We start from the raw sequence: 72,089 nt of genomic DNA, 5'->3' as shown, positions 1-72,089 counted from the left end.
CGTGTAAAACGCGGGGGTTTTAAAAATATAATATTTTTTAATCTTCCTATACTAATAAACAAAAATCTTTTTGTACACGTGTCACTCTCTGGTGTCTCCTCCTTTTTAATAATAATATTACATATTAATTTTTATACACAAAATATAATATAATATTAATTAATATAGTTAGAGATAAACGTATAAATTCAAATTTAATTAATAATTATCTATAACAAATATAAATGTATCAACTAATATAATAAGTATAATATTATTTAATATAGTTAGAGATCAAACGTATAATTTCAAATTTAATTAATAGTAAATTACTTTTTGAGTCCCTATGTTTTAGTGGTTTTAACCAGTTGAATCCAAAATCAAAAAGTTTAACACCCTGAGTCTCTAACCGCTCATTCACACCCCTGTAAAAAATTCAAAAAACTCTTGTAAGGCCGAGTTCTCTAAGTTTTCACAACTTGTAGAAATTTTCATTTTACCCTAACGATATATATTTGTTAAGATAAAATATATTATTTGGATATAAACAATGGTAGAGGATCCTGTAAAAAGTGCTCAAAGTGTGAGAAGTGTATTATAACACTATATATAATACTATATAACACTATATAAACACTGTATAACAATATGTAACACCATATAATACCATATAACACTATGTAACACTATATATCATTATAAACAATAATTACTAATAAAGTATCAAATCACATGTACAAGTACTTATAGTATATAACTTAGAAGACTAAAATTACAAGCGGGTTATCTAAATAAAGAACTAAATTATCTTTAAAGCGAACACTAAATGGTTTTTAAAAGGCATATTTTTTTTGCTATTAAGTATATAACATTATATTTACTTAAGCCGTGTAATACATGTGTTCAATATTTTCTTCCAATTTTAAATTTATGTTAATATCAATATGTTTTCATCTTAAAAAATGGTCCAACTTCCTAATAACATTGAGTTTTAAATATTAAACTTAGTTTCAATCATATTATGCAACTAAAAACATTATCATCATGCTAAATAAAGACATTATATAATATTATAAAAATTTTAATTTTAATATTTAAATGTCGACTACTAATTAAAAAAGTTATTGTAGACGCTCAAATTTATAGTTTAAAAAATTTTAGTCCTATTTTTTAAACGTGTACTTTATTTTTAGTATGATTTTTTTAAATGTAATGTTTTCTATACAATGATGATATTCGTATCTTGTCTCATGATCCTTATATCCAAAAATAGTATTTATATCAAAGAATTTTTTATATCAGTAATATACATAGTAGAATTTAATTACAATTCATTTACCATAACCTCATAACTTATAATTATTTTTAAAAATACTTACAATTTTATGATCGTTATTTTTTTAGCGTTACTTCTTTTTAAGACATATAATAAAATGGATTGTAGTATCTCAAAAGAAAAGTGAAAACTTAGAAAATTATTTTGAATAGCGAAAATATAACTGTTCTTTTGTTTTACTATTTTATCTAAATAAATCATTTCATTAATAAGGATTATATACAAGTTTATAATTTATATTTTTTGTGATTTAACCCGTGTAATACACGGGGTTGTAAGCTAGTTATTACTATACAAAGTTACATTTAAATAACCCGTGTAATACACGAAGTTTTTAAAGATATAACTTTTTATCATTTCCTATGTAAAATTAGATTTATTCAACACATGTAACACACAGAGTTTTTAAGGATACAATTTTTTTTATTATTTGATAGATTTTTCAACCCGACTATACACGGGTTTTTTTAAAGATACGACGTTTTTAGTATTCAACATACAAAATTACATTTATTTAATATGTGTAATACACATGATTTTTAAAGATATAACTCTTTTTTAGATCTATTCAACATGTGTACCATACGAGGTTTTTAATGATGTATTTTTTTATTATCTGGTAGATTTATTCAACCCGATTATACACGGGTTTTTTAAAGATACGACGTTTTTAGTATTTAGTATACAAAATCACATTTATTTAATCTGTATAATATACATGGTTTTTAAAGATATAACCTTTTTTTATTATTTGATATATAAAATTACATTTATTTTAACGGTACAATATATGGGGTTCATAAAGATATAACTTTTTATTATTTAATATATAAAATTAATTTTATTCAACCCGTGCAATACACGGGGTTCTAACCTAGTTGTAATTTAAATAAGAGTAAATTACGATTTTGACCCCTGTGGTTATATCACTTTTACCCTTTTAGTCCAAAAAAGAATTTTTTAACATCTGAGCCCCTAACCTTTTTTTTTTCTAACATTTTTTGCCCTTAACGTCTTTTTTCTAACCTTTTGGCCTCTAACATTTAATGGATGGGGTTAGTGTTAGGGGCCAAAAATGTTAGAAAAAAAGACGTTGAGGACTCAAATGTTAAAAAAAATTGGGTTAAAAAAGTAAAAATGATATAACCAGAGTAACTAAAATCATAATTTACTCTTTAAATAATGTAAGTTGTCTCTCATTATAACCATGTTGTAGTTTATTTAACTCATATGTTAAAAAAATTATACTTATGTGACTATCTGAAGCTAATAATGAGCGAATTTTTTTTTTAACCAAAATTTCATTAACACCGGAAAGTCCTCAAAACAAGGACTCCCTCAAAAAAAAAAAAAAAAAAAAAAAAAAAAAACCCTTACAAACTGTACAAAGGGTAATTTACCCAATCATTCCAAACAATCTTTTTAAATCTAGATCTATGTTTCAACTAAATAAACGACAAAGCCTTTATTCACGCGACTACTTTAACGACTCTAGGCGTACCTCCTTTAAACACCTTATTATTTCTCTCAATCCAAATCGACCAACAAGTTATCATCAAAATTCCCCTAATAATCTTCCTCTCATCTTTAGTTTTGTGCGAAACGTACTGCATCCGAAGAAGCTCATCGACCGAAGATGTATGCCAACCACTTATCCTACACCAACTCCATATTTTACTCCAAACGCCAAAAACAAAACCACAATGGACCATAAGATGATCTGTCGACTCTTCAGACGTTTCGCATAAGGGACACTTAGAATCCGGGATATTTATCTTCCTTCTGGTAATGAGCGAATCTATACATTCCACTTGTTAATAACAAATATAATTGAATAATAAAACATTTTTTTTCTTTTTTACAATTTAGATTTTGGAGCATTTTGAAGATCTCAATAAGATTGTTTCAACTATAGTTTTTATAAAGGGTATTATTATTTATCTGTGTTAATTAAAATATGGCAAAGGTAAATAAAAAATAAAGTGTGGTAAAATCAATGTTGTAAAAGCATATTGGAATCGATCAAAGATGGTCAACCTAACCTATAATCGGATTTAGTCGGTCAACTCGAGACGAGTTTGACTCGGAAAAAAAAAATAAAACCTAACTTCTATGTCTATAATATTAATGAATGAATATCAAATTTTGAAATACTTTAGTCTTTGAACCTGTATCTTTTTTTTATTTATACTGATTTTAACGTATTTTGTTATAAATATTAGTAAAATTATGATGTTTGACATATATATAATTATGCAAATTTAATATCTTTATAATTTTTCATGTCCGAGTACTCGCAACTTCCCAGTCAACCAACTTGAGAACGTCTAACAACTTTTACAACCATCTTTTATGAAGAAAAAAAGAAGTAAACATTCAATGGTCCCTGTACCTTTCATTTAAAAAAATTTCTTTTATGATCTAGGAAAATAAATATACAATTCTTTTGCATATTTATTATGGCTAGTTTTACATCACATGTTGCCTTCATTTTTCCTATTACAGATTTTTTTTTTTTTAATATTCAACCAAGAATCAAATATCCATGATGTAATTTAAAGCAAAAAAATTAATAATTTGTGCATAGAAATATGATCACAATCCAGTCTATTCTATATATTTGTGGGTGGTCCCATATGGTTGAATCTATATGGTATCATACATCACAAAATCTTCAAATTTGCAACCCATGTGTACCATGTCCTTTTGGACAAATAGACTAGTGCTTAGATAGTATTTTTTATTAATCTTTGTTTTAACATAATGTCATGGTATTAAGTATTAACCCTACCACTTTACTACTTTAACACACCCATACCCTACTAACCCTACCCTTACCTATTGCAATTATAATTTAAAACTAAAACTTATGGTGGTAAGAGCACCAAGGGAGTTGATTCTGATGTCAAATAAAAGGCCATGATGGTTGATGAAGTTTTAGCTCTTTTTAATCATAGTAGACATGTTCATATTGGGGCCTATGAAAATAAATACAAGGACAATACTTTCCAAAAGATGTGACATGATGAAATCAAATATCTTTACACCCTTAGTCTTTCTTTAAATGCCGTTACATACCCTCCCAACTTTTTCAAGTTTCATATTAGTATCAAACTTTGAGCAAATGAAAGAAACTTGTAGACCCATTTAGAAATTATTGATGTGAGAAGTCATGGTTATTTATGCGAGAGTTTTCATATCATTTTCACAATCTTCATATCTATAATTACAATAAAAATTACTACATTTCTTTCTTCTTTTCAATTAAATAATATTCTTTTATACATTTCTTGTTAACTTTTCTATCTCATTCACTCACAACTACCTTTTAAAAACATTAACAAATTTATAAGGGTTCTCCTTCACTCATAGCCATTTTTTAAAAATATTAAAAAATTTATAAGGGTGAACAGTGTTTTTTTATATTTACAGATGAACAGTAACATGTTATTTTTCCTACACTCACAACCCTCATAACCACTATCTATAATATAGAGAATCCTCTCACGGAATCTTGATGTACAGAATGTGATTGCTCACAGTTCTAAGACTAGAAGGTATGGTTTGGATGGGCTTGGAGGGGATGAGCCGCCACATAAGCGCCACGTAGGAGTGGCTTGGAGGGGATGGACCTAAGGGGGTGGGGGATGAACCCCTTTATGTATATATATGTATGTATGTATAGGTATATGTGAGAGGAAAAGGAAAAGGGAGGCACGGCGGACCCGGCTGTGGGTTGCCGCTTGTGCTGAGCCGAGCCCCAGGGGGGCGGTGTGGGGGTCCGGCGCCGGGCCTAGCCAGGCATCAGCCCGCCCCCATACCTTCCAGTCTAAATAGTGGAGTGTTGTGAGTTATGTAGATGATTGATATTCTATAAACAATGTACAATCTATCTAATTGACATGAGACATGACTATCATAAAGGTAATATTGAACTCCGTTCTTAATATTGCTACAAATGTGCCATTTGGGTTCAAAACTATAGATCAAGTTAGATGACACCCTAAGAGAAAAGAAACTATCATCATTTGTCTTGAATGGATCTTTTTATCGGTCAATAAAGATGTAAGTTCATTTGACATAAGGATAAGCAAATTTAAACTCGACTTAGAAGGGTTTTTGAAATCCCATAAACTATCATTGCAAATTTAGAACATTGTTGGTAATGTTATCGTGGGTGAATCGTATACTTTCTATCATGTTACGTCTTGTTTCAAGCCATGTAACATTTTTTAATAAGTTATAACACATTTCATAGACAATTTTTTAAAGAATATGACAGGAGGTATTTCCCTAAAAAAGAAATTGCATTTTACATATGTTTTTGGGTAACACTTATGTTTTGCTAAAATTCTTAATCTACTATTATTGTTTGAAATTTCTCATTACCAAAACAACTAGTGGCAGATGACAATATAAATATAAATTTTGAAATAATAAGAGAAAATAACCAAAATGCCCCATACTTATAACCTTTTATAGCTGTATCTTAATTTGTCTAGAATCTTTTCAAATCATTCAAAATACACCTAGAATCTCATAAAAGATTGTAGACTGAGAAGTTATATCCTAACTTCTTATAATATTAAAGTATGAGTCACACCTTAAATTTATTAAACATACGAATACTTTTCCTCAAAACTAAATATACGTATTATTATTTTAAGAAAAAGAAATATTCTTGCAAAAGTAATTATTACTATTACTTTACTACTAGAATTAAAAAAGAAGTTTAGTTATGAGTCATACCTTTAACATATATATATATAAGATCATATTCTTTTCAAATTCCGATTGAATATAGCTGAAGGGGTAAGGTCCTAAAAACCTTACAAAAAAGATTTGAGACCATACCACAAATTGGACTTTCAACCTTTTAACCCTGCACAGCCGCGCATTGGTCTTACAAAAGGGAGAGAGTAATCAACAAGCTATGGTCGCGCGCCCAAAGGAAAGCATAAAGTCCTTGCGCATTCCTCCATCAGCAAAGGATTAAAATCCTAAAGATCAATACTTCCGCCCAAATATCCAAACTTGGATATCACTTTACCCAGACTTAGGATTTATGCAGCTGTGTACACACAGTAAGGTGTCACACTAGATTACAGCAGTAATCTTCTAGAAAGAATATGATCGTGCACCACCCAGACGGTTATAACCGTCTGGACATGTGTCATTACCACAATCATCCTTGAAATCACAACAAAGGCATGCAATTGGAGAATGATCTCCACTTAAATCACTTTCCACGTGGCAATACCCCAGCCATAGATCAACATCACGATCCGTGTGCATTCACATCGGATCGAGGCAACTTAACGTGGATTAAAGAACTTAACGGGAGAAAATATAACCGCTACGGCGTTAGCATCTTCCGTTATCTTTTCAATAACAGGTTTTCCCTCCCAAACTCACGGTTATAAATACGAGAACTGTTCAGGTATAAACTCAGATCACTCTCACTTCTCACATACTTTATCTTCTCCATTACCTATACTTATTCTCACACCGGAGTCGGGTCAAGGAGAGAACCCTCTTCTCCCCTTGGCGAGGCTAACGGTGCTCTGTTTTGCAGAATCACCGGAGAAGAAACTCGACAGCAACTGAATCAACCGAGAGAGAGCTAACCCTTTTTATGCGGATTCAAACCCCCTAGATATCTCGGTTCCGACCATTTAGAGCATTCACATTCAACTCCTTAAAAATATAGGTACATTTCACTAAAAACAACTGCTATATCAATATATTTCTACTAAAAATAAATACTTTATCTCTATCCTTTTCAATTAAATAAAATTTTTATACCTTTATCATTACATTTTTCTCTCTCATTCACTCACAACTACTTTCATATATATTAAAAATTTATAGTGGGTGAACAGTGTCCCCCTAAATATACAGATGAACATTAACATTTTCTCTCTCCTCCACTCTCAACCACTTTTTATACTCTTTATATTTTAAAAACTTCACACAGAGATTTTGATTCCCATGATGTGAATGCTCTTAGAACCTAGATTCAATTCCCACATGAGGGTTTTTTCCAGATTTATTGAGTTCCCTCTTAAATTGGTGATAGACATTATTGTCTAATGGAGATGGATATGATCGGGTGGTTCTGCTAGTTGCACAATAATTCTCTAGTGGTATGTCAGTGATCCAAATTTGCCGTTCAAATTTTTTTTTGACAAGTTAAAGTAAATTGGCGTTACACAACATCACCGTTACAATTCAACAGAAAACGATATCTTATATCGGATGGTGCACCAAAGGATGTAGATTTCTCGCGTTTTGTCATTTACATTTCTCACGCTTTGTTACTTTTGCCTATAAGTCTAGTTGTCGTAAACGTTATGTTTTTCATATAGTACTGTAAAAAAATAGTGTAATGTAATGTAACGTAACAATCTTTTCTAAAAGTAAATAACCTCTAAAATTTGCATTATAGTGACTTGTATTATGCGCATGAAAACATGTACTTTTAGCTTAGATGACTTTCAAGTTTCAAAAATTAAAGAAAATGATAAAAGAGTAGAGGGCATAAAGTTGTTTGATAAGGAGAGATATATATTATATATTGAGATGAGATGATGGGTTTTGTCTTTGTCTCACCCTTTCCCCACAACAAGAAAACTTGAGTCGGGTCCTCTTCTTGTGGTACTCATGCTCGCTTCTTTTTTATCATTACGTACAATTTATAATAGACAATGTACAAATACATGACCAAGTGGGTATCATTATTAGATAATGTAAAAGAGATGTACTTATGATAGATAAAATAGGAATATGTGATTAGCTAGTATAAAGTATTTTTATTTAAATATGGACGATTTCTGATTCGTTTAATCTAACAGAGCTTAAGCTTGAGTTTGATTTGTATTAAGCTCTATATACGAAGCATGAGCTCAACTCGTGAACATTTTTTGAACTTCAGCTTAACTTGTGTGTAAATTTTCAAACTCGAGTTTGAGTCAAACTAAGTTCGTTTATTATTTATCTACGATGTTAGTATATTTACATACATGGGTTGAGATCCTGTACAAACAGTGCTAATTATAAGAACCGTAAGAACAGATCTGAACCATTGATAATTTAAATCAAGGGTTGATATTGATTATAAATAAAACCCTTATAATTAAAAATTACTACTAACAAATTAGGGGTAATTTTGTAAAATTGCTAGTCATTTGACTATTTTCCATTAAATACAAATTCCACCAAGGTTTTTTAAACTAAAATAACTTTTATATATTTCATTATTTTTTTTTAAAAAAAATATACCATAAAATCAAGTATTTTTTTATCTTTAATATGAGTACCATATTGCTATACATTTTTTGTATTTATAAAAGTGATTTTTAAAAAAGTTAACAAAAGATGTTTTATAATTGTGCTGATAACGTGCTGATTATGTGTTAATTACAAAATAATACAAACAAACATCAAAAGTAGATATAATCAGCACATCTGGTGTGCTAATAATGGAGAACAATTGAGGATGTTGTGCTAATGTCGTTTATATTGAAAATGGAGAACGATTGAGGACGATGTGCTAATAATGAAGAACGATTAAGGATGTTATGCTAATTATATAGTGTTGTGCTGATTATATTTTTTGTAATTATTTTTAATTAGCTATTATTAAATATGGTCAAAAGGTCTAAATTACCCCTAAACTAATTTTTTATTGATGGACACTTGTCAATTATGTGTTGGTTCTTACGGTTCTTACAAACTTAAGTGTTTGTATTTGATCCCATTCCTTACATACATATATGATTAAATGCTTTCATATTTATAAGGTATACAACATAATACACACTTATTTTCATGATAATTATACGTATAATAGTTTTAATTGTGAGATATATATTTATTATATTTTTACATATGATAGGTCTCCATGCCCCAATATTAGTCAAACTCGATACCCTTGAGTCGGCATGTTTGTTAACGATCTTGAGTTTAGGCTCGAGCGCAAGAGCTTATTTAAGAATTAAGATTGACTCGATTTGATTTTTAACAAAAAAATGAACCGATCTTTATTGGCTTAATAATAGCTCAATTAGTTAAGAGCATGCACAATTGATTCTCCATCTCTATAATTATACTAAAAATCATTATCTTTTCTGTCTTCTTTCCAATTAAATAATAGAGTTAATTGCCCAGAAGGTCCCTATGGTTTCACGTTTTTTCACGTTTAGTCCTCACCTTTTGAAAATAGCAGGTATGCTCCCTATGGTTTGTTATTTTGTTACTCGGATAGTCCCCTGAGTAGATCTCAGTTAGTTTGGAAATAGCAGATATGCTCCCTATGGTTTTTCATTTTGTTACGCGGATAGTCCCCTGAGTAAATGTCAGGGACTATCCAAGAAACAAAAAGACAAATCATAGGGAGCATACCTGCTATTTCCAAAAGGTGGGGACTAAACGTGAAAAAACGTGAAACCACAGGGGCCATCCGGGCAATTAACTCTAAATAATATTTTTACACTTTTATCATTATATTTTCTGTCTCTTCCACAGTAAACAATGTTTTCTCTAAATTTACTGTTGAACAGTAACATTTTCTCTCTCGTGCACTCACAAGTCACACCATCTCTACTTAACATAGAAGACAAATTCACATATGGAGAATCAGATATGAATCCTCCAACACACCTCTAACTTAATAAAAAAAATAGGTTATAAAAATACCAAAAAATAAGTTTAAGATAATATTACGTACGGGAATCAAAAGTTTAATGAGGGTTGGTTTGAAATAGTCTTTGGACTATTCGTTAGAAACTGATGGGCCATAGAGTGGGACCCACATGGCATGATTACACGCCAATATGGCAATCTCAATGATGCATAAAGCCCATCAAAATAATTAATAGTTATTTATTATTTTTCAATTTCTTCATCTTGATGTTTATAAAGTTTTGGGACCATTATTGGAGTGGTTAAGTGGGGACAAAATTATCTCACTTGCTCTTCAGTAAAATTTTATGTAAATTACATATGATTTACAATATATATTAAAAAAGAAGAATGCTAAATTGTTTTATTATTATTCTTTTTATCAATTATTCATTTTTTTTTTATAGTTTTTGCACTTCTTACGTACAACGTATGTGTTTATGTACATGAAAAAACTACTAAACTATTTTTTTTGTATATAATTTAAGGTTTTTATCCATTTATGGATGTATAGGTAATATAATTTATACATAACTTACACATGTGTATGCTATATTTATATAAATAAATTTTGTTCATTTTTTTCTTTGAACTTTTCAGGGGACAAATAAATATTGGTTTTTTATCAATTTCTTTTTTTTTTAGATTTAAATTGAATTATTCATTTTATTGGCTTTTCATCAATTTCTCTTTTTAGATTTAAATTGAATTATTCATTTTATTATACATGTCCTCGCAATATTAATGTGTTGCATAAATCTTTCTATTTAATAGATGCTTAAATAGTTCGGAATGGGATCAAATACAAACACTTAAGTTTGTAAGAACCATAAGAACCAATACATAATTGACAAGTGTCCATCAATAAAAAATTAGTTTAGGGGTAATTTAGACTTTTTGACCATATTTATTTATAACTAATTAAAAATAATTACAAAAAATATAATCAGCACAACACTATATAATTAGCACAACATCATTAATCGTTCTTCATTATCAGCACATCGTCCTCGAATCGTTCTCCATTATCAACATAAACGACATTAGCACAACATCTTCAATCGTTCTCCATTATCAGCACACCAGATGTGCTGATTATATCTACTTTTGGTGTTTGTTTGTATTATTTTGTAATTAACACATAATCAGCACCTTATTAGCACAAATATAAAACACCTTTTGTTAACTTTTTTTAAAAAACACTTTTATAAATACAAAAAGGTATAGCAATATGGTACTCATATTAAAGATAAAAAAATACTTGATTTTATGGTATATATTTTTAAAAAAAATAATGAAGTATATAAAAGTTATTTTAGTTTAAAAAACCTTGGTGGAATTTGTATTTAATAGAAAATGGTCAAATGACTAGCAATTTTACAAAATTACCCCTAATTTGTTAGTAGTAATTTTTAATTATAAGAGTTTTATTTATAATCAATATCAACCCTTGATTTAAATTAACAATGGTTCAGATCTGTTCTTACGGTTCTTATAATTAGCACTGTTTGTACAGGATCTCAACCCTAAATAGTTCTATTTAATAGATGCTTAAATAGTTATACAAGTTTATCCGTAATCTAGAATCATGTGAAACCATATAGTTTCTAAAATGAACATACATTTATTTAATAGGGTTGTTAGGTTTTTAAACTTGTCATTAATTTGTTAAGAAAATATTATTCTACCCGTTTTTAGTTATTTGCTTTACTCAAATTACTTTTTTTTTATTTATATTCTTCAAATAACTTACAAATTTGTCTTGACTATTTTACATAGAAATAAAAGTTCTAAAATAATTATCTAAATATAGCCAAATGACCATTATGATATTTGTGATTTTTATGTGAACAGATAATATTGATAATGTGGCCCTTAATTAATTAATAAGTTTTTAATGACTTGCATAGTTACATGACATAACCTATAGATAGGCCCTTGGTGAAAAGGATAGATGAAAGGGACCCCTCATTTTTTCTTTTTGTGAAGTGAGATTCCTTAGGGTGGACGATGTGGTTAATCACTCTAGGGTGATTGAGTGATTTTCTATCTAATAATATTATGTCATGTCAACTCCCTATTCTACTTCTTATTTTGCACTCAATCACTAGGTATGGTTAATCACTCTAGGATGATTGAGTTATATATTTTTTGATTGGTTCTTCTCTCCTCCATCACTCTTTAATCACATTCGGTGACTATACACCTATTTCTCACCCTCTCTCCTACTCAAACACCCTAACTCAATCACCATGGTGTGGTTAATCACTCGATGACTCCACTCACCGATGAAGTCCCCGCAAACCACCGCTCACCCTTAGGGTGTAAGGGGTGCTCACCTAATAGGTGAGTCCCCCCTCTTACACGTAACCAACCAGAATAAACCACGTCAACTCCCCTCTAACACTCCCCTAATACCCCTTTTTGATGGCGGCACTCCCCTCTTAGGTGAATTGGTTTTTTTTTTTTTTTAAAAAAAAAAAAGAAAAGCTGTGATTGAACGCCGCCTTCTCTCTCCTCCCTCTCTCTTCGGTGAGCCGCCACGGGGAACATCCCCTCTCTCTTGGTCACCGCCTTGATGGCGGCACCATCACTAATCGGCAAGCAGGTCCCCGAATTGGGTCCCCGCATACGCCCCGCTCCCCCTTATACAAGTTACATTTATTTTTCTTTCAAATAAGCTACTTTTGAAAGTTTATTTTTACTTTTATGGTATGTTTGTAAAATTTATATTTCTTATACTTATATAGTTTGGGTAACGGTATTATGGAAAATCACATAGAAAGAAATGATACCACTAATTTTTGTAAAAAGATAATGATATTTTCACCGGTTAGCTATGCCTAAGTAGGGTTTTAAATGAACCGAATAAACACGAACAATGTTTTGTTCATGTTCGTTCGTTAAGAAAATATTGTGTTCATAAATGGTTCATTAACACATACCTAACGAGATTTTCTAGTTTGTGTTCATTTATTAAAGATATCAACATGTTAACGAACGGTTCACGAACACCAACAAACACAAATAAATTTGACGGAGGGAGCAATGCTAAAACTTTAAGTGAATAACGAGAAAGTAAATGGAACTTGAAGTATTCATCAATATGAATAATGAGGAAGCAAATGGAATTTGATGTGTTCATCGATATGAATAATGAAGAAGTAACGAGAAACAAAGTAAAAACAAGGTAGGAATAGTAACTATTTTAATTGTTAGGGTAATAAATTAAATAATTAAATGTACAAAAATCTTTCATAAACAAACGAAAATGAATGATCGTAAATGAACGAATGTTCATGAACGCATTATCGAACGTTCACGAACACAATCGAACGAATGAGAGATTTGTTCATTTTCGTTCATTTAACTAATCGAACAAAATTTTATGTCCATGTCCGTTCATCTATTAAAAGAACGAATGTATACGAACTTCCCGCCGAATAACACAAACTGTTCGCATAACGTTCGGTTCATTTAACTAATCAAACAAAATTTTATGTTCATGCCCGACTCTTAAGGGAGTCAAATAGTTTTATTAGACCTTACTAGTGAAGATATACTTGCAAGTTTTATAATTGTAATAACAATTATTTAAGGTGATTGCCTTAAAATTGCTAATGTGATAAGCAAAAAAAAAAAAAATGAAAATAGGATAACATGATAACAATTTTAGCAAAATAGAATATAGATTATTATATGCCATTTTTATGCAATTTGCATGTCATATTATTTCATTCAGGATGGTTGTTACACCCTAATTAGTTGATTATAAAAAAATCTAAAAAATCATATGATAATATAGTAACAAAATAACTAAATATAAAACACCTAACCATTGCAATTTCAAAGAGTATTTAGAACTTAAGTTGATGTTGAAACTAATAAGATTTAGGATAAACTATTTCACTAAAATTCAAGCACACCAAAGAGACTTGACCAAGCCAAGATGAATACCAAAGACTTGAAATTATTGGTTACAAGAAAAAGAGATGTGTTGAATTGCTCAGATGACTTAAAAATTGTTATTGTTAACATAAATTATAGATAAAGTAAAATATGATTTTATGCATGTATTATATTCATTAAATTACCATTAACATATATAAATAAACCCACGAGCTATGGGTCTAGTAATATGGTATCATCCTATTACAAATGTGAGGTTGTGGGTTCAAATTTTTACAAATACAAGGTAAAAATGGATTTAAGATGTTAAAATATTTGCTGTTAAAAAAGGTATTTAGTAATTAAAATATTTACCACCGTCTGAAAAAATAAAACTATTTAAATATGTATATGATCATCTTATTAGTATTTAAAATTGCCATAACCAATCACTGATTTGATTTCCCATTCATTTTTTGTTTCAATTGGTTGACTTAGAAGTTAGAAATGTTATAAACATACAATTACTTTGGTTCACGGTTTAAAACAAAAATTAATAGTGAAATTAGGCTATGCAATTTTATGTTTTATAGACTTACCTTCAAACTAAAATCTACAGTCTGATACATTCGATTGTTTAAGTCCTTAAACCTTAAGGCTACACGGTTTCGTTAAAGGTTCACCACATGGATACCCAAATAAACGTCACCCATTATGGTGTGGTACCGCAATAATTAGGGAAAATGAGAGGAGATTTCACCGATTAACCCGAACTTTAATTTTTGAATGGACGCAATGAGGTGACGCCGCATAATTATCTTTTTAATTACTAGTTATGTTGTTCACCTCTTGTACGCCCTGCTTGCGGTGTGCGCATATAATGTATATATGTGTGGGCCTTCAGGGGGCAAAAGTGAAATTGCACTAATTTTAACGTTATTTATTTTACTAATTTCGTGAAAATAACGTTAAAAGTGGCGGATAACTATCATGCATCACGTGGTGGCGTTGATAGCCGAAAGACAAGGAGTACATGCACAAATCGGCCTTTGTCCCGATTGCCGAGTGTTATGTGTCTCATGTCCAAGGCTTGATACAAAACTACTATCGAGCCGGGAGTCTCATTGGAAGCAGTCTCTCTACTCCTACGGGGTAAAGGTAAGGTTGTCTATATTTTATCCTCCTCAGACCCTACCTTAGTTTTGCTATTGGTGAAATTTACTGAGTGTGTTGATGATGTTGTTCACCTCTTCACCTGATTATTCATTAACACAACACAATTGTCTCAAGTTTGATTTCTTTCATTTTCTTGGTTCGGTGTGTTTTTTGTTGATTTGTTGGTGAAACCTTATTCGTTTATTTACTTGATGTTTCAAAGATATCATATTTTTATGAGTTTGATGTTTCGAAGATATCATATTTTTATCAGTAAAGTTGACATGGTAACTGCATTACAAATATGACTATCCACCAATTGAATGATCAAGTTGGTATACAGAAAATTGTTATTTTTACTATTTTAATTGCCCCCCCCCCCCCCAATCTATATATATTAAAAATATCATATTATTCTTGATGACATATTGACATAACTATTGTACGTTACTTGGTTTAAATTTCTCAATAATTGTGGGTATAAGACTAGAAGCCAAGTTTTGAGGCCGTGACTTTATAGCCTAGTGACATTTTAGAGGTGGAATAAGTCTTTGGGACCAATAGGTCCTGCATTCGATTCCCACAAGTAGGGTTTTTCTCATATTTATTGGGTTTCCTCCTGAATTGGTGTATAGGCATTGAATATGATCAGGTGGTTCCGCTGGTGGCACGATGATACTCTAGTAGTTCCCGTCAGTGATCCAAATTTTCCGTAAAAAAAAAAAAGAAGAAGAAGCCAAGTTTTGAGTCTATTATTTTAAAAGGTTTGGATCTTGATGGTGGCCCTAATATGAAAGTAACAAAATTAAAATTTGATCGTTCAAAAATAACAATTTAAATGATTTTGTCCATAATACTAAGTGTTAAATAAGTTATTATCATGATAGTACATACAAATAGTGAAACTTTTTCATAAATTGACTTCAATTTATAATCCTACCCCACATCTATAAATCGAGAGAAAATATACATCAATAGCCACAAAAATTATCAATATATCCTTTTCTATATATTCAATACTCTTATGATTTTTTTGCTAGTGGTTATATATATACACACACATCACACACATCTTCTGATTTTTTCAACTCTTCCACAAAAAAAATAACAATAAAAAAATAAAAATTTTAGATGAATATGTTACCATAATCCTTTGTAAAGAATATCTCTTTACTATCTTATAAACGCATGGTACGTTTGGTTATCAGTACGAATTATTCTAGACGAAACCATTAGAGTGATGAATCTTAAAATGAGCATGTGTGAACATAGTTATTTAGAATATCTCTTTACTATCTTATAGACGCGTTATACGTTTGCTTTTCAATACAAAGTATTCCATACGAAACTACTAGCCTAATGAATCATGTTTAAAAAAGGCGTTGTTTAAACCCGAAAGTCGCTTCACTCATGTCAAACTACAAAATTTTCACTAATGTAACCGGTGACAATGATATTTCTTTGTTTAAGATTTTGTGGTTATTAATAATTTAAAATTGTGGTTATTAATAATTTGAACCAAATGTGTGATGACATGTCTAGTAAGTGGTGTTGGTTGTTTAGGCAATGGATGTAATCGATATATGTATCAACTTGATTATAACAACCAACAAGCTTATCAAACCCAATAGTTCGGTTTTCAACACATCCTTGTTTCAACCAGTGGCGAAGCTTAAGATTTCCGATCAGGGGACGGAAGTCACCGGACCTAAAAATTTCTATAAAACCGAGGGTCGAAAACGTATATACCCAAAAATTTCTATACTAAAACTACATACTCTCCACTACTGAGCGAAAAGTGCGGAAGGGGGAGGGGGGGGGGGTGGCCTCCCCCTCCCGCCCCTTAAAAGCTTCGCTCATGGTTTCAACCTTTTTCAATGCTTCTACATTACTACTTGTCCCCGTGAAGAGAGGATCTCATAACAAATTAGAACTTGATTATCTTCTCCTTGTGTATAGTTGTGCTAATGATTAGAGGTGCATACAAAAACCGAGTCCGGAACTGCAACCGATAAAAAAACTCGGAACAAGTTTGATACTTGACGCTACCCGCCGGTTATATATTAGGTGTAACTTATGATTTGAGACCCATTCCAACCCAGTTACACCCAACCCGAACCGGCCAAAACCCGAAAAAACCCAAATCCTAACTGATCACTTTCTTATCCAAAAGGTGGCTACATACCTGACCCGGGTCCACCAATACCCGGAACCGGTTTTGGAAAAAAAAATCGGTTTTGTAACAAAGTAAAACAATTGTTTATCCGTTCTTGAAGTTTTATTGCATATTATTTATCGGTTCTTGAAGTTTTATTACATAATCTAGCCCATTTTAATGAGGCTATAAAACTAGAGGTGCACAAAAAACCCGTACCTGAAATCGGACTGGAGAAAAAAACTCGGAACTGTTATTTTTGTACCCAAGTATTTTATACATGTAACCATAGTCAACCCTAGCCGTAGGGTATGGATAGGTATACATTTTGAGCTCAATACATGTACTCGAAACTGTATCCGGAATTACCTGATTGAATACCTGAATTTTTAAAATATATTTTTATATTTACTTACAACTTTTATAATTAAGTTTTTTAAAAATGCATATTATAAACAAATCATTGATACCCGAGTGAATTTATGTTATCATAAGTTATTTTAATTATTTTTACAAATTACAAACAAAATTTAACTTTTAAACGAATTTACTTTTGTGTAAATAATAATAAAAACTTATTTTTTAAAACCGGGTATTAACACCTGGACCCCAATCATACCCTACCCAAATACAAAGGGTATAGATTCTCTCCTCCGTAACCATGCCCGAACCCTAATAGGCCCAATTAGAACCCTCTTAGGGGCTGTTTGGTAGCCTCTGAATGGTCATTAAGAGGCTACCTCTTAATGGAACCATTAAGAAATTTACCAATGAGAATGTAGAAGAATGTGATATGTGATGATTTATCATTCAGATGTTACCTCTTAACCATTCAGACTTGAGGTTACCTCTTATTCATTCAGAGATTTTAAACCATTAAGAGGTAGCATCTGAATGGTCATTAAGAGGCTACCAAACGTCCAAACAGCCCCTTAATTAAAAAAAAAGATTATTTGCAAAATTTGATGAGCTACTGATAACAAAAATAAGCCCTAATAAGGTCCAGCCCATTGTAATGAAATTATAGACACAAATGGGCTCAGTTAGCAGCCTCTAGGCCCACTATCCCAATCACAATTCACTAACATAAATTATCAGCAAAAATTGACAATCTTTTTTCAAAACAAATCACTTGTTTGGACAAATGGGCTCTAATTGCACCATGTTCACTATTTATCAACAGAAACAACATAAAAAGATGGAGTAAATTGTCATTTTAGTCCCTGACGTTTGACCAAAATTGCCACTTTAGTCCAAATAGTTTTTTTTCTTGCCATTTTAGTCCAAATAATTTTGTTTTCTGCCATTTTAGTCCCTGACTTTTGTCATTTTTTACCATTTTCATCCAACCCACTAACTCCATTCAAAAAATTTAGTTAACTTAGGTGAATTTTGGTCAAACCACATTTTTCTTTCTTTTTTTGCAGGTGCGATGGTATGGGGATGGTGTTGTGCTGGTTTACAGTGAAGATGATGGCGGTGATGTTGGTTGATGACGTGGGTGGCGGAAAAGTAGTCGGTGGTGGTGGAAATGGTGGGTGGGTGGTGACGGTGCAGGCAGATGGTGGTGATGATAGAAGGTAGAGATGGGGTGGGTGGTGGTCGATGAAAATGACAAAAAATGACAAAAGTCAGGGACTAAAATGGCAGAAAACAAAACTATTTGGACTAAAATGGCAAGAAAAAAACTATTTGGACTAAAGTGACAATTTGGTCAAACCTCAGGGACTAAAATGGCAATTTACTCTAAAAAGATGCAAACTTTAAATCCAAGAAAACATGATTATCTGCAAAAAGTAAAGCCAAATTGATAACTGTCATAATTTTCTCTACAAATCAAAAAAGAATTTGACATTTCTGCACAAGAAACTGCTCTGTATTTGTAATGAGAATGTAGAATAATGGCACTGCACAAACCTCAGATGAAAGTTAATGAATTTATGACAAAATATTGTTAAAGTATCCAGCATCTGCAACCTGACTTATCTTGAGGCCCCTCAAACCATTGATCCCATGATGGATTTGCGGGCCCGTATGTCCTGCAAACAAGAACAAACCAAACGAGACAAAATTACGTATTTGCCCTCACCGATCGTATTCATCATAGTTCACGATTCACATGATGTTACATAAAGGGTACTAAAGGTTATGAGTTACCGTCCCGTATCTGACAGATTTAAATTTTCATGAGAAGCGTGTTGTTTTTTTTTTTTTTTTTTTTTTTTTTTTTTTTTTTTTTTGCAGCGTGAGCTAACCGTACTGAGCGTGAAAAGTGAAAAATTAAATGCTTCGTATTTCGGGGTGTAAATGAGCCAAGCAGTCATGAGCTTAGCTACTCGAGATCAGCTCGCTAAGGGTTTGAATCGGGCCGAGCTTAAACGAGATCAAGCCCAAGCTTGAGTCTAAAAATAAGCTTGTTTAATATATGAGCCTGAGCTTCACTTATCGAGCCTAAATGATCCTAGTGTTTATATATTCTTATAAAAAATACTAAATACATATTTTTAAATAAAGATTATTACTTTATATTAAAACTAGAGTGAATTTCAAGGATTGTCCTTTATCTTTATACCCATTTTCAGGTGTTGTACTTTATGTTTAAAATTGATGAGTTTTGTCCTTTATGTTTTCATATCATACACGTTTTGTCCTTTAGGTCTAACCCACTTAGTTTCTTCAGTTAAATTTGGTCATGTGCTTTGCACATGAGGGCATTTTTGTCAATTCAAAGGTTGCAGAAGCTTTGAGCTGTAAATCTGTCGTTGAACTTATCTTTGAATTGACAAAAATGCCCTCATGTGCAAAGCATATAACCAAATTTAACCGAAAAAACTAACTGGGTTAGACCTAAAGGACAAAACGTGTATGATATGAAAACATAAAGGACAAAACTCGTCAATTTTGAACATAAAGAACAGCGCCTGAAAATTGGTATAAAGATAAAGGACAATTCTTGAAATTCACTCTTAAAACTATGATAAAAATAGTTATTTTATATATACTTTTTATAAAAAAAATTATAATTATGAATATGTGTAAATATAGTGAAAGTTTAAAATACAAAAGGCTCTTAACATGCGACGGTATGCGACCACCAATATAACGTGCATAATTAGGGTCAACCTAACCCATGCACAATTATGCAAATAACGTGCGTAATTAGGGTTTAACCCAACCCATGCGTAATTATACAAATAACGTGCGTAATTATGTATTATAACGTGCACATTCTAAAATTGAACATGCGTAATTCACTTCGCACCGTCACACGTTAAGGGGCTATTGTACGTTAACCTTCCCCTATAAATATAATATATAGACAACTTAATAAAATAAACAATAAACAAGCTGAGCTTGAGCTTGAAAAACTACTCACAAGCAGAGCTTAAGCTTAAAAAATAGAGCTTGACATGATACGAGCTTGAGCTTGAAAATCTACACACGAGCCGAGCTCAAGCTTTAGAAATAGAGCTCAACATGAGCCGAACTCGAACTCGAGCTTAGTCGAGTTCGGGCTCAGCTCGTTTACACCCCTACACGTATTCAAATCCGGCTTTTCTTTTTTGACAAAATCTTAAAGCTAAAATGACTTGTTTATCCGTGATCATGGTATTGATCTTGGTCAAGAAGTTGTCATGTTAAAGGGTATTTTGGACATTATTTAACTGATGGCTACATACATTTACTAAACATTGTGTAGTTATGACTTTTTCAGTTTAATGGAATACAATCCAAATATGTTAATTTTCTATTGAGTTAATTACTGTTTTCGTCCCTGTGGTTTGTCAAAAATCACTATTTCAGTCCATTAGTTTAAAAATTGGGATTTCAGTCCCTATGGTTTCACTTTCGTAACCATTTCAGTCCCTGTACTTAACAGAATAATGGATTGAAATGGTTACGAAAGTGAAACCACAGGGACAGAAATCGCAATTTTTAAACTAATGGACTGAAATAGTGATTTTTTACAAACCACAGGGACGAAAACAGTAATTAACTCTTTTCTATTCGAGCAAGAAACGAGAGATCTTACTTGGGAAGTAGTGGATCCGGCCTTGTTTCAACATTACTCAAGATTCTATCAAAACATCGAAAATAACTACGTTAAAAAATCATTAATCACAAATCAAAATAATCAAATAAAGTACATTCGTACTCACTCCTTGCATGCAGCTGAGGCTGCTTCCATCTTCTCAAGCTGGTCGAGCTCCTCCTGCAAAACAAGAGTGTTTAATACGTAATTTTATATTCAAATTATATATAAAGGAAAGGCACACACACAACATCAAAAAACATAAATGATTCCCAAAATTACCACACACACGTATATATACGTATGTGTGTGTATATATACATATTAAAAGAGTATGATAGTACAACTTAATTAAGAAAGATTATTGGACTATTTAAACGGTCAAAGTACGTGTCAATCGAACTCTATTGTAATGTGTACCTGTAATTAGGGTTGCAAACGAACTAAACGTTCTACGAATAGTTTGTGAACCATTCGGCAGGAGGTTCGTTTGTGTTCGTTTGTTTAATAAATGAATGAACACGAACAAGAAATTTCGTATGTTTAGATAAATAAATGAACATGAATAGCATGAATAGAGGCCGCGTTCGTTCATTTATGTTTGAGAATATTCGGGAACGTGTTCGTTTGTGTTCGATAGCTCATTAGTGTTTTCACTTTTTATATTTTATTTAAATACTTCAATATTCTGAAAAGAGTTAATTACTGTTTTCGTCCATGTGGTTTGTCAAAAATCACTATTTCAGTCCATTAGTTTAAAAATTGCGATTTCAGTCCCTGTGGTTTCATTTTTGTAACCATTTCAGTCCATGTGGTTTCACTTCCGTAACCATTTCAATCCATTATTCTGTTAAGTACAGGGACTGAAATGGTTACGAGGTGGACTGAAATGGTTACACAAGTGAAACCACAGGGACTGAAATCGCAATTTTTAAACTAATGGACTGAAATAGTGATTTTTGACAAACCACAGAGACGAAAACAGTAATTAACTCTTCTTCAGAAGAGTTTGTCAAAAATCACTATTTCAGTCCATTAGTTTAAAAATTGCGATTTCAATCCTTGTGGTTTCACTTGTGTAACCATTTCAGTCCATATGGTTTCACTTCCGTAACCATTTCAATCCATTATTCTGTTAAGTACAGGGACTGAAATGGTTACGAGGTGGACTGAAATGGTTACGCAAGTGAAACTACAGGGACTGAAATTGCAATTTTTAAACTAATGGACTGAAATAGTGATTTTTGACAAACCACAGGGACGAAAACAGTAATTAACTCTTCTGAAAAATAAAACATTTAATAAGTATCAGTGTATTATATAATTTGTTCATGAGCGTTTATTTGTGTTTATTTGTTTTCATTTACGTTCATGAACATACGTTTGCGTTCGTTACCTATAGTACAAGGGAACGACACCATTAAATCTTATCAAGCCTAGCAGATCAAATTTGAACTTTTTTCATGAATGAATCATGATCCCTTCAATTAAATCCAGCAAAATGATTTCTAGATCCCTAAGACCATGTGTAGTGGTGGAACAAAATAATGCCCTCACCATGGGGCATTATTCGACACGTGTCATCCCAGTCAGCATGGCGCATTATTGCAAAAGTGGCGTAGTGGGGCATTATTCCAATAACGCCCCTTCCAATCAATAAACAATTATTTTTTTATAGAGAAAAGAAAAAAAAAAAGAAATGGCACCATACACTTGGACCACTCCCATTGGCCACATCCAATTTGCATTTGACCACTTTAGCGTTTTTTTAAAAACGCCGGCTTGCAACATATTCAAATATAACGCCGGATAACGCCCGGTGTAGTGGGGGGGGGGGGGGGTTGGGGCGTTTTTTTTCAATTTTTTTTAAAAACCACGCCCCACTACGGGTGGTCTAACAGAAACTTGAAGCTCATCATCATAACCAAAATCAGATATCCACACTCCTCAATTTCAATAGGATTAAAAAAAAAAAATCATTGAATTGAGTAATCATATCTAAACAAATTGACAAAATTGAAGAAAAAAGCACAATTTCCATGAAAAAATAACAAGAAACAAATACCATCTATCATCTAATATTCAAGAAAACAAATTATAAAACAAAAAGTTTCAAACTTTGAAGCATACCCACATAGATTAAAGCAGCAAGAACCAACAAAGCTAAAAAATTCAAAAATTTAAAACATTGAAAAAATAAAGATGGGCCATTGAATACCATCTATCATCTAATATTTACAAAAAACAAAAAGTTCCAATCTTTGAAGCAAACCCACATAGATTAAAGCACCAAGAAGCCCAACATAGCCAAAAAAATTCAAAAATTCAAAACATTGAAAATTAAAAAATCAAGAAGCAGCCATTGAACACCATATATCATCTAAGATTCAAGAAAACATATTATAAACCAAAAAGTTCCAAACTTTGAAGCAAACCCACATAGATTAAAGCATCAAGAAGCCCAACAAAACCAAAATTTTCAAAAATTCAAAAAATTGAAAATTAAAAAATCAAGAAGCAGCCATTGAACACCATATATCATCTAAGATTCAAGAAAACATATTATAAACCAAAAAGTTTCAAACTTTAATGCAAACCCACATAGATTAAAGCAGCAAGAAGCCCAACAAAACCAAAATTTTCAAAAATTCAAAAAATTGAAAATTAAAAAATCAAGAAGCAGCCATTGAACACCATATATCATCTAAGATTCAAGAAAACATATTATAAACCAAAAAGTTTTAAACTTTAATGCAGACCCACATAGATTAAAGAAGCAAGAAACCCAACAAAGCCAAAAAATTCAAAAATTCAAAACATTGAAAATTAAAAAATCAAGAAGCAGCCATTGAACACCATATATCATCTAAGATTCAAGAAAACATATTATTAACCAAAAAGTTCCAAACTTTGAAGCAAACCCACATAGATTAAAGCATCAAGAAGCCCAACAAAACCAAAATTTTCAAAATTTCAAAAAAAAAAAAAAAAAAAAAAAACAAACCTCTAAATGGCGAGTTTCTTGTTCAAGCCTCTTCAATTCAGCCGAAATTCTATGCTTCCCTCTTGTATCTGCAGCCACCGATCTTATCGACTCCGATCTTTCCGTTTGCATCGCTTGATTTCACTCAAGTAGACACCTACCTATAAACACCAAAATTGTAAACCCTAAAGAGTCATAAAGGGGTCTCAAATTGCACACTCATGACAGCAATATTCACTCCGGCAATAGTAGTTCTATAGGTGCAAAAGAAACAAGAAAAAAGACACCTTTTTGTGGTGTTGGCTTTTGGTGTGTTGAAATTCGGTGGCAATTATTGAAAAATAAAAAAACAAATTTGTGCAGCGAATGATGGGGGTTTTTGTGGGTTCTTTTTATTTATTTACTATTATTTTTTAACAAAATAATTTGAAAATGTATAAAAAAATCATCCGACTTATTTGTCAGTTGAAAGAGTCTATTGACCCGGTCAACTACCAAAAATCTAAAATTCTTCTTATGCAATATTAAGATTTTGCCTGACCTCACCGTTTAGGCGATGTGTAATCGGATCACGCCTCTATCATGGTAGTTGTGATCTGGCGTTAAACATTGTTGGGGCGTTACCAGTGGTGAAGGCGTAGGGAGCGTGAGTCGGTTGACTGGCGTGAAGAGAAAGAGAGGTGTGGGCCCAAGATGTTCAACTAATCACATTCTTTCCGTTTTTTTAAGTTCCTTTATTTTATTTTTTTAACGGCAAATTTGGATCACCGGCGGACTCGTGGCACCAGCGGAACCACCCGATCATATCCATCTCCACTAGAATATAATGTCTATATACCAATTCAGAAGAAAACACAATAAACCTGTGAAAAACCCCCTAGTATGCCATTAGACCATAATGTGTGAAAACTTACGACTACATGACTATAATGTATGAGCTCTTTAATTTATTTAAACTTAAATATTGTTTTTTTAACGGCCAACAGAATCAATCCCGAGCACTCTCGAGGCACCCATTGGACAAACATAGTACTCCGAGAGTAACCCGAGTCCACCACCAATTCCGGGAAAAACCCGGTAACTCACCCTCCCGTAGGCACGCCGGTGAAATTACCGGTAAAACCCGTTTGGCTCAAGGATCCAACCCAGGTTTCCCTGGGTCTCCTATCATTGCCCACCAATGCCTCACTCTGCACCAAGTGGGAGTTGAACCTGCATCTCTCAAGAGAAATGCAAGCATTCCACCACTTGATCTAGAGATCATTAACACTTAAATATTGTCTTAAAAAGTGATGTGTAGCGAAAACTTATAAAACCAATACACACTAAAAAAAAATAAGTGAAGACTCATGACTACATGACATAACAGAACACTTATTTTTTAAAGTAAATAAATGTAAAAACAGATAAAACCATTACACACATGGTCTTGTCACTCTTGTGGGCATAGAAAGGGCCAGGTTTTTTTTTTATTTGTTTTGGTTTATTTTGTTGTTGGGTGAATAGGGGGGCCAAATGGGTTTTGTCTTGTTCCCTTTTTTCCACTTTTGTTAGTATAAATTTGTTTTTGTAAGTGGAGATGATGGGGTGATTGAAGGGTCTTACTTTCACAATTGGAAGCGTGACTGCCACTCATGGTCCACTTGTTCTTATCCTAATGCCTAGATTGGTGCAGAGTGGTGGGCTAATTCGCAACAAAAGGAACTTGCAAAGGTTTTTTTTAGTGGTTTGGAATCTGAAAAGTCTTTTCGTACAGTTGGTTTGTTTACAAATATACTAGTTGTGAAAAAAGTTAAAAATATAACTCAATAATAAATTATACTATGTTTTTATGATGATTTTGTGTTTAAGATTTACTTGTTTATTTAAAAAAGATGAGCATTTTATATTCGGGTCGGCTACTAATACATGTGGTCCCTTTTTTAGTGATGTCCTTGAGTCCTTCTCTTGCAAGTCCATATATACACGACGCTTTTTTGGCTAGTACCGCTTTTGATTTTGTATATGACTTGGATATTTTGAATTCGGCAACCTTTACTCATTTGATATTGTCATGAATCTTACTCTCTCAGAGGCTTGGATCGAAGTTGCAATGGATCTCACATTGTCATGATTCTTACTCTTTCAGAGGCTCGGATTTGAAGCTACAATGGATCTCGGGGTTGTGACTTGGGACAACTATGTAAGGAGAAGCAGGCGTGCTTCAGATTAGTCTCAGTGATGGTTTGGTGTTGTTCTTTGTCTTCCTGGGCGAAGTTAAGCCTACAAACACAAGTAATTGTTAGAGGGTCCACGGGCTTCAACCTGGTGAACGCTTAAACACTCAAGTCAACTACTTGTTTCGTAAGGGTGAACGTTTATATGTACATATACTACAGGCGTCGTATATTTGAAAGTATAGAGAGCATATGCAAGTAAACGAAACACTACACTTCGTGAAGAAGCCTGTCGAGATCATGGACAGCCAAACCAGGCAGCTCATACGCTCGCGCATTCGCATTGCAAAGGTCCGATGGGAAGGCAAACGAGGCGCAGAGTTCACTTGGGAACTCGAAAGCGACATGAAGGCGAAGTACCCGCAGTTGTTTGTTACGGCTAAAGCCTAATTTCGGGACGAAATTCCTTCAACTAGGGGAGGCTGTAACACCCCGTGTTTCGAAAGTCAAAGTCAAGATTGAAGTCAAAGGAAGACAAGATTGCTAATTGCGATCTGTCACTCCTTGCTCAACTACTGTTTTGACTTCTTTGACTTGTAGATAATCTATTTATGTTATCGCATTAGTTGTATTATGTGGAGTACTTGTTAATAGTCGAGGTTTAATCGCTATTTATCGCATGTTTTATCGCTTATCGTATCGCAATCGCATTCGCAACCCGAGTTATGCCTTCTGGATATTGTTTTACGTGTGTGTGTGTTATTTATGTGTTACTTGTGCATGTTTAATTATGTTTATGATGTGGTGATTAATCGAAACGCTATCGCAATCGAATCCCAAACGCTAAACGCAAGTTATTTAGGATGATTGAATGTTAGATATAGTAGTTGGGATTAATGGATAATTCTATCGCATCGCTCGAACGCATCGCAAAACTCAACGCACAAACGAAACGCCGAAACTCAGTCATCGGAGCCACTCGATCGGATGGTCATCCGATCGGATTGCCATCCGATCGGATTGCCACCCAATCGGACAGTCATCCGATCGGTGACCCACTCGATCCTATGCTCTTTCCTTTTTGGGAAACCCTATAAATACCTCCAATTGTCACATCACTTGATGTGACAGCACTCTCACTCGACCCAGCCGCTCTCAAGCTCCTTTCTCCCGATTTCTCGTGATTCTTGTAAGTTTTCAACCTAAATCTTGTAGTTTCCTGATCTACATGCACTCCTTCACCTTTTTCTCTTTTGAATCTTAACTTTTAACCGTGAAATCACTAGATTTAAGGTGTTCTAGGATGATGTCATCATGGGGTTCTTATGAACTTCATGTTTTGGCTTCAATCCACCAAGGACAACTTAGATCTGAACGATTTCCACATGAATAACAAAGATCTTTCATAGATCTGAACATATTCAAGGTGAAAAGGATTGAAAATGGTTTTCTAACTTTCTTTCAACTCTTTTACACTCAATGTACTCCAAACCGATAGAATCGGAGCTTGTTTTGATCTTCTACTCTTTCTTGGTGATGAGTTGGTTCAAGATCTGAGTTCTACCGAAGAGACAACCGATTTCGGGTTAAACATGAACGACCGTCACGGACTGTGAACGGGTCAGATCTGGGTGATTCCTGTTCGATCGGGTCACTAGGGTCTTGACGAGGTTCTGTTGTTTAGCACGTTATCACACCGTCACGAGCAGAACTGCAACTATCAAAACAACCAAGTGTAAAGACGATCAGGTCGCTGGGACGGATTGTCGTCCGATCGGATTGCCATCCGATCGGACAGCCACCCGATCGGCTGGCACATGGTTCCACACTTAAACTACTATTTCAACTTTTCAAGGTTTTGAACATCGAACGGATTGCCGTCCGATCGGATTGCCCTCCGATCGAGCGACCATCTGACCATGTGATGTTTGGGACTTCACCACTTAAACAATTTTCAACACGTTCAATGCATTATCAGTTCTAACGGATTGCCACCCGATCGGTAGACCATCCGATCGAGTGACAACATTGCTGTGAACTTGTTCTCCGAGAAATGTCTCTTCGAACGGATCGTCACCCGATCGAACCGCCGTTCGATCGATCGACCTGAAGGGTAGAGATACTTCTCTGTTTTCAAAATGCTACAACGAAAACTTCAAAAGGCAAACCATCATACACAAACACATCCTAGCCAAACGAGATGACAATCCAATCGAATGGCCATCCGATCGGATTGCCATCCGATCGGATTACCATATGAAACTTATCACCCTTGCACCGTTTTACGCGCCGCTTATCGTTTATGCTATCGTTAACTGTTCAGGCTAATCTCTCTCAGCGCTCCCTTCAATCCAAGAGCGTGTTTACTTGTTAAACACAATCTGTGAGTATACTCGATCCCTTTTTGCTTTACGCACTTTTGGGTGTTACATACGTTATCTATATTCAAATCACATCAATCACACAACGTAAACACTATTTATAAGCTAACCGTTATTGCATGCTACGTGTTATTCGATGAATGCTTGTATGTTATGTTAACACAGTGATTATTGCCTGACACCTTATCAACGATAGTACTATAGTTTGGACTCAGCACCTGTCGTGGACAGGGGCTGTTAAGGGTTTTACTTCACGTGCCCCAGTGGGGATATGTGTTGCGCATTCTACAACTCGCAGTCACGTCTGTGCATATTTCTTTGTCGATAACCTACTTGCCTTCACTTTATACATGTTTCATGCTGGTTATGCATAAACGATTTCGAACTCTATTATGCTATATCAAACTTGTATGCTCACCTTTACACTATGTGTATTGACCCGTATTTTAACGTATGTGACAGGTGTTTAGGATGCTATCTACTAGGATGCTGTGTTTTTCCTGCTTTTGTGGAATCAAGTAGAATGGAGTCTAGAAACAAAGACAATTTATTTTATTTTAAATCTTAGTTGTCGAAACATGTTAATTGTTTTTGAGATATCGTGGTCTGTAATAACTTAATTTGCATGATGGGTTATGGTATGGGACATAATATTAACTATCTTGTAATGTAGTTGTTATGGAATTTCTCTTGAACAATCTGTTTCGCTCAGTGCCATGCCCCGAGGTTTCCGCTATCGGTTGGGGTGTGACATCGCCGCCGCTACTCTATCGCAACCTCGACCACCATTTTCGCCCCACCACTAGCCACATCTAACCTTCGTGGTTGCCGCTTCTTTCCACCACCACCACTCTCCCTGTCATCCTAACCTTGTCATTTTCGCACCCATGTTGCAACTACCATCGTCCTAGTACCACTGACGCCCCCCGGTTGTCGCCCTCGCCAACCTTGCATCCACCACCCCTACCATTGCTTATGGTGGTAGTGCAGGCGATGACCAATAGGTAGGTGACGACACCCGATTGGTAGGGGAAGAGGCAATGCTGATAAGTTACAATTTATTTGTGATTGTTTTGTCACTAAAATTTTCAAACTAAGATCCTTTCCTTTCATATATTCTAAATTCTTTTGCCGAATTTTAATTACATATATAGGGTAAGGTTATTGTACAAATGAGTTTTAACATATTAAACGTAAAGAATTTTTTTCTTGTTTTTTCCCCATCTAGTCAAATATATATTTTAGTCCTAAAATCTAAAAAAAACAAAAAAATAAAATAAAAATATTTTTGAGCAATAAATAGAAATTATATAATTACTCTAGTAGAGTAGAAAGTAAATAATCAATTATATAACCATTCTAGAATAATTGCATATAATTACTCTTCTAGGGTTAGTGGGTTACTATATAATTTTTTTTTCAACAAAAAATTATGCTTAAGTAGATAGAAAAAATTTAAATCAAGAATTATTAATTTCTCATATTTAGCATGTTAAACGTCTATTATCTTTGATCTTTACCCTACGTATATTAATTATTCAACCACTAATTTTCGTTATATTAGTTATCAAAATTTTCTCAACTCACACAATCACTATTCAATTTTACTTTCAATCCTTATAGTTTTCATCTTTTATTTTTCAACTTTAATAATTTTCAATTTTCAACCCTATAGTTTTCATCTTTTAGTTTTCAATCCATTTGGTTTTCATTTTTTAACCATAACACTTTTCCACTTTTAACTTTGCTTCCCTATACTTTTCATTTTTTTTATAAATTTGTCATTTTACGTTTTAGTGTAAATTTTTCCAGGTCAACGTCTACGACCCCGTCACAAATTGTCGGTCCTAAACTAACTTAGTTATTTTTTATGTTTTACAGTTTTGTCTAATTTTTACGAGTGAACATACCACAATAAGAGTGCGTTGTTCAATGTTTTTAGACCGTGAGATATGGTGGGGCGTGGGTTGGGGGCATGGTGCGACACGTGGAGTATGGGGCACCCAAGACCAAAAGCAAATTTCAAAGGGGCATGGTGGGGCGTGGCTAGTGCTCTTGGCCAATGAGGTTTCACCATGTCATGTGGGTAGCCCCGCCCAATGCCCGGGCTGAATCCCACGCCAATGGGGCCACGCCCAAACCCAAGTCCACCCGGGGTGATGACTTGGGCGTTTCTCTCCAACCCACGCCCCATACGCCATAATATTACATTTACGTTTGTTTGTTTTAATGGTTGCGCCACAAAACGTGGGTTTTAGATACTATTTCATTAAATAAAAATCACAAACGAAATGCACCCTTAATTTTATAGTTCCCATAAATTTCATTAGTGGAGTTTGATTATTGAAAGTGACATATGTTGCATTAGTTAAAAACGGACACGACAAATGCGATGGATCTTAAAAAATCAACTCATGTATATCATATCATGGCCCCCTCCTCTCTATCTACTAATTAATTTGATACGAGAATTAAATTTTAATTTCACCTCCAATTTTTAAAAGAAAATACCTTTTTTTAATATATTGGGTTGGTGGAAAATAGAGCGGGTCCCATACGAAATAGGTGGCGAATGGTTGTGTGAATGCGTGATTAACGCTCTATTATTTTATTAGCTCGTGAGTCGTTGTTGCCGGGTTTGGTGCCCCGGAGTGAAGCCCGTTTCTAAAACCCGGGATTGTGTTACAACTAGGGTTGTAAACGAACCGAACGAACACGAACCGTGTTCGTTCGTTAAGGAAATAAATCTGTTCACGAACCGTTCATGAACACTTACCGAACGAGATTTTATGTTCGTGTTCGTTCATTAAGGAAAGGAGCGTGTTCGCGAACGGTTCACGAACACAGATAAATATGGCGAGCGTGACAACGGATAAAGATAGATGGCCCAGAGAGTAGCACTCGAACTTGAATCACTTATTGTGGAACGGAGGTCGATCGTATTCACCGATGTAAATAATGAGAAATGAAAGGGAAATGATGCATAAACAAGGTGAAAGTGAGTTTCCTAGTTTAATTGTTAGGGTAATAAAATAAATAAAATTTTAATAATATAAAAAGTACAAATAAAATATAAGAAAGTACAAAGATCTTCAAATAAACAAAAACATACGAATATAAACGAATGCAAATCAACGAATGTTCACGAACACGTTCACGAACACCTTACCGAACATTCACGAACACAATCGAACGGACGGGACTTCTGTTCATGTTCGTTCATTTAACAAATCGAACGGAATTTCTTATTCATGTTCGTTCGTTTATTAAACGAACGAACATAAACGAACTTCCCGCCGAATGGTTCACGAACTATTCGCTGAACGTTCGGTTCGTTTACAGCCCTAGTTACAACTTACAAGTTATGTGCCTGGGTGATACGGTAAAAAACATAGACAATGTCAAGGTGTATATTGTTCGGTTATTATCCTCAATCAAACCCGAAGTCATCGATTACTTTATTTTATTAACCAATTGGTTTTTGGTTAACCAGTTTGGTTTATTTGGTTAGATTGACGATTTTTTGTTTGATTCGTTTAATTTCGGTTAATAGGCAAAACCAAACTTAGGTTAAAACTTTGCTTAGAAATATATGAAATTGATGTACAAACACATGAAATGGAAGTATGAATACATAAAATGGAGGTATGCATGTGAAATACATGAACTTAAGGTATAAAAACTAGAAATTTTGAAAATATGAATGGTTCGTTCAGTTAATTTTGGTTAACCGAGGGTAAAAAAAATTAACATGCTATTTATAAAATTTCAATTTGACAACTTAAAAAGAACCGCGAAAACAGATGAGCATCAGAGCCTTCGCTTTTCTAGCATTGTTTGGTCTACATTAACGTACTATTTATAAAATTTCAATTTGACAACTTACTTAATTACACAAAAGTAAAAGTTAAGGACATTATAAATATTAGAGACTGAATGAAACCCCTTACAAATTCGTTAGTAACTTTAGGCTATGTGTTATGGGGCTTGGTTGATAAAAAAGTGTTGTCACATAGCTAACACGCAGGCACGCTTTTTTCTCACTTAGAAATACTAAAAAAGAATGTAATTGGAGGGGTTTGGTTTGGAGCTTTGTTGGAGATTAGGTAATGTAACACCCGATATTTTAGATCGAATCCTAGCGTGACACGTGTCTAGAAACCTTCCAAATAATTCACAATTTTGAAATGAAGGGTTAAAAATCATAAAAATAATATATATTTGAAGTTGAGGGGTTAATTCTGCCTAAAAGGCAAATATATTGTTTCTGGCCGTCCCTTACGGACCACAAGGCTTAACCTCTTGCGGTCCGCAAGAGGGTTCAAATATTTACTGCGCGCCAGGTCCTTGTGGACTGTAAGGCGCTACCCCTTGCGGTCCGCAAGGGGTACGCTGGCAACAGAATTGAGCTGGCATGCAGCTTTCTTATCCTTGTGACACCTAGCTTGAAACTTTGCCACATTCAACCACATTTTAACACCTGTCATGCCACTAATCAATTCCTAAGCACCTCTAGAGACACTTGGCACATTCTTAGGAATTGAAGATTAGCATAAATAGCCTCCTACATGATCCATACTAGCCTAAGATCCCGCGAGTTTCGCGGGTGGTTTAACACAAACATATAATATCGACCGGAATTGAAGCCCATGTAGATCATCATTTTTTTTCTAAGCCTTTCCAAACTTAGGCTTCACGTCTAAGGGTTAAAACAGGTCCCAAACCGACAATACACGACCCTAACCGGTACAAACCCAAAACCGAACAAAGTGATCACTTCCCTCTCCAAAAACCTGTTACATACCAGCGAACCTTTAATAGATCAACAAAACGTCACTGTTTTCATCTTTTGATTGACATCAAATTTATATAAACTTTATCTAAATTCTTATTTAAATTCATATTAATATACCGATGGATAATATCCTTGAAAACAGTTAAACTCGACTTCAAAAAATAGATGTCAAAACTATATATCATGGTGTTGTTCTCGTAACGACAAACAATATACAGTTAAATAACATAAATGTATGAAAATAGTATTTACATGATTAAATATATATCATGGTGTTGTTCTCCTAACAACAAACATTTAATTATTTTGAAGTAATCTGCTCTAAAGTTTCAAAACCATGTTTTGAAGTAATCTGCTCTAAAGTTCCATGGTGACTATATCAATGAGTAGCACCTTCTCCACCTCGTGTTAATATAATAATACTTGGTTAGCTTTATCCTACAATAATACAAAACAAAGAAAACAACACAATTATCATAAACGTCTAAATCTAAACTATGTGGTAGTTAATTTACACCTGTTTGATTGTGCAATTGCTTTATTATTTATGGATATTTCAAATCTTTATTGGGTTATGCCTAAAAGGTTTTATATTATGTGAGTGTATACATCCTATATGTGAAAAATAAAATGTAAAATGTAACAATTTATAAGTAAAAAAAATCATATTCTTAAGAATGTTTAATGTCTTTAAAGCATAAATAGCCTTTCATAAACAGTTTTTAAAGCCACGTTGTATCTATATGTTTTCATAATATAAAAACAAAAAACACTAAAACTTATATTTATACTGAAATGGCTTATATAAAAAAGTAAACTTAAACAAAAGATAAAAGTTATAGTAATAAACTTAAAAAGTAACAAAAAAAAAAAAAAAAAAACCTTATGTGCAACTTCACTCAGCCCAGATACACTTGAGCCCAACTTCATTTAGACCATCAACATGTTAAGTCCAGTTTCATTCAGCCCAACAATAATGATCAAATGAAAAAAAAAACAAACCAAACGTTAGAAACAACAAACATAATCAAATATAAATCTACAAATTGAATTGTATATTACATTGTAGGAATGGAGTCCAATAAAATGACAATCGGATACATGATTAATAAATGCCTTTAAAAGTGATAAATGATAAATAATATTATAAATAATTATCATTATTATAAAATGACATATCATATTTGAAATCCATATTAGAAACCTTAATCATGGACTGCCCAAACTTTTTCTATAAGCTTTTAAAACATTACCATGTTATCGAGCATTCAAATGATTTTCTATACTCATTTACAAAACATGTTAATTAAATAAGTATATGACATCTAGTTGTAGAAGATGAGATGGTTTTTTAACATACTAACAAATTAATTTGAGTTATTTCAAAAGTTACTCACCTTTTGCACATATATGCGTTTGGATTCGAGCGGTCCAACTCGACTACTAAACACATAAAACATTCTAAACGTAGCATAATAATAGCATTACTGGAACAACAACTTCAAGCGTTAACCTATGATTTGGTAAGCCTAATATTTTGAGACCGTTGAGTACATCCGGATAGTACATCTCGCTCATCTCTTTTACATATTAACTTTTTGTCAACTAAACCATTCATGATCTTTTCATGCCTTTTGGTCATATATAACACGCTAATACTTTTTCAAATGAAAAGATAAAAATATTTGTAGACTGACTCGACCCAACTTCTTTTGACTCACGCTAATAGTTACATGTTTATGTTTTGACCCATTACCCGCCCCATTGATATTACCACTATATTTAAGATGTTCAGAACATCACATATTTAATAATTTGAATTTTTTGATTTGACGATACTGGTACAATGGTTTTATATTGAGAGTTTGATATTACAATTAAGTACCATATAAATATATATATATACTAAAAGCGAATTATAACCAATAGTCTAACAAATCGAAATATACAAAACTTTCGTGACCGTAAAGAACATTTGAAACATATATAATACTCAAATGTCTTTAGACTAATACACCAATTTATCTGTGTATATATGCAATTTTGACCAGATCACCACATCATCATATGTATTTAATTTTGACATGTAAATTTGGTGAACAATACATATTACAAAGTGGACGAACCATGTTTCCATCTATAGTATTCTTTATAATTTTCAATGCAGCCATTAATTTTCTTCAAATATAATTATATAAAATTATGTAAAAGCTAAATTTGACCAAAGTTGTTTTAAGCATACTAAAAGGGGACTGTTTCGATCCCAACCTACTGACCTATCAATTTAGCCACTCATAAATATAATCATATAAGCTAGGGACTCAAGAAAAGAAACATGTTTAGTTGACTACCCCAAGAGTCAAAGCATGAAGGCAAGGTCTGCTGAGTTTTGAGATCAACTGTGAAAGCTGAGAATGCATGCTTGATGGGTTCTTGAGCTGCAATCGTGACAGGGCCATGTTTTTACAGCCTCCATACATATCATCACCCGTTAGAGAAATGTGAAGATACTTTGCAAGCCGAGAATTCTTCATGTTTGTTTCGCGTACCTTTGAAATAGCCTTCCAAGATGCATAAATGAGTTCATATTAGGTTTACTTCAATCAATGTACACCAATATATAAGATCCCAATTTCGCATTCGAACAATCAAGGGAGAAGAAAAAACAACTTACATAAAGTAAAATTGTATTTGTATTAAGAAATGTATAATTACGTCAAAACATGACTTCATTGAAATTAGTTCAGGAACCGAAAGGATGAACTCTGATAAGAACAAATAAATCTTCTACAATATTCAATACTCATTTCTAAGTTGTTGCTATGAGAACTACCAAATATTTACCTAATTAGAAATCTGAACTTCGGTAACCTCGTCAATACCATCTCCTGTATACATGTTTATCAAAAAAGAAAGAAAGAATGTAATAATCAGTTATAAAAAAAGCATTAAAAACGCAGCCCAAAAAAGAGATTAAAAAAATGCAGCAAAAAAGTTATGTAAAATGCAGGTATGGCAACATGAGGACCCATTTTAGAGTTTAAAGCATAATCGAAATCAACTCATTTTAAGTAAAACACAATTGTTCCAACTCTTGAGGAACCATCCTTAGGGTTGACACTTACTAATATGCATCGTTGTGTTGTGCATCGGCTACTGAGTAGGATGGAATGTTTTCAGATGTACATAGTTGACCAACCTTAGATGAACCATCCTTGTTATTGGCACATACTAACTCAGTCAAATGTTTTTCCATCTGTTGTGTTTCTAACATACTATTAGTGCATAAAACCTTCTAATTACTTCATTCGAAAGATTAGATTAGTATTGTAGTAGTCAATTAGTATATATTAAGGTAATCATATTTAACACATAAACCATCCGTTAAAATGATACCTGCACACGGCCCTCGTCTGAGCTATAGAATTTGAGGCCATGTCGATATATACTATGGAGGCAAAGTAGTCGTGTAGCGTCACCTGAGACATAAAGTGACAAAAAATTTCAGACTACACTGACACCTACTAACCAAACCAGTTCATTTGGCCACCTGCAAGAATCATGGTTTGTGCATTGAAAATACATATGCTGATGAAGATGAAGATTCTGGTCAAATTTCAATGCTACACATTTGAATTAATGTTTTGTGGGTCCCATCATAAATGCTAATTAAATGGGATTATGTTCCAACCAATAGCACAAGTGGAATTTATTAACTAAGTATATAAAAAATGTATGAAGTCAACTATATTTCAGACGTGATATAAATTTATAAAATACAATTTAGAAGACTTTTAACTTGGTTGACCCGTTTCGTCTTTACGGAAAGAAAAGAAAAAAAAGAGTCATGTACCTTTCCAACATAAAGCTCTATCTTTCAAGGTGCATCACCGACATATGCAAAAACAACAATAAATTTATAAAATACAATTTAGAAGACTTTTAACTTGGTTGACCCGTTTCGTCTTTACGGAAAGAAAAGAAAAAAAAAGAGTCATGTACCTTTCCAACATAAAGCTCTATCTTTCAAGGTGCATCACCGACATATGCAAAAACAGCAATAGCCATCTATCCTCTCTCCTGGTCTATTTACTATATAACACATAACTGTAGTTTGCTATAAAAACATAACAAAGCAAGACTTGTTTATCAAATAAGTATATTAGAGGGGATTTAGTGATTACCTAAGCACCAGGGGGAAATGTGATTACCTAAGAACATAAAGCAAGATTTGTTTTTCAAAAGAACATAACTCATCTTGTGACCTCCAAGAAAAAAACATAAAGTTGAGTTTTTTCTACTCTTTCTTAGTAGTTAAGTGAAACTTTATAATGAACAGAAAGTGTTTTGAGGGTCAGCCTAATATGTATGAGTTCGTTTCAACCGGTACTAAAATGACATGTTTTAACCCAAACTCGTTTTGACCTGTGATAAAATTGAGTTTTTCTACTCTTTCTGAATGAACATGAGTCAAACATAAAATGGCCACCACTAAATATACATTCACTTAACCAGTGGCGGATCTAGGATTCCGACCAAGCGGGAACGTTTTATACATAAGCGGTAACGAAATCGAAAAAACGTCAAAATTTTCCAAAATTTACACTAAAAACGTCAAAAATTTTCCGGCCAAGCGGTAGCGGAGGCTACCCCTTACATCAAGGTAGATCCGCCCCTGCACTTAACTTATATGTTAACATGTACGTGTGATATACAACCTAAAAAACATAACAATAACAATATTAAGTTACAAAAGTGAAGAACAAAATCTACACGCATACAATAGTTAAAAGAAGCAAATTACACACAAAATTGTACCTGAAAAGTATAGCCGAAAGTTCCTGTCCATGTCACGTAGCTGCTTTCCCGATCTTATCTATATTATGAATTGCACATCACAATACACACAATTACTTTCAGGGGCCACACCATCAACTTGAACCCAGGGATGACCTGTAAAAATGCATAAATTTGGTTAAATGAGTAACTAAATTCGCCCGAGATGCCGGAACCTTGGCAGAAAGCCGGTTATCCAAAATATAGTTCTAAGTATCACATCGAAAACACACAAATGCATATGTAAAAAACAGTAAATCAAATTAGACAAAACAAGTTAGATTCGAATCATTTAGAAGAACAGAATAATGAAGTAAATCTGGTGGTGAATAGTTTACCAGAGTATAAAAGCTCGATGTGAAGGAAAAATGGGGTTTTGTGAAAGAGATGAGCAGTTTCTTTTGAATTGGCGTCGGCCTTTAAAAGAATCTGCATGATTAGCAAATTCACATTCATCTTCACATGCATCAGGTGTAAGGGCAACTGAAATTAATTAATAAATTAACTAACAAATAAGGCCATATAAGAAATCAAACACAAGAATTGCATACTACAAAAAAGAGCATTGGCGCAATGAAGAGACCAAGGGATCCTAAGCATAACCGAATACGTGCAACATGGTTATTTTCATATTGCAAGCCGTTGGACCATACAACAACACCATTGAAGCTTTGACCAACCTCATGCCAATAGATCAGCCCGGCCTTGAACTTCTTTTCTATCACGATAGAAGTTAGTACTATCCCACAAAACTCGGGCATGCCTCCCGTTAGATCGCTTAAGTCCATCAAGATCCTCATTGGATACAAATGCTAGTCAACCCCTTTCTAAAAAGATATTTATTTATTAAGTATAAATTATTATTGGAGTAAAATAGATGAAACACACCTGGTATTTTTAATTGTGTTGTGATGCTTATGCCAACGTAGAAGCCATCATAATTCATGTTGCTTCGCGTCCCATATATATGTAATCACATCAAAGATGTTGACTTTTGGCCGTATTATGTCCTAACCAAACTTTAACTTTCTCCATCTGTGCCAAACAAAAAAGAATAAAAGAAAATAGTTTTAAGGTATGCTTTATATATACATTTACTTTAGCAGCAGAGTTAATGTTTTGAAGTGTAAAGAAAGCACTACCAAGTATATCCACTCCTTTAATATTAGTTACAAATAAAGAGCCCATTTTAATTGCCTATCTTAATCTTTTTAAAAAATGATTTAGGATGTTCCGTGCAGAGATAATATACTTCGCATGACTTTCATCCATTTTTTCCACCGGTCCAGTTTGACCCGTGCGTTTTTAAGCTAAATCTTCTTAATTGACCCGCTTGAGATTAAAAAAAACAATTTGACCCATTCATAAGTATTTGGATTAAAATTCCACCTCTACATTGGATTGAATAAGAAGATTCATGGGAGGGAAAGGTCATTTTATAGTTACATAGCCCTATTATTGCTTACGAAAACTGCCTATACGTATTGTTTCATATCAAACCTTTTAAAATAAACAACTATAAACCACATAATCAATCCAAAATTCTCAACATGCATTTCAAAATGTTGGAAATATGAAAAATTAGTTAATGAGACATTTACACAAATAGTTGGCGGGCATCAATTACAAATTTCAGCAGATGGATTTTTATTAAAAAAAGATGTTCTACTGAATGTGAATAGAAAATACAAAGAACATTAGAAGAATAAAAAACTTAATCAATCAATCAATAATTAGCATATTAATCTTCAATCATATCACATGAACACCTTTCATAATCACATTAAGCATTTTGTATGAAATATGGAAATGGGGATAAAAGATGATACCGTATTGGCTTCAGTCTTAATGGTCTTCAACCTCTGCGTCTCTTTATCAAGAACACCGAGAGCATAACAACACAGTCGAGGAGTCGTCCTATCTTACCAATCGTTTTAATACACAAATCGATCAAAGATGATTAGAATCCCATTAGTATTGTGCAACTTCTGATAAATAGACCTCGATTAGAAGAAGCGAATTAGGACAATAGAGAACCAATAATTGTTCTTCAGTTAAATAATATGAAGCGCGTAAATAGAAACCCTAAACTGAAAGAGGATAAGGACATAGAAAACGTGTATGAAACAGAGCAGAACTCTTAGATATCAAAATAGAGAGAAGCGGATGAAGAGTTTAGATGAGAATTAGGGTTTGTGAATCTTACTATGAAAGAAAAAGGCATTTTGTAGGAGAAAATTATGAATCGTACAGTGGAAGGAAGACGAAGCGTTGTGTGAGATAGAAGGAAATTTTTTCCCTCCTAAACCAAAAAGAGGTGGTGTAAAAGATTGCCAGGTGACAATAAATGGCTTAAGAGGCTGCCAAGTGGCACCAAAATGTATTGTTTTAATATACATAATAGATTCCTTGCACAATTCTTTTCTTCATCTTTATACTACTTTGGAGTTGCTCCTAATCATTAGGAGCCTCATCCCTGAAGTTATAAACTTCTATTGAACACAAGTATGTGTTCAGTTTCAGTTCTTTTCCATTCATAGGCTAGTTAATAGCCGAAAGTCGAGCAAATTGACTTTTGCTTTGACTTTCGGTTATAAATTATGACCATTTCGGTCAAGCCAAAGTTCGAATCAAACATAGATACGTGATCGTAATGATGAAGGTGTTAATCCCTTGTAATAATACCTTCTAAAGATCACGTTAAATAGGCGAAATGATGAGTCAAATTTATATTAAATAAAAGGTAAAAAATGTAAACGTTGCAAATTACGCTAAATAAGCTTCTTACTATCAAAACCTTAAATTTTGACATTATATCAGTTTATAAAACATATTAGGACATGTCTAATCATGCCCAACTCGTCATTTCTTGATTAGAGCTCATTTCGTAGTCGAAAGTCAACAGTTGACTTTTACTTTGACTTTAGATTCTGACCTGTTTGGTCAAGTTTAGGACCCGATTAGGATTTGTTATATGACCATAATATTGTAGGGAATAACCCTCTGAGGTTATACCTTTTGGTCATGTCGTTTGATGGGTTTATTTACGAGCTGATATTATATACTTTTATAAATGTCAAAAATGCTCTTATGGCGTAAAAAAAGGTTTTTAAATCAATAAGGCATATAATTTGACCTTAAGGCTGATTATATAACATTATTAAAAATATTTTGACATAACGGACTCGTTATAAACCTATTCGAGTACCTAATACCGCATATGCGCTTATAACTAGTTTAAGTAATAATATATATATATAGGGATGGGTTAAAATGAGAACCACTACGAGTTCTAAGAACCGTGAGAACATTTTGATCCCATGCGAGTTGGGACAAATTTTTTTTCACAAACGTAGATGAAAACATTATAAACACATCTGTAAAAAAAGTAAAAAAAAATTGTCGAGTCGTTAGTTTTGACTGATGCAAGTTTTTTTTACGCCCTGATAAAAAAATAGTTATCAACTGTAAAATTTTACACCAGCGCGTAAAAAAAACTTGCATGAGTCAAAACTAACGCCTCGACATTTTTTTTACTTTTTTTTTACAGATGTGTTTATAATGTTTTCATCTACGTTTGTGCAAAAAATTTTTGGCCGAACTCACGCAGGATCAAAACTTCTCACGGTTCTCACAACTCGTGGTGGTTTTTTTAACCGAATCATATATATATATATATATATATATATATATATATATATATATATATATATATATATATATATATATATATAGGGGATGGTTCAAATGAAAACCACTTTTATTGTGAAAACTCGAAAACTAACTAAAAAAGCCTAAAAAAACCTAAAAAAACCTAAAAAACATACAAATTTTTTTTTTTTTTTTACAATTTTTTTTAGAAAAATCGCTACTTTTTATATATGGAAAAAAAATTTCTCAAAAAAAAAAATTTTTTTTGGTTGTACCGCACATGTGCACTAATACGAAAAGCCTAAACCACTTAACCCACCCCCCACCGACACCCCCCAAAAACCTAAACCCCCCACCCCCCTAAAACCTAAATTCACCCTCCCACCAAAAGCCTAACCCCCCCCCCCCCCCCAAAAAAAAAAAAACCTAAACCCCCACCCCACCCTCCCGAAAACCTAAAACTAAACCCTAAACATAAACCCGAAAAAAACCTAACCCCCCCACCCCCACCCCCAAAAACCTAAACCCCCCTCCCCCCCACACCCAAAAACCTAATCCTAATCCTAAACCTCCAAAAAAAACTAACCCTAAAAGCTAAACTAGAATCAAAAAACTAATTTTAAGCATGTAATGCACATTGTAGTACATGTTATATTGCACATGTGCACTACTATAATAATAGTATTGAAAACAAGACGACACCATAAATCTTTTTTTATGTCATAAAAAATATGCTCGAATATACTTGAATGAAAGATAAGAAAATTTGTGATCTTATGGTGCCATTTTTGTTTTAAAATGATAACGTATGGAGAAATGAGAAATGTTTGAAAAGTTATATATTTTTTGTTCCAATTTTACCCCTCCTTCATTAAAAGTCTTCCCTCCCTCCTTTTTAGTGGGTTTTAGTTAGTTTTCTAGTTTTCACAATAACTAGTGGTTTTCATTTGAACCTTCCCCTATATATATATATATATATATATATATATATATATATATATATATATATATATATATATATATATATATATATATATATATAAACTAGTCGAATCAGGTCAAATGATTTCAAAAACATTCTAATTCAGAATGCTTGGTTAAATAACCCGTATCCAACGAGGTCGTGCACTCGAACGGGTATAAACCACATTCTATTCGGTCAACGCTTAATCTAGCGAAACCAAGTATAAAGCTAAGTAGCTGGTCAAAGTCCAAAGGATATATATTGACCTGTGAACATTCTATAGGAAAATATTTCCATTCATTCCAGACTAGAAGCCTCCAGTAAATTGCGCCTGTATTAGTTGTTTTGATTAACGGTTGTGCTTGATACCTTTGATTTGTAAAGACTTGCACAAGTAAATACTCTTAGCCTATTTTCCCTGTGCGAGCTTGGGATACGACAAAATTTGCCGCTTGGTTGGGTATTAAATCATGGGCCTATGATGCTTAAAATTTAAATAACACGTTTTGATCCGTTTTCCTTAATATCTTAAACATTAGGGTTTAATACGACCGTGTCCTGGATATACTGGGCTCACTTAATTGCAAGTGGCCACGACTAGCGTGGGGTGTAGGCATGCACGTGACAGACGTTAATGCTATAACTGACACGCCACATTATCCATATCGGATATATATATATATCCGATATGAATAATGTGGCATGTTAGTTAATCATGTAGCGAAGGTTAGTTTCAGGCCAATTAACAAGCATGTAAAACTGGTAACCTCAAATGATTTCAACCTTAATGCATCTTTTAAACTCACAACTGCAAATGCAAGAACAAAAAGGAACATTTAGAACTAAATAAATACACAATGCACTTATGACATAACTATAATCAAGCATCCTAGTTCGAGCCGCATTAACCCGCTCCACTCCAACGGAGTATTGGAAAATAATCCGGTTCGGGCCAAATGGTACTTATCTTTCCCATGACTAGGATGTGTTCCGGGAGTTTCTGAATCCGACCGGCCTCCCTAATCAAAGAAGCATACAAAGTTTTATCGTACAAAAAGTTTTCTGGAAGGGCCTCCGGAAGTGCCGACTTCTTCGACCTCCACGCCATCTCTGCAGGAATGCACCAGTCGTCAACCAAGAAAAAACGATTTTTCCAATCCTTCATACTTGTTGTAATCCAGGAGAAACACATAGCATTCTTATCCCTAACATCAAAGGTATACCAGTCTCTGGATCGATTAAGCTTATAGAAAGCTCGAAACACATCCAGGTCAGGGTTCGAGTCAAGGGCGTGACACGAAAGCTCGAAGTGGTTCACTTTAACCAGGCCAAAGGGATTCACTTGAGACAGATGTACTCAGATAAACATAAGGACGTCTATCGAAAATTGAGTAAAGGGGATTCTATAATTACAATAATAAAAATCCCTAGTATATAATGGAATCTTACCAGGTATAAAAGGATAAATAGGGTATTCTTTTCCTGAAGAACAGGTCTGAGAGACGGAGGAATCCGGTACGTCTCTACATACCAATCTAGTCCAGATCGGGTCAGAACGTTTAAGCTCGTACTCAAGTTACACTTATTCGCCATTATGTTTAAAAAAAGATAGCCACAAACCTGATTAAGTGGATCAACTCGAAGCTAAAAAAGCTCTGAAAAAAATATAAATCGAAAATCACAAGAAGGGGAAATGAAAGTAAAAAAGAAAAAAAAAGCTTCTCACTTGCTTTTTATATAGGCAATGCAAATGGGTGACAACCAATCACCGCCTTACTCGGGCCAATAAGGAAATGACATGTCACAAAGATGACGCATCCGAATCGTCACAAGTAAGGAAAAGAGAAAACCACGATGCGGTCATTTAAGCTAGATGACCGAAAAAATACAAAACTAAAAAACAAAGCGAATCCCACCAAAGAGAGCTCGAAGAAATTCTAGGATTAAGTCCATAACGTTGCAAACAACATTACGGACTAGGGGGACTTGATGAGGGGACGTCCGAGTCACTGGGCTGAACATAATATAAAGTGGCTCGAACACCATGCTCCGACCCCCAAAAAGCGCCCGGTTAGAAGAATCTTCCATAACTAACTCGGGCCCACATTCTCAACTACCTGATAATGACAGGTCCGGCCATAACGCCTGAACCACGTCAGCATACCCACAAGTATAAATACTCCACTTAAACCTCCAGAGACGGGTAATATGTATTTTCCCTCTCTACAATATCCAACTCTCCCACTGATCATTTCACTGTACTTCTAATACTTATCCTCACGCCCGAGCTTGGTCACAGGGAGCCCCCTCCCTGTGACGAGGCTAACAATATTGTTTTCTCTTTCTGTGATCTTCCACAGGTTGCAGGCCATTGTTCTGAGACTCTTCTTCCATTCAGCTCGAGTGGCTAATATTTGAGTCTTCACCAGGCTTTGTTCGCTGATCTTGCACCGGAAAAAAGCCCTATGGCGCGATGGTAACACATAAACAATGGACTATGCTTATGTCGTAAAAACCATTGGGTGTCAGCCCAGTGGCCACCGACTCCCTACTTAAACCTTGAGGTCACGGGTTCGAGACATGTTGCTCACCGGGGTCTCAAGACTGGGGATATTTACCGCCGAGCTTAGCAGTCGGGAGCGGCTCGCGGAGTGGGTTCACTCCGACGGTCAGGGGTACCGTGCATTACCCTTTTTTTTATGCTTATGTCGTAAAATTAGGGACCTTAATTAAAATTCTTCACAAAAGTTAGCGGCCGATTGAGATCCATGCTTATATGGTTACCGAAAAAAATCGGTTGAATATGTATTGTTACTAAATCAGTCTCGAAAACCATAGCAATACGTATTTGTTGCCAATTTGCAACGGTTCTTCAGTCGACAAAACATGTTGCAAACTCATTTCCATAAAAAAAGTGGTCACAAAACATATTAGCAATAAGATTTGTAGAATAATTTTCTAGGCACAATTTCTTAGCAATTGTTCATGTATTTAAAGTACAACCAAAATAACATAGTGATGAGATGATATGGAGATAGTGATAGTGATGGATGCCTCCAATGTGAATGTTTGTTCATGTATTTAAAGTACAACCAAAATAACATAGTGATGAGATGATATGGAGATAGTGATAGTGATGGATGCCTCCAATGTGAATGCTCTAACTAGTAGTGGCAGATTTAGAAAATCCGCATAGAGGTAACGTTTTTAAAAAAGTGGTATCGAAATCGAAAAACGTCAAATTTTTCCAAAATTTACACTACTGTCGGAGCGTCACCGGAGCGTCAAGGGGCAACGGAGGTTACCCCTTGTAACAGTATAGGTCCGCCCCTACTAACTACTCGTCTTTCAACCAAGGTTTCTCCTTATCATTATATCATATATTTTCTTAATATTGTAACTGTATAAATTGTTACCAAGAAGGATAAATGCCATCTGTTTGACGGCTTACTAATCTCTAATTTGTAACAACATTGTGAGCTGAGGTAGACACCCCCTTTCACATTTATCATAAATATAAGTCAATATAAAAATTATCTACATTGACCTCCACATTGGATAAATTATATTTAAAAGAGACAGTACAAGTTTGTTTTGGAAACAAACCAACCATTTTAATGGCACCCAATTGCCTCTACTTTGTCATCTTCATTTGGTTGTTCCTTTTTATTCAAACCTCAGCTAAGGTATATGTGTTCATGTTTCATTTTAAGGATTCATAGACAACCATTTTCGCCATCATTTTGATAATTTGTTTATTGTTTATAGTCAACTGATTGGACAAATCATGGTGGAGATTTACAAAACCGTAGATACGCGTATGGCGAAACAAAAATCAGTCCTAAAACTGTTGCTAACCTTAGGCTGAAATGGAAGTTTGTAGCCGGAAAAGATATAACCGCGACTCCAACAATATACAACAACACCATCTATTTCCCAAGTTGGAATGGAACCATATACGCGCTTAATGCATCCGACGGGTCAGTCATTTGGCAACACAATCTTGGACAACTAACCGGGCTTAATTCAACAGGATTCACATCAGGAGTTAACTGGACTGTTTCAAGATCCACCCCTACTATTGCTGATGATCTTTTGATCTTTGGGATTTGCGGGCCCGCTTATGTTCTGGGGCTTAACCGTAGCAACGGTGAGCTCATTTGGTCTACCCAACTCGATACGCATTACTCGGCTATTATCACCATGTCGGGAACTTATTATAAAAGGTATGTTTTTTTTTGTTACCAATAAGAATGGCTAGAAAACAAGCTTTCACTACAAAATAAATTATCAACAACAAAACCGGAAAAACAACAAAAACACTAACATCTCATCAACGAATATGCGTCACTTCGGTGAAAGTTATCTGATTGAGTAAATTACGATTTTGGCTCATGTGGTTATATCACTTTTACCTTTTTAGCCAAAAAATGAATCTTTTAACATCTGAGCCCTCAACGTCTTTTTTCTAACCTTTTTGGCCCCTAACACTAACCCCATCGATTTACTTTTAGGGGCCAAAAGGGTTAGAAAAAAAGACGTTGGGGGGGGGGGGAGGGTTAGAAAAAAAGACGTTGGGGTTCAAAACGGTTAGAATAAAAGACGTTGAGGGCTCAAATGTGAAAAAATTCCTTTTTGGGCTAAAAGGGTAAAAGTGATATAACCATAGGAGCCAAAATCGTAATTTATTCTATCTGATTTATATAAGGTGTGATTCGTTTTGTTTACTTAGATATAATAAATTAATGAAATATTCGTGTGATGTGGCCAAAAGAAAGTAAACTATTGACTATTGATTGCAATTTGCGAATAATTGGACATCAGATGAATTTAAAACTACAGAAAGTCAATTAAAATAATAAAATTAATTTTTATCAAATTCTAATATTACTAATATTTTATTATATATTCCCTTTCCAAAATATATTCTTGTTGAAGACTAAATTAGCCTTTTCATGTCTTGATTTAACGATAAAAATTAACTGCGTTAGTTAGGTCAATAGGTCAAAAGAACAAAACAAGTATAGTAGCATTTGAAAACATTAAAGTACAAGACAAATGGCAAATGACAGGTTTTGAAATTTAATATAAACACAATTTTTGTAATTTACTTTGGAAATAATAAGTAGTTTGAATTTATAATACCACACCAAAATCCTAGTATGAAATTTATGGGTTTGAGATAGTCTATCCGGGTTTTGTTAAGTTTTGAATCGACCTGCGAAACACATCTGACAGTTGAACTGGTGGGTTCACAGGTTGACCAATTTATTTTTTTAATTCCATTAAATTGTGTTCTTGTGAACCAATTTATTTTTTAGTTCAATTAAATTGTGTTCTTGTGTCATAATATAAAATGTTTGGGAATTTTATGTAGACTTTTTAATAAAAAAGATGAACTGAAATTAACTTTCTAGTTTCTATTATAATTACAGGTAATTGTTTTATATAAATGTGTATCACGTTAAACAGATTGTGTTCGTGTCAAACACAAAATACTTGTTTCATGTTCGACTTGATGTGTCTAATACGATTTCAAGTTTTTGTTGTGTTCGGGTACATGTCAAATTTCCGTGTTTATGTCGGGTTTAGCCTGTGAAGACACGAACACGACCCTTATAGAACCCAAGGAATGATCAAGCCATTGTGATGGAATGTCCACTAGAAAAAAACTAATAAATTAAGATGATGGTTGTGTGCAGTGCATTCTATGTAGGAACATCTTCACTAGAAGAAAGCTCAAGCATTGAAGCATGTTGTACATTTAGAGGGAGTCTTTCCAAGTTAAATGTTACCAATGGTCGAATCTTGTGGCAAACCTACATGTTGCCGGATAACAACGGTAGCAACAATGAATACGCTGGTGCCGCCATATGGGGCAGCAGTCCGTCAATTGACATTCACCGGAATGCAGTCTACATTGCCACTGGAAACTTGTATTCCGCTCCGTTAAATGTCACACAATGCCAAGAAGCCCAAAACAATCAAACGACACCAACCGAAGAAGATAAGTGCGTAGAGCCCGATAACCATTCGAATTCTATCCTCGCACTCGATTTGGATTCGGGACACATCAACTGGTATAGACAATTAGGCGGTTATGACGTCTGGTTTTTTGCTTGTAGGAATGTTTCTACGCCCGGATGTCCACCTGGCCCTAATCCAGACGCAGATTTTGGGGAAGCACCTATGATTTTAACCGTTAATTACCACGGAAAAAAGCGTGACCTTGTGGCCACGGTACAAAAGAGTGGTATTGCGTGGGCTTTGGATCGCGACAACGGTAGCATTGTTTGGTCTATGGTAACAATTCTATTCACAAAATTTCAACAGGACAACTTAAAATTAAAAAAAAATAGAAATTAAAGACACAGTGAGCATTAGCGACCAAGTAAAACCCCTCATAAATAGGTAATAAATTTATGACGGACTATGTTCCCGTCACAAATTTAGCTACTGGATTTAAACCAATTATTAAACTTGTGGCGGATTGAAATCCACCCTGATTTTGCAACAGAGTGGATTCTATTTGAATAAGATGGTCACAAAATCCGACTGAAGTTTCAGTCGCAAAATCTGTAACAAAGGTATTAGGTATTGGAAATTTCACCACAATATGACTATTGTAAAATTTAAGGACGTTATGAGCATTAGCGACCGAAAGAAACCCTTACAAATCCGTCACTAACATTGCGATGGACTATGTTTTGGTCGTAAAGTTGGTGACTTATTTAAAATCCTTCACAAAATTTAGCGACCGATCAAGATACTTGATTTAAAATTCTCCACAAAAGTTTGCGACCAAATAAAACCGGTCTAACAGATACTGTTACAAAATTAGTCTCAAAATCCATAGCAATACATAGTTGTTGCTAATAGCAACGATTCTTCAGTCCCTAAAACACGTTGCAAACTCATTTCCATAAAAAGTGGCCACAAAACAGACTAGCAACAAGATTTGTGACAAAATTTTCTAGTCGCAATATATATGTACTTTTTTGTTTGGATGGGGATGACTTTAATGTGGAAATAAAAAAAATAAACTTTAAACTCAAACAATCTGACTACCTTTATGATCCATATATATAATCCCATGTTGTATGTATAATGTATGTATGCGTGTATGCCTGTTGAGTCGGTAAAACCGTTATTGTAGGAAGCTGGACCTGGAGGTCCAGGCGGAGGAGGTACATGGGGTTCGGCGACAGATGGAAAGGCGATTTACACAAACATTGCCAACAGTTTGCGAGGTAACTTCACATTGAAGCCGTCAAATATCACGACGACTAGTGGTGGATGGGTGTCGATGAATGCCTCGAATGGGGATATCTTGTGGTCTACGAGAAATCCTAGTAACGCGACTGCAAGTGGCCCTGTGAGTGTAGCGAATGATGTTGTGTTTGCTGGCTCAACCAATGGGACCGGACCTATTTACGCTATGAGTGCTGCAACCGGAGAAATTTTATGGTCGTATGACACTGGAGCCAGTGTGTATGGTGGCGTGTCTATAAGCGATGGTTGTGTGTATGTTGGCAACGGTTACAAGGTTAGTCTTGGATTTTTTGATCCGACTTACACCGCCGGAGATACGCTATTCGCTTTTTGCATCCTCTCGTAACCGACGACAACATTACTGATTTACTGTTCATCTATTATAATTTATTTGATGTGATGCGAATAATGAACAAAATTTCACAAAATTCTTGTGTGTGTGTACAATATGGAACAAATAATCCATATCCTTGTTACATCATTGTGGTTGTCTTAATATACAAGTTAATGTAAACCATCACTGTTACTTAGGGCTGTAAGGCTATGGGGTGTGGGATAAAGCCCCTAGGGGCTTTATCACGTCAGGTCAGCGCCACGTTAGATACACGTCAGCCAGGGGCTTTGTCACGCCTTCCCTTAACTTATAGGGTGTGGGATAAAGCCCCCCTACAAACTATAGCACCCCCACCTGCAACCAATCACCCCTTGATCAGTGGCGGAACTAGAAGAAATATTCAGAGGTATCCCAAATTTTTTTATGATACATTTATAGAACATAATTTTTTTTACCTGCATTACGGGGCGGGGCCGATCCTGAAAATTCAAGTGCTGTGGGTGAGCCAAAAAAGGCACTTAGACCACCCATAGTGGGGCGGTATTTAAAAAAAAATTGAAAAAAAACGCCCCAAAACGCCCCCACCCCATTACGCTAGGCGTTATCGGGCGTTGTTTTTCAAAAAAATGCATGTAAGCGTTATAAATAAAACGCTGAAGTTGTTGGGGGGATTTTGCATGTGGCCAATGGGATTTCTTCAATGTTTGACTAGCCACTCTTTGCTTTATATTTTTTTTATTTTTATTTTTAATGATTGGAATGGGCATTATTAGGTATTATTCACATTACACCATTTTCGTAATAATGCCCCATGCTGACTGGGATGACACGTGTCGAATAATGCCCCATGGTGGGGGCATTATTTTTCTCTACAACTACGCATGGTCTTAGGCCTTACCGAATTAAATTTTATAAACTAGTTTTTTTAAGTTATTAGTATTTAGGTTAACGAATCAATATTGAGCATATCACATTTGGGCTAGGCTTTATGAATTAATATTGGCAATAAGTTTTTAGATATTAGATTAAGCTAGGTTTATTTTTAATTTTTAGATCGAAATTAAACAATTCAAGAACTCAAGAAGAAAAGAAATAAAGAATACTCACAATCACAATTAGCACAACAATCTAATACACTATTGGGTTATTATTTGGTTATTTGGGCTAATTACTATTGGGCTATCATTTGTTTTTTTGGGCTAATATAATCAGTATTATTTGGTCTTGATTTCAGTTTGTAAATTTTTTTTCAGGGGTGTCCTAGTACTTGTTGAGGGGTGTCCTTAGTATAAAAATCGAAAAAAAAATAAAATTTTACACTACCGAAAAAAAGTTGAGCCGTAGCCCGTGCTACGCCCCAACCTACATTAGGTCCGCCCCTGCCCTTGATCCTGCCAAATTTGGCTCATTACCATGCTGAAGCCCCTTCAATGGCGCTCCTTGTTAAACGGCGGGGTATGGCGCTATCGGAGGTGAGGTGGCAAGGGTGGCGCCCTCCATACCCTCCGATCTAAATGAACCGTGCTAAGCTAGGTGAACCTCAGGTTTGAAGTTAAATGAGTTAGCTGAACTCGACTTGTTTATCTTAACGAACTAAAACACTGAACTTGAGCTCGGCTCCTATAATGTCCATATAACATAAAAAGGCTATAAGTTTGTGGTTAACACTAACTTTTGTTAACTTTTCTATTAGTTTTGTATAAAATGAAGGAAATAGCCTTTAACTTTAAAAGCAATTTAAGGTGTTGATTATGTAAATTCCATTATTAGTATAAATTTCTTAATGGAATTTATCTATGTGGACTGTGGTTACACTGATATCGGATCATTGAGTCCCCCACATTTCTCTTCTTAATAGTTTTGTGGATCAAGACATAGAAGAAGAGGTGTCGTGAGTACATCTTCTCCGCTCATATAACAACACTCTTGTGGAAGTTAATCGTAAATTGGTGGTGGACCCAATCACTGACCAGTTGGCATCCATAGTTGCTAAGCTTGATTCTTTGGTAGCCTTGAAAAAGGATATTGTAGCAATCAAAGAAGCTTGGCTAGAAAAACTAACTGATGCAATAAAGGAACCCGAGGATGAACACCAAGACCTAATGACAGATCTGGGAATGGAGGAAATCCTAGTGACATATCCATGCATGGAGCAACACCTACAACTACCGCACAAACCAAAACTCAGTCCCCTCACGTTTTAGATTTGGAGAAAAAAAATGGTAGAAGCTGTAGATGAAACAGATGCTTAGACCAGTCTAGAAGAGGAGGAACACGCGGATCATGGAGAGACGAAAAATGCAGAATTAGAGCAAAAATTATTTAACAAGGATCACGTCTTGAAGTTTCTCTGTGGTAACTCACACAAGGATCAGGATCAGTATCTGGATTAGATGAAGGCTCAAACGGATACGAAACAACCTCACTGGTAGTTTCAAAAGGAAATCATGGCTTGGATGGATGACAAAGTAGATTTGTCAGCAAAGCTAACATATATCGATTCCGACTTCCGAATTTCAAATTCTAATGGACATGATTCTTTTCGGGCTGCACCGCAATTTGGGCTCAAGAAAAACAGGTTTTAGCATATAGGTGGGTTGATCGTTGCATGTTAGGTACATCGTATTTTGTATCATATATAATATAAATGCATTAATATTATTATATAATGTATTATTTTTGTTAATTTTTATATTATTTATATTTAGTTTATAATGAATGAAGCCAGGGAACATTAGAAATGGGTAAATCAAATAAATTAACTTTATTTACAGTGGTATTAAGAAAAAGTTTGGGGGTAGTAGGAGGTCATGGGTTTAAACCCCATGGTGTGCAAGTTTAGCCATTAAAAAAATTAACTTAAGCTTAATTATCTTGTGACTAAATTTAGTTGACATGAACTTTTGCAGATCACTAATATGCTTGGATTAACGGATCATATTGCACATGGGTTTTCATGAATTTTATGGCACATTGGACATGGACTTTGAATTACATGAATCTATTTTGAAGCATAGGGTGACATGCATATGACTAAAGTAACGACAAGAAACAAATCAATTTAATTATATTGCAAGTGAAGTTAAATGGGTCTGAGTTAAAGTTCTATTGGCCTAAAAGAGAACTTGGTCGACAATCTTGGTGGTATAGAAGAACGTGAAACGCACGAATTGGGGAGTTCAGATGCACAAGACAGCATCTTCTACAGTTGTTCTTCTTGGTGGCTGCACGGAAATCAAGGCAGTGGTGCATGTTGATCGAGGATAAACAAATAAAATGCTAGGCTAGTTTACTCGTGATCATCCCAGTGTAGGGTTGTAAGTTTTAAGGTTTTATTTCTTGCATAATTGGTCTGAATTGATAATTATTATAATCTTTTGGTTAGATTGCATGAATTGATTGTTAGTATTGTTATGAACTTATGAAAGTTAAGATTTCTTGCATCATTGATATTGTGAGATGATAATTGCTATTAGTTTTGATTCATGCTAGGGTTTGTTAATTGTTCTTGATTCATAATACATACATTTGTCCGGAGCTCGTATCATGAAGGTGTTTTTTTGCACCATTTACATATCATAGACGAATATTGATGTCACCAATTAGGTTTTCAAAGTAACAATCTCAATAAATCGATTGTGTTTCATTAAAAATCAGTGGAGAGTTCAAAATAGAAGAAACTTTTTGTAAGAAGAAAAAAGAAGAAATTTCAACCAATAAGAATGCTTTATTTTACTTCATTTAATATAAGTATTTAATGTTATTATAGGGGTAATATGGTAAACCTACAAAGATCATTAATTAGTAGTATTCCTCTTTAATAGCTAACTACATTAAAATTTGTAACTTATCTTCAAAATATATATTTTTTTAAAAAATTAAAATAAAGTAATTTAGAGTGTAGGATAAATTACAATGTGTATATGAAAAATTACAGGTTGTGTAAGATAAATTTCAACATGTGTAGGGTAAATTTCGAAAGATGTAGGGTAACTTTTGATGTGTGTAGTGGAAAAAGATTAGTGTGAAAGATGATAGTTTTTATGATTAATTAATTACTTAAAGATGATAATAAATGAGATAAGTGAAAAAATATTTAATGTTTTACAATTGTACCCTTTGTTTTTTTTCTTCTCATTTAAATTTTCTTCTCAAATGAACCTTCCCCTATATAAATCAAGCCTTTTGTGTAAGTTTTCCCTAATTACTAGCTAATCTGAAACCCGGGTGCGATCGATATATTAATCATTGTTTTTCAAATCAATTAATTGTGTTTTTTCGTTAACATCAAACAACGTTCTTAACCAAATCAATCGAAGATCATAACAAACTTCATAATTGTTCTATGCATTTGTTTCATAAATAGTTTAGATAATCAAACAAATCATGTAATACTGACCACATGCTTTTCGTGGACACGATACCCTACTTACTCCAGCTACCTAGGATAATTGGGTTTTTGCATGATCGGGACTACACGTTCATCATGGGTCCATGAAAGTGGTTATCTTACAATTGAATGGCTTATTGCTTGGTGCACCAACTCCTTTCTTAGGGTAAGTCGTTTCTCTGGGTATTAAGTATTGATACATGTCTAGAAATAGGTGGTGACAATCAAAAGTAAAGTGGTGCATCTGTTAGAACAACATAACGCAATATAACTATGTAAGTTACTAAGTAAATTATCCTTCCCGCTCTCAATCATTTTAATCAGGCCGGTATCGACTCTTCAAGAGACCGACGTTCTCATACCTGCATTTCCATTTCATACTCAATGATAATACGGTTAGTAATCCCGAAATCTCAACATATTGACACACAACTTCTTCACAAAGACACCTGCCATTAGTATACATTTATTGGACTACAACACGAGTGTACCCTTTTCTATATTCATGTACACACATACGATTTCATACTACATACACATACCATAAATCCACATGCACATCATTGCACATAATCCAGTTCACTCAAACGCATACAAAATACCATACCTATTCATGCATACAACTATCTGACTAAAGACATACTTCTAATAACAAATTCCATCCTTATAAACACATTCTATCTTGTTTGTTCATTCAAGTTTCAATCACATAACTATATAAAACCCACGCATACGAAACCACGATCAATATTCGTTTTCCACACGTACCCGTCTACCATTTCCATCTTCACCCGCACCTTGATGCGTATTTACATTAGGTATTTATTCCATTAAGTTTATACTTTTACATGGACATGAGTTTTACAAGTCTAATGGAGTAAAAGGAGCCTTACGGACACCTTACAGAGTAATGACACGGAACTAGGATTAACCGGACATGCGAAACAAAGAAATCGGAGACCAGGATCCGACATTGCGTCGGTGACAGGCTAAACCCGCGTCGGCGACGCGGCCTGGTTTTCCGTGTCGGGGCACAAAGGCCGTCGACAGGAGATTAGGGCGTCAGAACAGGACGTTGCGTCGGCGACGCAGGGATGCCCCGTCGGCGACGCGACTCCTGCAATGCCGACACTAAATTTTCTTGTTTTGACCCGTTTGATCGTACCAAGTGTTTCCGACCATGATTAATTTACCATTCACCCAAGACGACCCTACTTGTGTTCATTCCATCATGATTTACCCATTCGTTGGCAATTCCCATTCCTTTCACAATTCAAAACTCATTACGTAATAATAATAATTTCGTTTGGAAAATCACCGACCGACTTAGTCAACTACTTTTGTCCTGCTACAACGAGGTTTACCATAGTACTTCTGATAATCATTTACTCTTACATTACTTCCAACAATTACACATACGACAATTTCCATTAATTGCTAATGAGTGAGTTCGGAATTACTTACCTTAAGCGTCCGTTTCGTACTTGTTTTCTCGCATCCTTCCCGTTAGCCTTCCATGCTTCCACCCACCTTGACATGATCCTATACATTCATGTCATTATCATTACCACATTATTAGCATACCCGCACATTCTAAATTACATTCATCTCATATTCATATCCTATGTTGACCTTTACTAGTCAAATTCCAACAACACAATGTCTAAGCTAGCAATTGCATCTTTTCATTCCACATAATTCTTTACGTCATCACATATAACAATTATTGATATAGCATGTACCTTGCGATTTCCCTAACATTACATTTGTGGCAAAATGCCTTACTATGCTAATTTATGCACAATTGACTTTTTAGTAAGTCAACTGTCCATTATATAATTTATCAACTTAAGCTCATACATCCTCAATATTATAGTAGATTATACTACGAACATCATACACATTTCATACTCGTGCAGTAAACACACATATACCTACATGGTCACCTAGTTACAAACATTCATATGAATAATCATTTTCATTAGCATTTCCATATTTTTACCGCTAAAACCATAACACGTATTTAGCAAACTCAACCTCATTCCAACATTACCCTTTTCTAGAGTCCTCATATGCATCACATTTACTTCTTAATCACAATTAGGAAATCAAACAATCTACATGGTGTGCATTGCATCATTCAAGAATAATGAACCATTCCTAAAGCATACTTTTACCACATCATAGTAGGGATGATAATGGGTCGGGTTTGGGACGGGTTTAGGTAATCCTAACCCCAAACCCGATTAGATAAGCTTGTCCCAAACCCGTCCTAAAACCCGTCGGTTTTCTAGCGGGTAAATACCCATCGGGTATCGGGTATACACGCGGGTTTCGGGTAATCCTTTAATTTTAAAAAGTTTACCCGTTGGGTATACCCGATCCAAAACCCATCAGGTAACTACTAATGAGTTACATTTATATTATCACTTAAGAAATTTATCAAATAACTATAATGTATACGAGATAAAATACCTATATGTATAGAAAAAAGGATGTATTATATATTTACATATTTAAAAATATAAAAGAAATTATATAGGGTATACAATCGGGTAAATGGGTTTACTTTATCGGGTAATTGGGTCGGGTAAACGGGTATATCACCAAATCCCAAACCCATCCCAAACCCGCGAAAAAAATAAAAACTAGTTCCAAACCTGATTAACCGACCCCAAACCCATCCCAGATGTGTCGGGTTTCGGGTTTACCCATCAGGTTCGTGTTCGATTGCCATCCCTACATCATACTAACAAATTAAATCTTCTACATGAACTATATCTAAAACACACTTCTCATGTTAGTTTACCATTAAATACATCATTATTACATTCTATACATATTTACCCATTACTTGTATACAAATTTCTCATGTTGATGTCTTTTAGACATTTTATCAAACACTTTATGTGCATACACCTTTTAATGCACAATGTACAAGCATTTCATGCCTGATCTTCCTAATTCATAATATCAATCATCAAGTTCCTTACCTACAACAAGTATCATTTTTTAATAACACTCAACATAGCAAAGTATCACATTTCCTTTAAATCAGTTTATATTAAACCATGCTTACTCAAAAATCCACTTTCTTGAACATGGATTCCTGAATCAAACCCCTCAATTGAGATGTTTACATCATTAATGGCACTAGATAAGTGCTCCAAAACACCAATTTAACCATCCAATTCTACCAATTTACCCAATTAAGGGTAGTCCATCATAACCCATCAAAGATTTCAACTAAGAAGGTTTAAGAGATGAATTTGATACTTACTTGATGTTTAGAAGGTGATTAACACCTTTAAATTTACGGATTATCCATGCAAGTTCCTAACCATCCTCTTCTTCTTCATTTGATTCACAAGAACACACACACACACACACTATGTGTGTGTCGACATATACATCTGCCCTAGAATGGGCTTTCCCTTTCCCCCCATCTTTTAGTTAAGAGACTTTCCAACTTGACCTCTTTTAGCCCCCATAGTTTTGTTTGTTATTTTTATTTAGCCACAAGAACTCATTCCTTCTTATTGAATTTATAAGTTAACTAAGTTAAAATTTAACTTAGTTATCTCGTTTTATTCCATAACATAAAGGATTATGCTAGTGAAATTTTTGGGCATTAGAAGAACCTACTAGCGAATAAAATATACAGGTTTTGGGGCGTTACATGCAGGATCTTATTCTAGGCGAAGACGTTATAAGAAGAAATTAAGGCGGATCATCGGGTGAATTAATGCATGTTGGCAGAGGAAGGAAGAATAACAAAAGTAGTGGCAGTAAGAACAAATAGAGGAGTCAGAGTAGGGCTCGAAATGATGTAACCTGTTGGAACTGTAAAGAAGTTGGACATTTTAGAAATCAATGTCCAAACGACAGGAAAGAAGTTAACGCTATAGTAGACCACTCGGATAATGAAGCTTTGATTTGTAGTGTGGATAGCAGTGTGGATTTCTGGGTAATGGATTCGGGTGCTTCATTTCACGCTACCCACAACAGTGAAGCACTTAGACTTTGAGAGATGTGAGGGTTATTCTAGGCTTGAGAAAAATGCTTATTTCAGTCGTGCAGCTGGATGATTAGGGCCACAAGGTTAAATTCGGTAGTGGATAGTGGAATGTAATTAAAAGAAATCTAGTGGTTGCAAGTGGCAAGAAGAGGGGCTCATTGTATATGGTAAATGTACCGCCTGAGGAAGAGGTTATCCCAGTTCAGATCACAGAATCTAGTGGGCAGAAGAAGGTTTGTTTTGCAGGAGATAAACCTAGAGGCACAGGTCAGATTCTGAATGAACGTGCTAGGAAAGGTTCAGAGAAACCAATTAGGGGCTTTCGAGGCAGTGGGAGTACGAGTTGTGCTTCAGTTAGAACTCCCAGACGACAGTGGTTTAAGAGAACTAGTATTCCAGCGGTTAAAGTCTCTCTAGTGAATTACCTGCTTACGATGGAGAGTGTTAGTTCTTAGGTTTTCTCAGGGTCCGGTGGTTCGTTCAAGTGGGAGCCGGAAAGACAGAGAACGAGTCACGCGTAATGACTGATGAGTTGAAGTTCAGTGAGAACTTCAACGAGCCTTCAGCTTAATTGATGAGAAGGCTGGTGACAACTATAGGTGGAGCTTAGAGTTTCCGTTGACTGATTACAGAAGTACAGTGTAGTGCAGTTGATCGTGTCTTCAAAGCCTCCAAGTGGGAGATTGTTGGGTTGTAGACTTCTCGACACTAGTAGGTGTGGCGCTACAGTAAAGGCAGTCGGCCCGAGTCGTGGCCCACTGGCTTATTCTTTAATTGTGAGTTTTAACCCTAATTGTGTAGTCTATAAAAAAATCTCTTGTACTTGTAATGTTTAATACTTCAATAAAAATATCCTAGTTGCCACATATGGACGTAGGTCAGTCTAGACCGAACCACATAAATCTTTGTGCTCATTATTTTGCTTTCTCGTTTTCGTGTTCGTGTGTGTGTGTGCTCGATCCTAACATTACATATTTTTCTCCAACTTTGGACAAATATATTTATATTATACTTGTGTAGACATAAATACTTTTTACTGGTTTTATGTTCTTTGTTGTGAGGGTTTACCAACGAACCAAACTATGTCCAACTCGAAGCTAAGATGAATATAAGATATCGACGCTCAAAGTTGAGACTTAAAGATTTGAAAGTTGTGAAGGGTGTGAAGCACCCTTAACTCGCACACTTGTGAACGTGATATGAATGAATAAGAGCAATGTAACTTCGAAGGTGCATATTAACAAGTAATGTTTTTTTTTACCATATTAACGAGTAAAGCTATATTTGCTAGCTAGCAGTGACGTCTCTGAGAATTCATGTATCCTGTTGAAGTTCGAAAAATATGCCTTTCTGTAACGTTATATTATTATTATTATTATTATTATTATTAAAAAAATCAAATAGGTGTTGAGCTCATTAAACTTAATGCCAATGGGCTAACTTCTAAACCATAAAAACTGTTTTGTAAATGGGCCTATCTTGGAGTTGGTTTATTAAAAACAAAATTTAACAAATATATATAGGATTTAAAAAAAAAAAAACACGTGTCCCTCGAAATCACGGATCCTGTGCGATGATCTCGCCGCACACCCTCGCCACCGCACATGTTTGCTAGCTCATCAAATAAAGTTTTATAATTTATCATTATATATATATTCTCTTTGTTGATGCAGATTTTGTGTCCGATGCTTGTCGAATAGATTAGTTATTATTGTACGCTGAATTTGTAATAGTTAGTGAAACGGTCTATCGAATGTGTATAGACCCGCTCGTTTGAAGTGGTCAAACGAGAGGGTTATTCGGTTGACCGTGTGTGTTTGCTAGACAAATTATGGTTGTATAATGTTTGGTGTCGAAGGATAAGGCATCGAAGGATTGTGTGTATATCCTTCGATGAGCTCGAAAGATATCCATCGACAGATGAAGATGGACCTCGAAGGATATGTCATCCTTCGAGGTATATGTGTATCTTTCGAAAGCTGAGTGATCGACAGATGATCTATCGATTGGTCAGTTTGATCCTTCGACCATACAACCTGTGTTGGGTATAAATACCAACACTTTGTCATTTGCAACACAAGAGAGTGTAAGAGTTAGAGGAGGTTTGAGACCTCACCGGGAGAAATCACCACTTGGTTTCTCCCCGGATGTATACTCCTTTGGTATTAGTTCGGTTATCATGTAATCGGGCCGACTTGTAATGTTTTACTACCGGATTAATACAAAGTTGTTTGTTTATCATCTCTTATCTCTTCCATCTTTGAACATAATCATGAAAATCACGGGTTTGATCCCCAAACAGGGACCTACAATTGGTATCAGAGCCATGGTGCCCGATTTAGTAAAACTAACCGTTTACTAAGTCACATGTGCTCTAGATCTGTGATTTTTGTGCGTTTTTGTTCAAGATGTAAAAATGGTGAAAATGAGAAAAACTCAGATCTGGACCCGAATATTCAGATCTGTGCTAAAACGAGTGTTGGGTTTTATGTTTTTCTCCTAAATATTCAAGTTATCATCATCAAAAATCGTTTACAAAGTGTTTTCATCGAATCTGCAAATTTACACCGTACTGTGTTCTTGATGTTCTTCATATCTTCATATTTTGAAAGATGTAAAGAACTTCGAAGGATCAACTTCCACCCACAACAACTTCGAAAGGTCAAAACAATTCCTCGAAGGGTCATCATTCACTTTCGAAGGGTCAGATCAAAAATTCGAAAGATCAGGCAAATTTTCGAAGGGTCAGATCAAAACTTCGAAAGGTCAAAGTAGCTCCTCGAAGGGTCAACCCAACTATTTTCGAAGGGTCATCTTGATATTCTTGAAAGATCAGCCCTGTTCATTGCTTTGGCTTCGAAGGGTTATCAAGAAAGATTTCGAAAGATCATCTCTATTCCTTAACAACCTCGAAGGGTCAAAACGATTTCGAAAGATCAAACAGTGGTTTAGAAAGATCATCTGTTCTTCGAAGGATCAACTATCTGTGCTTTATCTCGAAAGATCATCTGTTATTCGAAGGATCAGACATGAAGTCAGACATGAAGATGATGTTTACCAGTTGTTTATGTATCGAAAGATCCATATGCTCGAATGATATCATCGGCTGTGAATGGCGGCTGTGATGTTTTTAAAATTTAGGGTTGTTGACTTTTGAGGAGAGAGACTGTGAAAGGGAATGTTGGCTGCTTGTTGTGTATCGAGGAAAGTGAAGAATGGATGAGACAAAGTGAAATTGTCGGCTGAATGTTGAAGTTAGGGTTGTTGACTATTGGTCCTTTTTGTATAAAGAATTCATTTGGGCCGAATGGAATTTTGGGTGGTGGATAGCTTGTTTATAAAATTGATTTGCTTTTCAATTTTTAAAGTGTCGATGGTTTTAGGCTAACTGCTCATTGATTGGGCCTACATGAATTAAAAGAGTAACAAGTTGGGCCCCATTGGATTGAATTTTTATTATGAGATCAGTTAGATTGTTACTGATTGCTCATTTAATTCACTTGGAGTGGGGTCGGGTGTTCGCGAAGTTTAGTTGAATCGCGCTTCTAAATGTCAACGTCAAATTTGTACAAATTTGGGAGCGCGCGCGGGATGATGCGGGATGAGGAAAACAAGAGATGATGAAAACTTGATTGTTAAAAAAAATTGTGGGGTAGTCACGGTTACTGATGCAAATGGCAAAAATGGTGACGCGACTATTATGGGCCAAAAACAACACGGTATGTTCACTTCCGCACGTCAAAATTTATGATTGTTACCGGTTATTCAGAAATGTTCGAAAGCATTTTGTTTATTGTCATATTCTCGCATTTGAAGACGAACGTATGAACCTAGAACGTCAATACCGGTCCTAACGAGTCCACAAATTCTTTGGGGGGATACAAGTCAGATCCTACGGGGTACTAGGGGACGCTCTTATTCAACTAGAATATGCAAAGAAGAAAGTCGTTTTCGTGAATTTTCGGAACCGAGAACATTCAATGAAGATTGATGACAAATCCGCTCAGTGGAGGGAATTGGTGAACATTTGACGACAGTTTCTTTGAAGTGGAAAGAATCTGTTAAGGTTTAGACATTTACCAAAGAAATGGGGGGATAAAAAATTGTAGGTCCCTTTTCGCGGAGGATTACGAACCTAAACCTTGTTATACAAACCTACTAGCGAGTGCGGAATCCAAGCTAGCAAGCAAACCGAGTTAGTAGCAAGTAGAGAAACAAACACACAAAGATTCACCGATTAACACAACTTGTATTAATGCAATGAGGGTTCGGTTACAAGCTCAATGTTTACAGAAGTGTTCTATAAACTCTCTAAGTGTGTGAGTGAGTTCTGGGCAGAATGCTCTCTAAGCTTCTATCTCTCGGGTGTGTGAAAATGGCAGAACTCCAGAACTAACTCACACTCAACACATGCATGGGTATATATACCCAGCTCAGCATGTCTGCTCGAAGGATTCGACAGATGGTCCGAAGGATCATCTGTCGACCACATGTTACACGAAAGATCAGCATGGACCTCGAAGGATCATCCTTCGAGGTCTAATGGTCGAACCATGGTCGAACCATATCTTTCGATCACCTCGAAGGATCAGGTGTATCCTTCGAGGCTATCCTTCGATCAGAACATCTTTCAACTGTTGTCCAAGTCAAACCGGAGGATGGTTGACTTGGTCAACTTACAATACAAATCAGGACATCGTTTATATCAGACCGAATACAGACAAAGTACAGACACAAGTGCACCAACAAACTCCCCCTTGGCTGTAGCTTTGTCTTTGATCTCTAATCTTTGTCTTGTTCTTCTAAAAGTGTAGACTCGTCTTGAACTTCGACGGTCTTTGGTCTTCAAGTCTTCAAGACTCTGATGTCCTATCATGTCTTCAATGTCGGAGGGTCTTCAAAGTCTTCACGTCTTGAAAGTAGAAAGTGTATCAACAAACTACCCGTATCATGTAGGAAGTGTGTTGACAAACTCCCCCTTAACATAAGCTCCCCCTTGAGTTATGCTCGTGAAATACTTTAACTTTATGAAGTAAGATCCTTCGAGGTGATGATGATGGCCAGCGGCAACTCGATCATCTTCATTCATTGAGTGCCTTCGTGTCTTCATTCCAAAGCTCGTCAACGACCATGTTCTCCTAGCCTTTAGAATCTGCACATGCAAGAAATCTAAACGCGTAATGAGAACAATTGCTTGGAATATAGTATAAACAAATGACACACGAATGACCATGTCATAATCAAACACCGTCCGACAGTTTGAAAGTTTAATAAAATTTGTCAATTTTAGTTTTTAACTTTCAAAACATGCAAATTTCGACCGTTTATGAAGATTTAGTCAGTTCGGTTTTCAGTCAGGTTTCAGGTAACGAAGACTTGAGCTCCAACATCGTACGATCGAAAATAAAGCAGAAATAAAATCTTTTTGGCTTTTATAAAGTTTATATTAAAACAAGCCTAAAATCTTTTTGGTATTTTTGAAATTAAAAGACAACAATTTAAAATCCTTTGAGTGTTATCAAACGACATCACCGCTAATGTCGTGCTGATATGCACCAAACGATGAAACTGTTTAAAAGAACTAATAAAGGTTAAGCAGTAAATAAATATATACAAACATTCTTTTTGCGAGTTTCGAGGGTAAGAGAATCATATCAGTGTACGGTCATGCCAAAACGCTCTTGTTGTTCAGTTAGTTAACATTAAGATAAGCATCCTATAACAATTATCGGTATTGTTGTCCACTTAAGCTCAACTTATCAGATGTAATCATGTTTAGAGGATACGTTAATGTATGATTTATACTTACCGACCGGTGTTCATCCACATCACGACACATTCCCGTATCAAGGTATGCACGAGAGTTCATCTTACCAGTGAGTATACCGATTATCATCTGTTTGACCGTATAAATTGTGAGATACTCACTTATTTTGATTTGAAAACAAGTCCTATGTGATATAATCACTTATTGATGAGGAACTTGATTTTCGTATGCATGAGGGCACAGGTGCAAGTCCGTGAACAGGTCAGTACTTCCGTACAGCAGAGAGACGAACTTGACACCCGGATAAATGTGATATTTTATCACTTATTTGAGTTGGACATGTGATTGTTTATCACTTATTGAGGTCGAATGCAGTATGTAATATGTACACGTATGTATAGTATCATGGAAGATCTAGACTTGCGTCCCCGTTATTTTTCGGTAAAAGATACAACCATGATACCCAGATGATAAGCAGCATAAAGACCGAATATCTCAGAACCTCGGCAATCTATCAAACGAAATTTCGGTACTAAGACCATATGCCAATGAATGGTTCCCACCTGATCTTCAGTCGATTAAGATTTATATCACCCTGCACACTTTAAAATGATTGTGAGCCTACCGATACATCTTATATAGAGCTGCTTATCGTTTTTCATTTAAGGTTTAAAGAGGTTTGGATAGACCACTGATGTACTATCACTTTCTCTTTTGCTCGCCAGGAAACTCATTTTTGTTTTTCTATTGTTTTTGTGTTTTTGAATTTTTCGATGTTTTTGGATTTTCAGATTTTTGGATATACTCCCCCTAAAATCAATAAACTAAGATAAATTTAAAACACAAAGGTATTTACAAAAATGATTTTCCGATGTTGGTTTTACTCTTGCTTGACCTTAATGCCGTTTACCAAAATTAAGTTTTATCAGAAAAGATTTAACAAATTTTGGAAAAATGAGTTGGCATGTCGGTAAGCGGTGCGGACCATGACAACATTGATGAGTTTCATATTGAAACAATCACGTGTGAGGTGATATCCGATATCAACGTGTCATGTCAAAGAGTGCTGTTCGAGATAATACTAATTCACAAAGTAGCTTAAATATCGACAAGTATAGGAGAGATTAAGAAATTTGAGGCATATCCTGCGACTGTTCCGTGCATTGCAAGGAATCTAAGCACTCTCCCAACTGGATATCCACCCGGTGTGGACTTCAAAGTCGAATTTGCAACTACTGAAAAGTCTCTTGACAGCAATAAGCTCATAAACCTCCGGGTCCGGCTGGTCTTCCACATTGTACCAGCGAAGGTCTTGACTTTCTCTTTCAGAAATGGTGTGCGGATGTTCAATCCATGCAAAGGCATCGACACACATTTCACTTCATTCGTTCCTGTGGACCCGATCAAAAACCAGAATGACCAAATTTTTGGCACGTTCTTCAGTTGGTCGAATTTTGCAACTTCATTCAGCCACATTTTCTTTTCATTCCTCTCTCTCCATCAAAGGCAACAATTTCTTCTGTCGCCTGACTTGTGCAAGGACATTCCACTATCAACAATCCTAAGACTATCAATAGTTCCTCCTGGAACTTCCTGCACACTCACTCAGAGATTAGTTGGAGAGGGGGACCCAAGCCATTGTGGTCTTGGGTCTTCCATTTTCATCAATGACAATAACTTCTTGTCTTTGATGGTTTGTAAATTGTGATGGTCCCCCTGATTCAGTAACCGATTTAGGTTTCCATGTCTGTTTTGTTTTATCAGTGTCATTCTTTAAAATTTTAACTTCATTACAGTTTGAAGTTTTTGAATTTGTTGATTTTACAGAAACAGATTGTTTTTGAACCACATCGGTTTTAATTGCTTTTTCAATCCTTTTGACCTGTTGGCGTTTCTGCTTCTTCTCCCTTTCTTTTACAAGTCGGGGATCTTGTTTTGTGGAAGTAGATGGCTTACGGTCAGTCTTGTCACGGGGATCATCAACCTTCCCTTTTTGCTTATGAAGGTAAGGGCAATTTCGAATTATATGCCCAATGGTTCCACACTCAAAACATGATCTTCGTTCAACATACCTCGAAGAATCATGTGTTCTCTTAGCTGATGATGTTGAACCTTGTGAACTCGAGGTACTAGGCTTTGAGCTGTTTTGTTCATTCCTTTTCAAAACAGTAGCTTTCTTGACAAAATCTAAGTTAGATTTATTTTCAAACGTTTCAATTTTGTCCGTTCCCGTCGATTTCACAAAGTTAACATTTTTCTTCTTCTTTTGATTCGGCTTCTTCTGGACTTGAGCCGGTGCTTTACCTTTGGGTTTGGTGTGATTTTGCTGTGTTGGCACTGTTGGCAATTTCTTGTTGCCAAATTGCTTTCGAACTTCAGCCTTTGGGATTGGAGGACACTGTGTAACTGTAACATGTGGTCCTTTCTTCCCCAAAAACTTACTTGTCGAATTTTCAAAGACTTTATCGATTAAGGATTGATTAACGTTCTTAATAGGAAAATCTTTGTCTGAGTAAATTTTATCATCACCAACCAAAGTGTACAGCAAGGTCACACTCTCCGACTCCTTCTCAGACGAGGACTCAGTTGCAACAGTCTTAGCGGGTGTGACAGGGGGATCACATAGAATGTGATTCTCAAGAGGTATGTCCTCATTTTTGACTACCGCATCAGACTTTGCTGGAGCAGCATCATCAGATTCATCATCTGAAGAATCAGCATCCTCAACCTCAACTGGAGGATCCTGTTTCTGTTCAGCAGTTACAGATGTATCTGCTGACACATCCGAATCTGAGGATACTTCTTTCTGGTATCCGAGTCCTGCTGCAAACTCCTTCACATCAAGAGGAACAGATGGTTCGAAGAACACTCTATCCTCCTCATCAGGCATGGCATCATAATTGTGTCTGACTGGTGGTGGACATTTTTTGTATCCTATGCATGTGACATCCCGTTTTTCTTTCTGAACGTCAATGATGTGATCCAACACGTAGCTAGAGCTCAAATAGCTGTCTAGCTTGAGTTGGATTGCCTCACTTTCCGTTTTTACACAGACCATTTCTTTTTGCATTGCCTCAAGACGTGAGATGTACAAATTAATGTCCGTTTGTTTTCTGGAAACCATTTTAGTCAATTCAGTTTTGTCTTTCTTTAATGTCTCAATCATTGACTTAAATTCCTTTTCATGGTTTTCATAAAACATATTGGCTTCTGTGCATTTTGAAAGATCCACAGTCAACTTCTGATTGTGGATGAATGTCACATCATATTTTTTCTGCAGAGCCTCGTGTTTGCTTTGCAAAGCACACCACTCATCATTCAAGGAATCATGTTTGTCTTGCAAGTCAAACAAACTAGCTTGTAAAGCATCATGTTTGGCTTGCAACTCAGACATGTTTGCCTCTAACTTAACACATTTAGCCTGCAAGCTATCACAGTTATCACAGTTTACAGCAATGGGTTCATCGACACATACCTGACTTGAAGAACTGTCGACATTAGCCATAAAGGCTGAATGGAGAGAAGACGAAGTACAAGCAGCTTGATCCATCAGAACAGATCTTCCTTGAGTTTCTGCTACAGCTTCCTCCAACAGTTCATCAAAGTCAACATCATTCGAGACACCAGATGTCTCACCTACATTCTCATCGCCTGACCCAGATGAATCTTCATCAACACTCCTGCTGTACCCAGAAGAGTCTTCATCTTCAGACGATTCACCACCACTGGCGGAAGATTCTCCACCACTGGTGTTAACTATATTCTTCACAACTTGAGCAAAGCAAGCTGTACCATTAGGAGCATCACCACCAAACTGGATTGTCCAGTCGCAACCTTCATCCATCTGAACTACAAGTGCCCGGTTGTCTTGATTGTTGACAGGCACTAATGTACGTTCATTATTCCTGTTCTGGTTCTGCTGGTTGCCCTGGTTTCTGAAGGGGTTCTGGTTTCCATGCTGTGCTGGCTTTGCACATTCCCTCTTGAAGTGACCCCGTTCACCACAGTTGAAGCACCTTACTGCTTGTTTATCGAACCCATACTTGGTGTCTCTCTTACTTTCCAAGCTGGTTCTGCCAGTACTTTCCATCCAATCCTTTGCTCTTCTCACAGCACTAGCAAAGGCCCACTTGATATCCATCAAGTCCATCTCTTCTTTATCTATCTGCCGATAGTCTTCCTGTGTCAGATTAATGTTGCCAATCTGACCTTCTATCAATCCACAGTACGCGCTCACTATAGTGTTAAGTAGCTCCATGTGTTCCTTGGCTACTTCTACACTGACTTTTGAGAAGCTTGAAGTGTCGAGCTGTACTGTATTTGGCTTTGATTGTTGACCAGCAGATGATGTTCCTCCATAACATGCACGTTGTTGTTGAGCAGGAGGCGGAGGAGGAGGTGGTTGGATTGGATTTCCAAATATGTCTGTGGTGGGAGGCGGCTTAACAGGAACTTGTATTGGATTGCCAAAACAATCTGTACTTGTGACAAACGCCGTTTGAATTGGAGCATGTGAACCAGTTCTTGCAGACGAAGAGCTGGAAGTTCCATAATACACTTCTGGATTCTGTGGCAATGGAACTCTCTTCGCCTTCAAGGTTTCCTCCTGATCCTTGTTTTCCAAAAGCTGCACGAAGTCGTTAAAAGTTGTAGTTCTCAACGCTCCGTTATACTTAAGAATTTCCAAGAAACTACTCCATTGAGGAGGTAAGGCATCAGCAAACTTCTTCACCACCTCTGCTTGAGTTGTTGTAACTCCAAAATTGTTCAACTCAGTAAGCAGGTGATAGAAACGACTTGTCATGTCTCCCAGAGACTCCTTATCCATGCAAGCGAAGCTGTCAAATTCTTTCTTGAGTAGGTCATGACGCAGCTGACGTGTTGCTTCATTCCCTACTCCTCTTGTTTTCAACCCGTCCCACAACTTCTTAGTTGTCTTGAAGCTGACAAACTGGTGATAAATATCCTTGCTCAAAGCCTGGGTGAGAATGGCGTATGCTTTCTTTTCCAGATCATACGTTTTCTTTTTATCTTCGGGAAGATCAGCAAATGACGCAGTCTCTGAAGCAGCAACCTCTATGGCTTGATCGAAATCTGTGGTGAAACGTATCCACAGTTCCGTATTTTGACCAAGAACATATGTTTTAAACCTCTCAGCCCATCCTGGATATTCATTCAAACTCATCAGTTTTGGGGGTCGATTCAAACTTCCTGTTTCGCTTTCGCTTAATAAGATACTTTGTACACTCGGAGTTTGACCCGTTACTAATGCCCATTGATTTGATGGTAAAGCATTTGCTTGTGAAGATGTAGATACTGGAGATTCGGCCCATGATGGTGATAGACTTGTACACGTGTATTTTCCACTATCAGGAGCCGGTGTACCCCACCATGAAGGAGTAACTCCTGAACTTGTATATTTACCACTATCTGGAGCAGGATTCCACCAACTCGGATTCATCTTTGACAAGAAAAATAAATTCTAAGTGAATAATCCGAGAGATCACACAACCGAAGGTTCCTGGTCGAAAGATCTGCAATCACAGAAAGTTGTTAACAATAAACAGATCACAATCGAAAGATATAATCTTGTTCGAAGGATCAGCAGTACTCGAAGGATTACTGTTGACTCTCGAACAATGATCTCGAAAGATTCAAGAACTCGAAGGATTCCCTTTTGAAAGATCCTTATCTTTCGAGTCAAATCCCTATCTTTCGGACACTTATCTTTCGAATAGCTAACTTCCGAAGGATCACACTTGTTCGAATGATCAACAGTGTTCGAAGGATCACTGTTGACTTTCGAGCACTGGCTTCGAAAGACTCAAAATCTCGAAAGATTCACACTTGAAAGATCCTTATCTTTCGAGATAAAACAACTATCTTTCGAAAAGATTCCCTGATCGAAAGATATGTTTCGAACTTCGAAGGACTACTCGAAAGATGTTTATCTATCGAGCTGTCACTGATCGAAGGATGGTCTTTCGATGTCGAAGGATATCTTTCGAAGTCGAAGGATATCTTTCGAATGGGCACTGACACACTGACACAGATGTGACGGGTTGGTGAAAAGGTGATGGGTAGGTAAGTCAACTTTCGGCAGAAAGGATGTGCAGGCTGTCCTTTCACCACCAACTTTGAAAGTTTGCCAAAAATGACAACAACACCAGTCACCGGAATTTTGAACCGGAATATAGCCGGAAAATTCAAAATCACTTAAAACAATTTTTCAAGTTACCCAACCCCACTTTAAACACTCCCGGTTAGTTTAGACACGTTTTTACTCAAAGAAAAAGCAAGAAAACAAGTAAAAACAGGTGCAAAACCAAGTGTTTCAACACACCACAACTTGTAAAAACCCGGTTTTAAACAAGGTAAAGAGCCAAGCTCTGATACCACTTGTAGGTCCCTGTTTCGCGGAGGATTACGAACCTAAACCTTGTTATACAAACCTACTAGCGAGTGCGGAATCCAAGCTAGCAAGCAAACCGAGTTAGTAGCAAGTAGAGAAACAAACACACAAAGATTCACCGATTAACACAACTTGTATTAATGCAATGAGGGTTCGGTTACAAGCTCAATGTTTACAGAAGTGTTCTATAAACTCTCTAAGTGTGTGAGTGAGTTCTGGGCAGAATGCTCTCTAAGCTTCTATCTCTCGGGTGTGTGAAAATGGCAGAACTCCAGAACTAACTCACACTCAACACATGCATGGGTATATATACCCAGCTCAGCATGTCTGCTCGAAGGATTCGACAGATGGTCCGAAGGATCATCTGTCGACCACATGTTACACGAAAGATCAGCATGGACCTCGAAGGATCATCCTTCGAGGTCTAATGGTCGAACCATGGTCGAACCATATCTTTCGATCACCTCGAAGGATCAGGTGTATCCTTCGAGGCTATCCTTCGATCAGAACATCTTTCAACTGTTGTCCAAGTCAAACCGGAGGATGGTTGACTTGGTCAACTTACAATACAAATCAGGACATCGTTTATATCAGACCGAATACAGACAAAGTACAGACACAAGTGCACCAACAAAAATGTTGAATTTCTTCGGTAAATTTCTAAACGCAATCACAGGTGGTAGAGTTTGTGATTTTCTGGTGATACAAACGGTTCGGAATGGAATGTTTTGCACAGACACATATTTGAGGATTTTAATTAATTCTCCAGCCAGCGTGAAGGGTTTTGCACGGAAACATACAGGTATCTAAAGTCGACAGTTGTTTCAAAGCGCTGTTTACTGAAGACCTGGGGAATCTTTATGGAAGTTGATAATTCAAGGCTGAAGACCTGCAGGATTCGG

The 72,089-nt window shown here is 35.3% G+C and overlaps 2 protein-coding genes and 1 long non-coding RNA gene across 9 annotated transcripts; 1 reads left to right on the top strand and 2 right to left on the bottom strand.

Moving 5' to 3' along the window:
- Positions 1 to 18,983: 18,983 nt before the first annotated feature.
- Positions 18,984 to 24,544, bottom strand: LOC110900137 (guanine nucleotide-binding protein subunit gamma 2). Its single transcript, XM_022147035.2, has 4 exons — positions 24,233 to 24,544; positions 21,356 to 21,408; positions 21,229 to 21,273; positions 18,984 to 19,234 (listed from the first exon to the last, which is right to left on the bottom strand). The coding sequence occupies exons 1-4, from the start codon at positions 24,341 to 24,343 to the stop codon at positions 19,150 to 19,152; spliced, it is 294 nt and encodes a 97-aa protein (XP_022002727.1). The 5' UTR covers positions 24,344 to 24,544; the 3' UTR covers positions 18,984 to 19,149.
- An 11,041-nt stretch (positions 24,545 to 35,585) lies between these two features.
- LOC110900134 lies at positions 35,586 to 40,680 on the bottom strand. 7 transcript variants are annotated; one of them, XR_004876513.1, is made up of 9 exons: positions 40,209 to 40,680; positions 39,268 to 39,414; positions 38,718 to 38,808; positions 37,546 to 38,496; positions 37,397 to 37,417; positions 36,940 to 37,022; positions 36,669 to 36,799; positions 36,388 to 36,431; positions 35,586 to 36,104 (listed from the first exon to the last, which is right to left on the bottom strand). It is a non-coding gene; the product is annotated as an uncharacterized LOC110900134 (long non-coding RNA). The 7 variants fall into 7 exon arrangements; XR_002570793.2 differs by having other exon boundaries at positions 36,388 to 36,799; positions 37,546 to 37,754; positions 38,362 to 38,496; XR_002570792.2 differs by having other exon boundaries at positions 35,587 to 36,104; positions 36,388 to 36,799; positions 37,546 to 37,635; positions 38,362 to 38,496.
- Positions 40,681 to 46,611: 5,931 nt separating this feature from the next.
- LOC110902222 (polyvinylalcohol dehydrogenase-like) lies at positions 46,612 to 50,694 on the top strand. Its single transcript, XM_022148932.2, has 4 exons — positions 46,612 to 46,680; positions 46,763 to 47,220; positions 48,697 to 49,297; positions 50,151 to 50,694. The coding sequence occupies exons 1-4, from the start codon at positions 46,612 to 46,614 to the stop codon at positions 50,610 to 50,612; spliced, it is 1,590 nt and encodes a 529-aa protein (XP_022004624.2). The 3' UTR covers positions 50,613 to 50,694.
- Positions 50,695 to 72,089: the final 21,395 nt, after the last annotated feature.

The sequence above is a fragment of the Helianthus annuus genome, chromosome 13 (assembly GCF_002127325.2).
Source record: "Helianthus annuus cultivar XRQ/B chromosome 13, HanXRQr2.0-SUNRISE, whole genome shotgun sequence".
NCBI classification, from domain to species: Eukaryota; Viridiplantae; Streptophyta; class Magnoliopsida; order Asterales; family Asteraceae; genus Helianthus; species Helianthus annuus.
This window is presented reverse-complemented; position numbering and strand designations above follow the sequence as displayed.

Bases quoted from the DNA above. Each gene is read 5' to 3' on its own strand.
- LOC110900137 (XM_022147035.2), bottom strand. From the start codon at position 24,343: ATGCAAACGGAAAGATCGGAGTCGATAAGATCGGTGGCTGCAGATACA. The intron at 21,409-24,232 runs GTTTGTTTTTTT...CTTGTTTTGCAG, and splicing joins AAGAAACTCGCCATTTAGAG to GAGGAGCTCGACCAGCTTGA. The intron at 19,235-21,228 runs GTAAGATCTCTC...TCTTGTTTGCAG, and splicing joins CCGGATCCACTACTTCCCAA to GACATACGGGCCCGCAAATC.
- LOC110902222 (XM_022148932.2), top strand. From the start codon at position 46,612: ATGGCACCCAATTGCCTCTACTTTGTCATCTTCATTTGGTTGTTCCTT. The intron at 46,681-46,762 runs GTATATGTGTTC...TATTGTTTATAG, and splicing joins TTATTCAAACCTCAGCTAAG to TCAACTGATTGGACAAATCA. The intron at 49,298-50,150 runs GTAACAATTCTA...CCGTTATTGTAG, and splicing joins GTAGCATTGTTTGGTCTATG to GAAGCTGGACCTGGAGGTCC.